The sequence below is a fragment of the Stegostoma tigrinum genome, chromosome 12 (genome assembly GCF_030684315.1).
Source record: "Stegostoma tigrinum isolate sSteTig4 chromosome 12, sSteTig4.hap1, whole genome shotgun sequence".
Classification (NCBI taxonomy): domain Eukaryota; kingdom Metazoa; phylum Chordata; class Chondrichthyes; order Orectolobiformes; family Stegostomatidae; genus Stegostoma; species Stegostoma tigrinum.
The window spans coordinates 77,253,005-77,307,229 of record NC_081365.1 but is presented as its reverse complement, the minus strand read 5'-3'; the positions used below and the strand labels follow the sequence as shown (position 1 = coordinate 77,307,229).

The 54,225-nt window shown below is 42.8% G+C and overlaps 2 protein-coding genes across 9 annotated transcripts; one reads left to right on the top strand and one right to left on the bottom strand.

The window, feature by feature from the left end:
* The first annotated feature begins 16,295 nt into the window (after nt 1-16,295).
* On the top strand, nt 16,296-43,690 carry kbtbd7 (kelch repeat and BTB (POZ) domain containing 7). Of its 6 annotated transcripts, none has more exons than XM_048540107.2 (4): nt 16,296-16,774; nt 18,768-20,172; nt 21,083-21,155; nt 43,395-43,690. In XM_048540107.2, the coding sequence occupies exons 1-3, from the start codon at nt 16,343-16,345 to the stop codon at nt 21,106-21,108; spliced, it is 1,863 nt and encodes a 620-aa protein (XP_048396064.1). In that variant the 5' UTR covers nt 16,296-16,342; the 3' UTR covers nt 21,109-21,155; nt 43,395-43,690. The 6 variants fall into 6 exon arrangements, 5 of the variants coding, with proteins under 5 accessions (XP_048396064.1, XP_048396063.1, XP_048396062.1 ...); XM_048540106.1 differs by lacking the exon at nt 43,395-43,690 and adding an exon at nt 22,156-22,589; XR_007248502.1 differs by lacking the exon at nt 43,395-43,690 and having other exon boundaries at nt 18,768-20,897; nt 21,083-22,589.
* mtrf1 (mitochondrial translational release factor 1) lies at nt 23,208-53,994 on the bottom strand. 3 transcript variants are annotated; one of them, XM_059650458.1, is made up of 10 exons: nt 53,936-53,994; nt 49,681-50,134; nt 45,596-45,687; nt 41,360-41,441; nt 39,077-39,184; nt 36,168-36,340; nt 30,586-30,703; nt 26,855-26,989; nt 25,716-25,816; nt 23,208-25,053 (listed from the first exon to the last, which is right to left on the bottom strand). In XM_059650458.1, the coding sequence occupies exons 2-10, from the start codon at nt 50,087-50,089 to the stop codon at nt 24,949-24,951; spliced, it is 1,323 nt and encodes a 440-aa protein (XP_059506441.1). In that variant the 5' UTR covers nt 50,090-50,134; nt 53,936-53,994; the 3' UTR covers nt 23,208-24,948. The 3 variants fall into 3 exon arrangements, with proteins under 3 accessions (XP_059506441.1, XP_059506440.1, XP_059506442.1); XM_059650457.1 differs by lacking the exon at nt 53,936-53,994 and adding an exon at nt 50,979-51,080; XM_059650459.1 differs by lacking the exon at nt 49,681-50,134 and having other exon boundaries at nt 53,936-53,979.
* Between the last annotated feature and the right edge of the window lie 231 nt (nt 53,995-54,225).

Below are 54,225 nucleotides of genomic sequence, written 5' to 3'. Positions count from 1 at the left end.
ATGGTTGAATGGTGAAATGGGTCAACATTAGAACACTTAATCACAGTTGTTTGTTTTTTTAGTAAGTACAATGTTGCTGTAGCATTTCTAATGGCATTCTCAAACTCTGAAGATAATACATTTCTCACTATTTAAAATACAGCTAACAACATTAACACTGAAAGAGCACCCAACCTTTGCATCTGTTTGTTTCTCAATCAAGACTGTGCTACCATTTGTTATTGTCAGGATCTTGAGTTTGTGTTTACCTTATGGTTGAAAGCTACTGTTCGCCTTGCTTTTTTTTGTCATGTCATGAAACTACTTCTCCACCTCCTTCAGGTCAACATGTCACCAGTATCATAGGTTTCTCTTTGGACAGGGGGAAGGATGGAAAAGTTGTTAGCTGAAGCAATCAGTACTTGTCAGACTTTAGCATCTTGGAATAAGCTCTTTCCTGATTCCAGCCGAATTGCTGAACTATTCAGTTCATTCAACTGGCTTTGATGTTAGAAAACAGTTTATTTCTAGTAGTGCCCCAGTTTAAACTCTATTCTTCAGTATCGCAGTTCTACTCCCATCAAATTGCAGTCCCCATTGCACGCGCTCTTCATATCAAAAATGGATCTTGTTTTAGCTGGGATGGACTACCTTTGAATGAGGTTTAGGCAGATTTAGTCACCTGTTTTTATCGAGAATTGGATCATAGTCTGAAGAAGGAAGATTTGCAGGGTAGTTGGGGAAAGGACAGGAGTGCAGATGGCCAGTACAGAGTCAGTGGATTGAATGGTCACCTCTGCTGTAACCTACTGTAATTTATTTTGGTTCAGAATTCGGAAACACAGAGTTATGCCATTTCCCAGTGATAACCGCCAGATCTTAATACTGCACTGAAGTTGAAGTTGTTTGCTTAGTACTTGTTTGGTTCTTCTGATGGGATGCTAAAGCTTTGGCTGAAATCCTGGATACATTATCTATTGAAGTCATGGTGGCCACTTGGTAGAACCCTGAGGAACCTCTGAGCGATGAATGTTTGAATTTTCATTTTGACGGTAAATAAAGTAATATAACTTACTGTCTCCAGCAACTTTCAGCATTGTGGAGCTTTTGTGACCATAGAAACATGATAAAGGTTATAACATCAGTTTTACACTCCACCTGAAGACATTTGTACACTGTCACTTTTTCTTAATGATAGCAGTTTATAGAGTAATGTGAAGGCATCCCCCATTCAATTTGTGTCAGCCAATGAATAATCACATTGCAGTCTATATACTTTTTTTGTGATGGAGCTGTTTTCTTGAAAAGAAATAGATCCACTCCTCCAGCCACGCCACATTGACTGCAACATGAGATGGGATCCTGCCTAATTTGCTGGAATCCTCTACTGTTCTCCTGAATCACACTTCATGATCCTACATGTTCTTCCAGTTGCTCTTCAGTCCAAGTACCACTGCCTAAAGCTGGGGTAAGCTGGATCCCCTTCTCAGCCTCCGTATAGACTGCCAAAGATGGGTGTGTTGTCCACCTCGGGTAAACCCTGCTCACCTCCAAGATAAAACTGGCACCTCAGTTTGTAATGCTCCCCCAGCTTCAGCACATAGTTAAGCACAGGGGTACAGTCAGAGAGAAAATGCCCATTCAGCCCTGCCCTGTATATAGTCTCTCCTGAAATTTCTGGACTTACCTTTTGTGGAGAGCGAATTTATGCAGTGTGGAGGGGATTGAGCCAGAGTGGCAGTGAGAGAGGTCCCCCAGCACTTGCAGTGGCAGTGAGAGCAAGGCAGCTCATTCTCGCAGCATCTGCGATAACATTGAGCCGATTGTAGAGGAGATAGAGCCCTTGTGGGGATTGCAAGGCTAGCGTGGCTAAGCACTTAAGGAGGACTCTGATGTTGAACTTGTAACTTTTTTTCTTTATTTTTCCCTACTTTATACCTAAGATTTTGTACCTAAGGTGGTGCTGGGAATGGTTGATAGTAAAATCTAATTATAATTTTAACCATACGGAAACCTGTTAGAGAGTCATACAGCAGGAAACAGATGCTTCAGTCCAACTCATTCATTTTAACCAGGTTTCCTAAACCGAGCCATTCTCATTTGCCTGCATTTGACCCAAATCCCTCTAAACCTTTCCTAATCATGTACCCATCGAAATGACTTTTGAAATGTTGTAGTTGTATCGGCTCTACCAACTCCTTTGGCAGCTTGTTCCATATATGCACCACCCTTTGCATGCAGATGTTGCCCCTCAGGTCCCTTTTAAATCTTTCCCCTCTCAGCTTAAACTTATGCCCTGTAGTTTTGGATTTCCCTGCACTTGGAAAAATACCTTATCCGTGCCCCTCATGATTTTACAAACCACTATAAGGTCATCCCTCAGCCTCCGATGCTCCAAGGAAAACAAGTCCAAGCCTACATTCCGACCCTCCATTCTCAGCAGCATGCTTGCAAATATTTTTCTGTCCCCTTTCTCGTTTAACAACATCCTTCCTATACTAGGGTGACCAGAGTTATATACAGTATTTCAAAAGTGGCCTCACCACGGTCTTGTACAGCTGCAGTATGATATCCCAACTCCTGTAATCAGTATTCTGACCAGCGAAGGTTACTGAAGTATAACCTATGTGAAGCACAGAAGTTTGACACTGATCAAATTCACCTCCCTTATTTAAATGGGTCAAACCCTGAATTAACAAGACAAGCCCCACCAGAACACTGCACATGTCAGCAAGAACAGAAATCCTTATAGTTGTGCCAACATTTTTAACCAACCTGTACAGGTATGTTATGACAGACCACTGGAGTAGTTGGCTTTGAACCTGAGTCTTCTGGGTTATGGGTAAGGACTGACTGTGACAACTGGATGGTCTCTCAAAGTGAATGTGATGAGGGAGAAGATCTGAACAGCATAATTTTAGAACATAGAACAGTACAGCACAGAACAGGCCCTTCAGCCCACGATGTTGTGCCGACCATTGATCCTCATGTATGCACCCTCAAATTTCTGTGACCGTATGCATGTCCAGCAGTCTCTTAATGTCCCCAATGACCTTCTTCCACAACTGCTGCTGGCAACGCATTCCGTGCTCTCTCAACTCTGTGTAAAGAACCCGCCTCTGACATCCCCTCTATACTTCCCTCCAACCAGCTTAAAACTATGACCCCTTGTATTAGCCATTTCTGCCCTGGGAAATAGTCTCTGGCTATCAACTCTATCTATGCCTCTCATTATCTTGTATACCTCAATTAGGTCCCCTCTCCTCCTTTTCTCCAATGAAAAAAGTCTGAGCTCAGTCAACCTCTCTTCATAAGATAAGCCCTCCAATCCAGGCAGCATCCTGGTAAACCTCCTCTGAACCCTCTCCAAAGCATCCACATCTTTCCTATAATAGGGCGACCAGAACTGGACGCAGTATTCCAAGTGCGGTCTAACCAAAGTTTTATAGAGCTGCAACAAGATCTCACGACTCTTAAACTCAATCCCCCTGCTAATGAAAGCCAAAACACCATATGCTTTCTTAACAACCCTGTCCACTTGGGTGGCCATTTTAAGGGATCTATGTATCTGCACACCAAGATCCCTCTGTTCTTCCACACTGCCAAGAATCCTATCATTAATCCTGTACTCAGCTTTCAAATTCGACCTTCCAAAATGCATCACCTCGCATTTATCCAGGTTGAACTCCATCTACCACCTCTCAGCCCATCTCTACATCTTGTCAATGCCCTGCTGTAGCCTACAACAGTCCTCTATACTGTCAACGACACCTCCAACCTTTGTGTTGTCTGCAAACTTGCTGACCCATCCTTCAATCCCCTCATCCAAGTCATTAATAAAAATTACAAACAGTAGAGGCCCAAGGACAGAGCCCTGTGAAACACCACTCACCTCTGACTTCCAGGCAGAATATTTTCCTTCTACTACCACTCGCTGTCTTCTGTTGGCCAGCCAATTCTGTATCCAAACAGCTAAGTTCCCCTGTATCCCATTCCTCCTGACCTTCTGAATGAGCCTAGCATGGGGAACCTTATCAAATGCCTTGCTGAAGTCTATATACACCACATCCACAGCTCGACCCTCATCAACTTTTCTAGTCACATCCTCAAAGAACTCGATAAGGTTTGTGAGGCATGACCTGCCCCTCTCAAAGCCGTGTTGACTGCATTTAATCAAGCCATGCTCTTCCAGATGGTCATAAATCCTATCCCTCAGAATCCTTTCTAACACCTTGCAGACGACAGACATGAGACTTACTGGTCTGTAATTGCTGAGGATTTCCCTATTTCCTTTCTTGAAGAGAGGAATTACATTTGCCTCTCTCCAGTCCTCCGGTACAACTCCAGTGGAGAGCGAGGATGCAAAGATCTTCGCAAGTGGCGAAGCAGTTGCATTTCTCGCTTCCCAAAGCAGCCGAGGACAAATCTGGTCCGGGCCTGGTGACATGTCAATCTTAATGTTTGACAAAATTTTCAGCACTTCAGCTTCCTCTGTCTCTATCCATTCCAGCATGCACACCTGCTCTTCAAAGGGTTCATTCACTGCAAAGTTCATTTCTTTCGTAAAGACAGAAGCAAAAAACTCATTTAGGGCTTCCCCTACCTCCTCAGACTCCACACACAAGTTCCCTATGCTATCCCTGATCGGCCCTACTCTTTCTTTGACCATTCTCTTATTCCTCACATAAGTGTAAAATGCCTTTGTGTTCTCCCTAATCCGTTCTGCCAAGCCTTTCTCGTGCCCCCCTCCTGGCTCTCCTCAGACCATTTTTGAGCTCCTTCCTCGCCTGCCTGTAATCCTCTAGAACTGAGCTTGACCCTAGCTTCCTCCACCTTATGTAAGCTACCTTCTTCCTTTTGACTAGAAGCTCCACCGCTCTCGTCATCCAAGGTTCCTTTATCTTACCCCTTCTTGCCTGTCTCAGAGGGACATATTTATTCATCACTCGCAACAACTGTTCCTTAAACAGTCTCCACATGTCTGTAGTGCCTTTACCATGGAACAATTGCTCCCAGTCCATGCTTCCTAACTCATGTCTAATCGCATCGTAGTTTCCTCTTGCCCAATTAAATATCCTCCTATTTTGCCTAATCCTCTCCTTCTCCATAGCTGTGTAGAATGTGAGGCATTTATGGTCACTATCACCAAAATGCTGTCCCACCACAAGATCTGATACCTGCCCTGGCTCGTTTCCGAGCACCAAGTCTAGAATGGCCTCTCCCCTCGTCGGCCTGTCAACGTACTGAGTTAGGAAACCCTCCTGAACACACCTTACAAAAACAGCTCCATTCAAATCTTCTGCTTGAAGGAGGTTCCAATCAATATTGGGAAAGTTAAAGTCACCCATTACAACAACCCTACTACGTCCACACTTTTCCAAAATCTGCCGATCTATGCTTTCTTCAATCTCCCTGCTGCTATTGGGGGGCCTGTAGCAAACCCCTAACGAGATGACTACTCCCTGGCTGTTCCTAATTTCCACCCATATTGACTCAGTAGGCAGATCTTCCTCGACAATGGAAGCTTCTGTAGCTGTGATACCCTCTCTGATTAGTAGTGCTACACCCCCTCCTCTTTTCCCCCCATCCCTATTTTTTTTAAATGCTCTAAACCCTGGAACATCCAGCAACCATTCCTGCCCCTATTTTGTCAGTAGTGTGATCAATGAGATTATTGTCAATCAGCACTTCGGACAGGAGGGTGTGAAAATTGAAGGATTTATTTTACTTGTTTCTGTTAATGTTATGACGAGGAGTTTAATAGATGGTGCAGTTGAATTTAATGCCATTAAGAGATCTCTATTTTGAGATCTGGAGCCTGTTATTACTAGTACCATAAACTATTCCACAGTATTGGAAGGTCATCCATTGCATTTCTGAACCCGACTTTGTGAAGAATAGATGAATTCTTATGAGTAACATCATGGTGAATAGGGTTCAATGGAGTTTGTCTGTATAGTCAGAAGGGATTTGACAATGTCCTGCACATGAGAACAGAAGCAAACTGAGAGGGAAGAGGAATGGAAATAGTCATGTTAGTGATTGTTTGAACACAAGGAGATAAAGTGAAAAGCGATGTTCTCTGCTTGACAGGGTGTGCAAGTATGTCTGCCAGAGATGTGTACTCGAGCTTCAACATTTCACTATTATTGGCTTTGAAGGAATGTTATATACTAGGTTTCCACTTGACATAAGTAGCTTGTGCAGTAAGTACAGATTAAACACCTAAAATCTGGCACCTGTAGCACCACAATTACACTGAATTTTTAACATTTCCTGCATTATTGATATTCCATCTGTGCAATGCTTGACTTCATAAAGACCCTGAAACTGATGCAGATTCTGGAGCAAGCATGCCTTTTCCAAAATGTCCTGTTTCCAATTTTCAGAGAACCAGATTTCCATTTGATGTGGTAGCTTTTAGACGTGAACTGCTTAACTTCTTTTTAAATGAAATGTAAATTAATAACTGTTACAATGGAGCAGAATTATTTAAGGTGGTTTATAGTTTTTTTCTATTCATTGATAATTTAGATGAGAGTATCACATTGCCAAGAGTAACAGATTAAGTATAATTATCTGCAGCATACAGTCAGAAATGGGGGCATTCATTAATGATTACACAATGTTTACTACAATTCAAAATTCTTTAGCTGGAGCTGTTCATGGACTTCTGTGGCAAATTACATTTGTTCCACAGAAGTCAACAATGACTATTTGTGACAGGTGAGAATCTAATCCCCTCTGGTTGACAGTAAATGACGTTATCAACTCTGAATCTCATTCCATCAACTTCCTGAGGATTATCATTGACTGGAAACAGACTTGAAACTGCAGTACTGTGGCTACCAGATCAGGTCAGAGACTGGGAATTCTGAGTTAAGTAACTTTTCTCCACTTGCCTAGATGAGTGTGACTTTGAGAACATCCAGGAGACTTGACACGATCTTGAATAAAGCAGCCCATTTGATTAAGGCCCCATATGCCATGTTAAACATTTACTTCAAGACTGATATACAGTGCATCTATAATCAAGGATAATGCAACAGCAACTTCCAAACCTACCACCTCTTTCATCTAGAAAGACAAGAGTAGCAGATACATGAGAATACCACTACTTGCAGGTTACTTTCCAGGTCACTCACCATCTTGACTTCAAACTGTATCGTCGATTCTTAAGTGTCATGAGGTCGAAGTCTTGGAACTCCCTTCGTAACAGTACTGCGGGCATCCGTATACCAAATGGACTGCAGCAGTTCAAGAGGGTGGTTCATCACCATCTTTTTAAAGGTAATTAGGGATGGGCAATAACTGCAGGCCCAACCGGTGATACCCACAAAGCAGTATAAAAAGAAAATTGGCACAGTTTCAGCTCTTGGATTTCAATTTCAGGAGATGATCTACTTTGAAAGATTTTTTCCCAACATTCTTTTAATATTACTTTTAAAATCAGAAAATTTATTGATCCCTCTGGTTATTGGCCCCTCTACCAAGGGAAATAGGTACTTCCTGTCTGCTCTCTGAATGTTCCACATACCCCACAAAAAGGCATAAGTGGGGCCCATGTGGGTACCCATGGCAACACTTCTGACCTGAAGAAATTGAAATGAATTAAAGGAGAAGTTGTTCAAAGTGGGGAGGAGCAGGGTAGTGGTGGTTGGGGATGGTTCAGTCCTGTTTTCCAGGAAGAAGCGGAAAGCCCTGAGATCGTCCTGATGGAGGATGGACATGTAAAGGGATTGCACATCCATGGTAAAGAGGAGGCGGTTGAAGCCCATGAACTGGAAATTCTGAAACTGACATAAATCATCAGAGGAATTGAGGATGTAAGTGGGAAGTGACTGGTCAAGGGGAGACAAAATGGAGTCACAGAGTCATACAGCATGGAAATAGACACTTTGATCTAACCAGTCTACAGTGACCATGTTCCCAAACTGAACCATTCCCCCCTGCCTGCACTTGGCCCTTATCAGCCCAAATCTTTCCTATTCATAAACTTATCCAAATGTCTTTTAAACGTATCTAAGCCTCCATACCTCACATTTATCCAAATTAAACTCTAACTGTCACTCCTCAGCCCATTGGCCCAATTGGTCACAACCTGCTTGTAATCTTAGATAACCTTCTTCACTGCCAATTTTTATGTTATCTGCAAACTTACTAACCATGCCTCCTACATTCTCATCCAAATCGTTTCTATAAATGACAGACAAAAGTGGACCCAGTACCAATCCCTGTGGAACACTGCTGGTCACAGGCCTCCAGTCTGAAAAACAACCCTCTACCACCACACTCTGTCTCCTACCATAAAGTAGGGGAGTTGAAGTAGGAAGATGCAAGTTCTCTGGGGCAGGAGCAGACAAAAACAGTGGGCCTGCCTGAACAGTTCTGTTTAGAAGCAGGCTGCACAGCGTTGGAGCTTGGAGGGGAAGGGTGGAGGTGGGTGGGTGGAAGGGAGATCACCTGAGGAAATGAGATTAGTGTCCACCGTGGACACAATAGCCTGATGTTGAATGGTGGGGACTTGGTCCAGGGGGAGATAGGAAATAGGATATCTGAGAGCTTGCACTCAGCCTCCTCACTGTAGTGGTCATTACGCCAGACAACAACAGAGTCACCCTTCTCGGCAAGTTTGGTTACAGAGTCAGGGTTGGAGCTGAGAGCATGGACTGCTGTCACTTCAGAGGGAGATAGGTTCAAATGGATGAGGGGATGAAGTTTTTTTTATTCATTCATGGGATGTGGGCATTTCTGGCCAGACCAGTATTTGTTGACCACTTCTAATTACCCATAGGGCAGTTGAGAGTCAACCACATTGCCGTGTGTCTGGAGTCACATGTAGGCCAGACCAGGTAAGGATAGCAGATTCCTACTCTAAAAAGGTATTAGTGAACCAGATGCGTTTCTTACAAGAAACGGCAATAGATTCATGGTCATCATTAGACTCTTAATTCTAGATTTTGTTCTGAATTTAAATTCCACCATCTGCTGTGGCATGATTTGAACCCGGGTCCCCAGAACACTACCTGGGTCTCTGGATTAACAGTCCAGTGATAATACTGCTAGGTCATCACCTCCCCTCCCAGAGGGGCATGGCTATCTTGAAGCTGTTTTCCTTTCAGGCATTAAGGAACACCAGCTGCAACAACTATTTTCTGTTTCTTCTGACTTTCTGCTGTGTGATGCTGAACTTCATGTCCCTATCTTTTCAACTCACCACCTTGTTCCCTGGCCAATACCTCTGTCTCAGGTTTGCTACAATGCTCCAGCAAAGCTTAATGCAGGCTGGAAGAATAGCATCTCATTTTCAGTTTGGGAACCCTACAGCCATTGGGATGCAACATCAAGTTCAATCATTTTAGAGCCTGAGCACCTTGTCTCATGTCCTTACCCCAACTTCCACACACCAGGCCTAGTCATGTGGGCTGCTACCACAAAAAGCCATCGTCAGTTACCAATAGTCCCCGTTAGCAGCTATTCATTCTCCCAAGTTGACTTTTATCCAACATTTGTCCACCTGTTTTTCTCTCCCTAGGCTCCATCTCCACCCATTGTTTAAGACCATAAGACATAGGAGTGGAAGTAAGGCCATTCGACCCATCAAGTCCACTCCGCCATTTAAATCATGGCTGACGGGCATTTCAACTCTACTTCCTTGCACTCTCCGCGTAGCCCTTGATTCCTTCTGAGATCAAGAATTTGTCGATCTCTGCCTTGAAGGCATCCAACGTCCCGGCCTCCACTGCACTCTGCAGCAATGAATTCCACAAGCCCACCACACTCTGGCTGAAGAAATGTCGTTTCATTTCAGTTTTAAATTTACCCCCTCTAATTTTAAGTCTGTGCCCACGGGTCCTAGTCTCCGCGCCTAACGGAAACCATTTCCTAGCGTCCACCACTTCTAAACCATACATTATCTTGTAAGTTTCTATTAGATCTCCCCTCAACCTTCTAAACTCTAATGAGTACAATCCCAGGATCCTTAGCCGTTCATCATACGTTAAACCTACCATTCCATGGATCATCCGTGTGAATCTCCGCTGGACACACTCCAGGGCTAGTATGTCCTTCTTGAGGTGTGGGGCCCAAAATTGGACACAGTTTACTCCTCCATCATCAGCATATATAAAAACCTTTTCCTGGCTTCAGTCAGTTCTCAAGAAGGGTCACTGGATGTAAAACATTAACCCTGCATTCTATCTACAGATGCTGCCAGACCTGCTGAGTTTTCTATGCAATTTCTGCTTCTGTTTCTGATTTCCAGCATCCGCAGTTCTTTGGGTATTTTTGTCCCTACTTTAATATTTTACTTCTTGTATTTCCCTTGTAAAACTTGAGAACATTCTATTTGTCTTCCTAACCACATGCTGTATATACATACTACATACTGGTGATTCATTTGGCAGGACACCCAGAAACCTTTACACCATTGAGATTGGAATTGGTCTGCATTTAAATAATATACTTGTTTTTCTATTCTTCTTGTCAAAGCCTACAAATTCACACTTTCCCACATAATGCACCATCTGCTTCACTCTTACTATTTGTTTAGCTTATCCATATCCCTTTGTAGCAGGAGTAGGCACTTCAGAACCTTCCAGCCCACTCTGCCATTTAACATGATTATGGCTGATCTTATCCTGGTTTCAACTCCACTTTCTTGCTTGGTTCCCCATAGCCCTTTATTCTACTTTTCATCAGAAACATATCTATTTCTTTCTTGAACCTGTTGATTGATTCTGTCTCCACTGCAGTCTGGGGCAGTGAGTTCCACAGATTCACCTCCCTCTGAGGGAAGTCATTTCTATTCATCTCAGTTTTGAACCTACCTCCTTTCGCTCCATATCTGTGGCGTCTTGTTCGAGACTGTCCCACAAGAGAACATTTTGTTCAACGTCTACCTTACCAATCCCATTTAGCATTTTACATGCCTCATTCAGATCTTCATCATTCATCTGAACCCCAGCAGGTACTAGCCCGTGACATTCAACCACTGCTTCTACAACAGCCCTTTCATCCATAGAATCAACCTGGTAAACCTCCAGTGCTACTACATCCTTCCTCAAGTAAGGAGGCCAAAACTGGACACCAAACTCCAGGTGTGGTCTCACCAATGCCTGACAACACTTCTTTACTTTTATAATCCAGTCCTTTTTCAATAAATCCTGATATTCCATTTGCCCTTCTTATGATGTCATAGACTCATAGAAACCCATACAGCATGGGATCAGGCTATTCGGCCCATTGAGTCAACACTAACCCTCTGAAGAGTATCCCACCCAGACTCTCCCCTACCCTAACACCATGACCAATCTACCCAAGTAGCACATCTTTGGACTATGGGAGGAAACCCATGCAAACATGAGGAGAGAACACACAAACTCCATACAGACAGTTGCTCAAGGGTGGAATCACACCTGGGATTGTGGGCAACAGCCCTAACCAATGAGCCACTATGCTACTCTGTATATGGCCTGTTTTAGCAATGTTATACACTGTCCCTGCTTGTAGATCATTTATATAGATTGGAAATAATTGAGGTCTGAAAACTGAAGCTTGCAGCACCCAGCTAGTTTAGTTTGCCATCCAGAGAAAGAGCCACTTATCCTGACCCTCTACTTTCTGTCTGTCAGCCAGTCCTCAATCCAAGACAGTAATCTACCTGAACTCTTTGGGATGCAGTCTTCTGGATCAGTCTTTTATGCAGCACCTTGTCAGATGCTTCTGGAAGTCTAGATATACCCTGTCCACTGGATCCCCATTGTCCATCTTGCTGGGTATATCCTCTAAGAACTCCAGCAAGTTTGTCAAGCACGACTTGCTCTTCATGAATCACTCAAAGACAACGTCATTTCCATAAAACAATGTTGATTCAGCCTGATTGCCTTTAGACGTTCTAAGTGCTCTGCTATAAATTCCTTAGTGATAGAAATCTATGTGAGGTATTGTTAACTGGCCTTCTCAAGCAGCCACAAGAAATAGCAATCCTTTTAAAGCCCAAATTTGCATCATAATTAGGGTACGGAGTACATCACCCAACATTGATCACTGCGAGTCTGCACTCAGCACATCACCCAGCTCCAAGATCTCCTCATAGCTTCTTCACCCATGTGTTAGGGTTACTTAGATTTAGGAAGTGACAAGGATGCCAGAGTTGGTTGATAGAATCAGATTGAACAGAATTATTTTAAAGGACACTGGATAAGGTGTTTTACTGAAAAATGTACGCCATCAAGAAAAGGCAGTGGAATGGTTTGAGTTGACTAGGTCTTACAATGATCCGGCTTAGACAAAATGAGCAGAATGTTTTCCTCTGCTGCATCTGAAGATGAATGTGATTCTGAGTCTGTCTCAGACCCATTCACTCATAGTGATTAAATTCTGTTCACCCCAGATGGGACTTGAACCTATAATTGTTCAACCTAGGGGATATTGCCTCATCCATCAAACCACTGGGATTGCTCAGGTTACTGACTTGCTGTTTATAACTGGTCCCTTTGCACCCGTGTAATCGTTGCCATGTTTCATATCCTTTTGTGGACCAGCACTTTTATTAGCAAACGCATTAGCCTGAATCTTGTGCTGAGCCATGAAACCACATTACTTGCAAACGATCTTGAAAAAAGCCTCACTAGGAGATCCAGTGATCTCTGTCTCTTTTCCTCATGTTGTAATTGACTGCCATTTCATTGATGGGGATTCCAGAAATTGACCTGTTGTGATGTCATCAAGCTGACCAAGCAGCCAATCAGATTGCAAAGAAATGTTGCTGATGAAAGTGAACAGGTAAGACAGGAATTTCACTGCCACTAAACGTGAGTTGATCCATTTGGACCAAAGACAAGATCATGATGAGTATTTTTAAGTGGTGAAAATTTAAGAATGTGAAGGTTCAAGGACTTTTCTGCTTTACTGTGTAAATTCCCATGCCTTAGAATGAATGAACCCAGATCTTCCAGTGGAGAAAGTTGTGGCACCAATGTAGACTGGAACTGTGAGATAAAATCCACATGGAAATCCCAAAGCAGCTGGAAGTTGCCCAGAAAGTTAACTTATGAAGGTCAATTATTCAGCATCTGGGCCTCTCCAAAAATGTCCCCAATTTTGAGTTAGAGTTAAAGGTTTCAATCTGTTATTTTTAAGCTAAAATCAGTCTTGATTATTCTAAACCAAAAGCAAATGCCTTTCAATCAAAAACAGAAATTGCTTGAGAAACTCAGCAGATCTGGCAGCATCTGTGGAAAGAAAGTAGAGTTAACGTTGGAACCCAGCACTGAGTTTCTCCAGAAATCTGTTTCGTTTCAGATTTCCAGCCTCTGCAGTGTTTTGTTTAATTTAAATGCCATTCAATGCGTACTCCCCAATCAATCATTTATAACCAACCTCCATTAACACTCCAGGGTGCTTTCAATCATCAGTTCTCTGACAAATATTGTATTAGACCATGGTTTCAGAAGGGCTCTGCCCATTTTTAAACCTTTAACAAGAAGAACCACAACCACCTTTCTACCAGTTTGAAAGCCATCCTCTAAAAATGATGTTTTTCATACACCTTTCTTTTCAAATATAACACTGGAAAGGAAGTGATCGTGGGTATCAGAATGCTGATTAGGAGCTGCCAAAATCACATAATGGTAAGAAAAATTCCCTGTGACAAATACAGGAAGTGTTTTAGGGTAAAATTAACTTCAACCCAGATGAGACTTGAACCCAAAATTCTGATTCTCTCACATTTCTCTCTCCTCTTCTTTACAGTGGTACTTTTCAACAAAGCCAAGTCAAGCCTAGGACATACTTTTGTCTTTTTTAATTAATAAGGTTAGTGCCTTATCCATTAGGCCACTGGAGCCATACTGATTCCTCTAGTCACATTATATTAATAGCAAAGATCCTAGCAATGGTTCAATTTATCACTCAGCAATTGGGTAAAATGTTGAAGGCGTGTGAAATGTAACAGCTTTTACACAGGTTTCTATTCTTGATCCAGCTCAATATTTCAGTCATTTACAGCACGGAAACTGGGTTCGATCAGTGTGTTTCATAATGAGGAGAAAGAACAGGTATTTACAGAATAAAGATTAATCTCATCCCAGGTGGAACTGATTCTCATAAACATAAACCTCTTGAAGGTGTACCCTATTCAGTGGGCTACAGAAACACATCGCCCCTCATGCATTTGATGTTTCCTCTGGATTCAGTTTAAATTCAACTTGTCCCTAGATCACTCACTTTATTTTCAGCAGCTTATCATCGATTTCAGATGCTAGAGCAATGACTCATAGTAGTTGTGGGTAGATCTAATTTTCAGAAGCCATTTTTCTCAATGATATGCTTTACCTTCCTGTGAATATTACAGCTGACCACTAGGGTAAAGATCTCCTTAAGCGGCTGTTCTTTGACTTTGAAAAGCGCCTCCACATTGATTAGGGTTCTACTACTGCATATGTTCTCTCCCTTTGTAGTTACGTGACGGTCCCCTCATGAGTGAACATTAAAATGCTTTGTTAAACATAATTATTTATAAGACATGGTGAGAGGGGACATTCTGCTGGAACCTCATTGACCCAGGCTCTGATTCTCTATGTCATTTGAAATCAGTGTGACAAAGCACTTTTGCACTTCTCAGTAGCTATTTTTAAAGATATAATTATCCCTTTTGGTAGATGGTCCTGGTACCTTGTTTACCCACTTTGTCTTTGAATTTGTAAAACTTTATAAAACTGCCTGTTTGTTTTTATTCATTCATGGGATGAGGACATCATTGGCTTGGCCAGCATTTGTTGTCCATCTCTAATTGCCCTTAAGAAGGTAGTGGGAAAGTACAGATGGATAAGTACACCAATAGTGCTATTAGGGAGGGCATTCTAGGACTGTGATCAAGTGACAGTGATATATTTCCATGTCGGGATGCTGCATGGGTTCAAGGGAACTTGCATGTGGTAGTATTCCCATGCATTTGCTGTTATTTTCCTTCTAGGTGGTAAAGGTCATGGGATTAGAAGCTGCTGTTGGAGAAACTTTGATTTGGATATTTCAGTGCATCCTGCAGATGGTACACACTGTGCATCAGTTAGGCACATTGATAAGAAAGGAAGGGAGTTACATGTTGTAGAATTCCCAGTCTGTGATCTGCTCATGTGGTCACAGTATTTATACGGCTGGTCCAATTCAGTTTCTAGTCAATAGTAATCCCCAGACTGTTGATAGTTGGTAATTCAGTATGGGTTAATGGCATTAAATGTCAAGGGCATTGGTTAGATTCTCTTTGTTGGTGATGGTCATTGCGTGGCACTCTTATGACACAACTATTGCCACATGTCTGCCCAAGCCGAATGTTGTCCAGGATGCAGACTGCTTCACCTTCTGAGGAGTCAGAAATGGTATTGACACAAGAATCGTCTGAAAATATTCCACTTCTTCATTGAACAGAAGCTCAAACATTTCCTATTCACCACCACGCATTTCTGCTTGGTGAACTTTTTCTAATAATATTAATATTAATAATTTATTATTATTATTATTATTATTATCAAGTGAAAGGCATGGAGGCTCAGTGGTTAGCCCTGCTGCCTCACAGTATCAGGGATACGGACTCAATTCCACTCTCAGGCGACTTTCTGTGTGGAGTTTGCACATTTCCCTGTGTCTGTGTGGATTTCCTCTGGGTGCTCCACTTTGCTCCCACAGTCCAAAGATGTTAGGTTGGATTGGCTATGCTAAATTACCCATAGAGTTTTTCTTGTGATCAGGGTTAATGGGAACTGCAGATGCTGAAGAATCCAAGATAATAAAGTGTGAAGCTGGATGAACACAGCAGGCCAAGCAGCATCTCAGGAGCACAAAAGCTGACGTTTCGGGCCTAGACCCTTAAGTCTGCTGCTTGGCCTGCTGTGTTCATCCAGCTCCATACTGTGTTACCGAAAGGTTTTTCTACCACGTCCCGTTTCAGATACCGGGCGGTATCAGCCAATGGAAATGAAAGGGTGGGGTTACATCTGCCAGAGACGACCAATGGGAGTAACGGGGCGATGTCCGCTTGGGGGTGTGGGCCAATGGAGGCAAGAGAAGTGGGGAACCTCTGGAGGTATCAGCCAATGATAACGAGAAGCAGGAAATCACCTGTCGGCCTCAGCCAATGTAAACGGTGGAGGCGGGACTTCCGCTGCACGATCAGCCAGTGAAGACGAGGGGGCGGGGACGGCCGGCAGTGTCAGCCAATGGGAGTGATAGGGGCGGGCTTTATCGGGCAGTGTCAGCCAATGGGGGTGACGATGCCGAGGTTACCCGGCGGTATCCGCCAATGGCAGCGGCTGATGTCCCGGGGCGGGGTCTACCCGGTGGCGGCAGCAGGGGCAGGGTCAAGATGGCGGCAGTGAGCGGCCTGTCAGGTCCTGAGTTGCTGGAGGATGCGGCCCACGCCCGGGCCTTACTTCGGGAGCTCAAATCCTTCTATGACGCCCGGCTGCTGGTGGATGTGACCTTGGAGGTGGAGAGCGGCAGCCGCTTCCTGTGTAACCGCAATGTCCTGGCCGCCGCCAGCCCGTACTTCAGGAGTATGTTCACGGGAGGCCTGTTCGAGAGTAAACAGCAGAGAATCACCATCCATGAGGTGGACTCGGACTCCATGTCCCTGATCATTGATTACTGCTACACGGGCCGGGTCACTGTCTCCGAGGCCAGCGTCCAGAAACTCTACGTCTCCGCCAATATGCTGCAGCTCGAGTACGTCCGGCAGGCGTGCGCCGCCTTCATGGCCCGGAGACTGGATCTGTACAACTGTACTGGCATCTTCAAGGTGAGGGGCAAAGGGCGACGGGGTTAACGGGGAGCGGCAAACTGGGAGGGGGCGGCGGTGAGTGGTAAATGTGTTTTAAGGGTGGGAGAAATGACAGGACAACACGGTGTGGAGCTGGATGAACACAGCAGGCCAAGCAGCATCAGAGGAGCAGGAAAGCTGGTGCTGGACCCTTCTTCAGAAATGGGGGCTAAGAGGTTGGTTTGGCATATGATGTATTTGGTCTGCAAGTGTTTTGAGTCTGGTAGAGGCAGAGAACCTGGGATAGTAGGGAGGAAACGATGGGGTAGAGACTTTAGATTGGGGCAGGAATGACCTGGGAGCCGACGCGTGAGGTAACATTTTACAGGTTGTTCAAATTAGGGCCCGTAATTATGAAATGATCGCATGCTTTAGCCCAACTAGAAGTCGTCAAAGTTCTCAACTTGAGTGGTGAAATAAGAGGAAACTGGCTTAAGAGGGAGTAAAAGAATTTATGGATGGAGAAAGGAAGGAAAGTGGCAGATGTTTGTATCAGGAACAGAAACAGAAGTTGCTGGGAAAGCTCAGCAGGTCTGGCAGCATCTGTGAAGAAAAATCAGAGTTAACATTTCGGGTCTGGTGACCCTTCCACAGAACTGTATCAGTGAATTTTATTCCTTGCTGTTGTTTAAAATTAAAATAAACAAGCTTGATTCAGGGATAATGGGAACTGCAGATGCTGGAGAATCCAAGATAACAAAGTGTGGAGCTGGATGAACACAGCAGGCCAAGCAGCATCTCAGGAGCACAAAAGCTGACGTTTCGGGCCTAGACCCTTCTGATGATTCAGGAGTTTTTAAATCATGTAATAAGTTGCTTGGGAAGAATGATTGCCTTTGGATCTCCGTGAGAGTTCTCAGCGACAATTATGTGGTTTGCCTCAAATCTGTGTCTGTTGTAGACTAAATGATGGAGATTGTTTATGCTTAAGCTAATAAATCTACAATCATGGGCGACTTTCAGAATGTTGGTGGAGAGAAACAGATGGATTGCAGAACTTTTTTCCACTGGAAACACTCCTGTGCGCTGAAATGAATGTACTTTTTAAACCTGTTATGGATTGTAATGCTTTTGTGTGTTTAAATCTTTTAGCCTGCTCAAGCTGTAGTTGTAAATTATGGATCCATTTCTGTATTTACTGTTTACAAAGATGTTGACTGGCATTCCAGTAGTCTATTTAGCCCTTGAAAATGCTGTGTTTTTGATAAGATAATGAGGTACGATTGTGGCCTCAATTCTACTTTCCCATCTTTGGCTCCCTTCTCAATCAAGAATCTACCTACCTCCACCTTAAAATCACCAATGACCCTACCTATATACTCTCTGGGGAAGAGAATTCCACAGAATAATGCCCTCCCCAGAGAGGGGAAAGTTCTCTTCTCTTTATTTCCATTTAATTTTTAAACTGTCCACTACTTCTAGTCTCTCCAGAAGAAGCAATATCCTTTCTGCACATAACTTGTCCAATCTTTCCTCATTAGATAATCACTTCATCCCAAGGTACCAGTCTAATGAACTTTCTCTGAACTCCTAATATAGTCATGTCCTTCCTTGAACAAGACATTACTGCAGTTATGGTCTTATCAGTATCCTGCACAATGTAGCAAAATTTCCCTGTTTAAATATTCAATTTCCCTTGCAATAATGATACCAGTCTCTTTGCCTAATCACTTCCTGTATCTGCCCAATAGTATTCTGTGATTTCATGTGTAGGGACATCCAGAACCCTCTATACTGAAGAATTCCACCATCTTTCCATCAAATGACCAAGTTCACCATAAATTACTTGTTTCATTGTGAACACTTGCTGTTTCTGCACAAGTGATATACCTATGTAATGGCAGTGACCACATTTCAAAAAAGTACTTGATTTCAGGTGTATAAGTTGTTTTTCACTGCAATTTTAAAACTGTTTATCTCTGTTTCCTTACGTGAGAACTGCTTGTCAGACTCAACTATGCTATTGCCTTAGTTTGCAGATGCCTTCGATAATGTGGAACTAAAAGAGAAGGCACGTGCTTTCATTGCACGCAACTTGCAACATCTGTGCAGGACGGAGGAATTGTGTGAGCTTTCACCTGAGCAGATAAAAGAAATCCTTAGTCTGGACACGCTGGATGTGGACAGCGAGAGCAAAGTATGTATGGCTGCAATTCAGTGGATTAAAGCAAATTTCAGTGAGCGTGCTGTGCACGCACTGGATGTACTAAAGTGTGTCCGGTGGCATCATTTCACTGAGAAGGACAGAACATACCTTGATGCTCTTAAATCTCAGCTGTTTGTCAAAAACAAGCCTCTTGGCTCCATCGTTGAAGACCTTTCTGCATGTCAGAGGGCTGACATGCCTGCAACAATACAAAATACTTCCAGGAGGATTGGATTCAGTGCTAAGGAAATGGTTATATTCTTTGGCCATCGGAAGGAACCTTTCCTCTGTTATGATCCGTACTCTGGTGACATTTATACAATGGCTTCACCTTTGACTAGTCCTGCAATTACCAAGTCCATCAGTTCATTGGCTGTCTGTGTTTCACCAGACAACGATGTGTTTTTGGCAGCGCAGCCAACCAAGCAGCTTTGGGTGTACAATGCAGTTCAGAACAGCTGGCAACAACTGGCTGAGCGGCTGTTAGCAAGAGAGAGGATGGATGTTGCCTACCTGAATGGATATATTTATATCCTTGGTGGTCGTGATCCATCTACAGGCCTGAAAATTAAGGAGGTTGAGTGTTACAGTATTCAGAGAAACCAGTGGATATTTGTGACACCCCTGCCTCATGCATTGCATTTGTTCGAACTAATCACAGTTGGAGACTGTTTGTACGCTGTTAATAACAAGAGGATGTTGTGCTACGTACCAGAAAGGAATCAGTGGCTGAACTGTGCCTCTCTCAAACGGAGTGAGTTTCAGGAAGCATGCGTTTTCAATGATGAAATCTATTGCATTTGTGACATTCCGGTCATCAAAGTTTATAACCCCTCAAAGGGAGAATGGCGAAGGATTAGTGACATCCCGATTGACACTAACATCCACAATTTTCAAATTGTGTGTCACGGGAACAAACTGCTTCTCATCACCACCACTGTTCCACAGTGGAAGAAGAACAGGGTGACAGTTCATCAATACGATACAACTGGGGATCAGTGGGTTAATGTTGGTACCATGTTGGGATTGCTGCACTATGACAGTGACTTCATATGTCTTTCGGCGCGTCTGTATCCTTCGTGCTTGGAGCCGGGCCAAAGTTTCATTAGCGAGGAGGATGATGTGCGTAGTGAGTCGAGTGCAGACTGGGATTTCGAAGGCTCCAGTGATATTGACTCTGAGTCGGGGAGCTCGAGCTCATTTTCGGATGACGCCTGGCAGCCACCAGAAGGTCTCAGAGTTGAAAGAATACAGCGAAATGGCCACTTAGCCCCAGCAGACAACAGGGCGTCTCATATCAATGGTCAATTAGGGAACTAACAAGCTCTGTCTTAAATAGCCATAGATGAGACAGATCAAAGGTCATAAAACTAGTATTTTTTTCTGATTGTTGCATATATGGTAGTTTTGGACAAAGACAGTTATATTTTGCAGTACATGTTAAAGTCTTTGGAGGAACTGAAAAAATAAAAATTGCTTTGAAATTATCTTTTTCCCCCATTGGCAGATACACTACGTTTTTTTTTCTGTTCTATCCTTCTGCAAGTAGGTCTCACTTTTTAAAGAAATGATTAGGGTAGCTTAAATAGATTCAGTATTCTTCTTAGTGACAATGGAGATCTGAGAGTTTGGTCTTTTAGCTGTTATCCTGCATACTGCTTCATGAAATCTGAAAAATCTTGTATAATAAATACTCTCGGAAGGCATGTTGTGGTTTGGATGTTGCTGAAGTGATGGTAATTAAATAGGCAGTTTCAACTGGCTGATTTGAAGAGACAGTATGACAGTGTATTGCACTGGCCTGCAGGAGCTACCACCTCTGGCTTATTGAAGGAGAACTTTTTTTTGAGAGCACAAAGAAATCCAAAGTTTTATCCTGCAAGTTTCTTCTGGTTTACTTACCATCCATTAATGAGGTTAAGTAACTTGGCAGCTTCATGATATTGCAAATTGGAAGTAAGCAGATTTGACGGGTTGAGTATTTGTGTTTCATATATCCTAGCATCAATGTGAATTCTTCTGTAAAACTGGTCGTTAAAACTTTAGTAATGTTCACATGCTTGAGGAATTTATCATATTGAAAGTTTTTTCATTTATTTCTGTATAAATTTATCCATTTGTTTTATTTTGCTTTACTGCAGGTAACAATGTAAATGATGACCAGTGATAATGGTGCTGTTTCTTTTGAGCCTGGCTGCATGAAGTACAACAAAGGTAAAGTTCTAAGTAAGGAAGTATGGAAAATAATGGCACATGAGGCAGCCATTTAGCCTGTTGTGTCATTATTGGTTTATCACAAGGACACTTCAGAACTAATCCCTCTCAGGTCTGCACTGAGAATACTCTGTCCTTTTGATGTTAGCCCTTTGATCTTTGAAGCTTTTTATGTGTAATTAATTTCTGCTAACCTGCCCCATAACTTTTGAGCAGAACAAACAACAGTGATGTCTTTTTAAAATGGTTTCAAACTCGTTTGGCTTTCTGGGTGACGTTCTCTGAGGCTGGTCACCAAGAGTGTGGGTTTCTCCAGTATGTGCCATTGAAAAACACTTCAAAAATAGTGTGGGATTGAAACTGAATTGATACCTCCCTCCTTTTGAATAAAAGAACTGACGACGCCAAGTCCACACTTTAAAAAGAAAATTGAATTCTATGGTAATTTGTATTAAATAGTTGAATCATTTGATTGACCTGTTGATTTTTGTTTTTGTCATTTATTTTCATCCTAATCTTGGCAATGTGGGTGTTACTAGAAATGCCAGCATTTGTTAGCTGTCCCTGATTGACCAAGCCATTCAGTTCAAGGGCAATCATTACAGAGGGCTATTGAAAGTCACCCACATTGCTGCAGTTAGATGTAGGCCAGGCCTGGACATGATGGTAGATTTCCTTCCCTACTGTCAGCTGTCATGGTGAGATTTAAGCTGACATCCCCAGAACATTAGCCTTGGCGTCTAGTTTATCAGACCAGTGCCATTACTAATAAACTACCATCACTCCTCTGCTACACCTTGAGATATTCAAATTTGGACAAATCGAATACATGATGTTTCAAACTGACTTTTTAAAACATTTTTATTGTTTGCTGTAATAATTAACAAAAGGAATTTTCTGGATGTTTAGAAATGCACGTTTATGGCCCACCATAAACGACGAAACAGAAATATTGAACTGTTTGATTTTAAAGTAATTTTACTTTTATTTACCTGAACAGTACCTGGAAGCAGAAGATATGACGTCTTTGTGAAGCTGTGATCCTATTGGTCAGCATTTTGGACAAATAGGTTTAAGAAGGCATTTTTGCCTGTTTGATTATCGGTAAATAAACTAGACTTAGTGAACTAATTTAAAGCCCGTTTCCTGAAACCATCCTCCCTCACTCCAAGGTAGAAAAATTCCTCAGTAGACTTCATAGGTTTCAGTGGGAAGTTAAATAACTTGAGTGCAAATATACTTTAATAGAAATCGGCAGTAAGTTAGAATGTGCAGTTTGTTTAAAGTACGGTTTAGGGAGCAAATGTTCTGTAAGGCATGTCACAACATTTTATATTCTGTAAAATGGCTTGTGTGATAGACAGCTAACCCACACTCATAGATAACTTTGCTTATCTGTAATATTATTTTAATAAACACTATCTTTTGTGTTTGTCCAAGTATTGAAATTCTTTACTTGGAACTTCCTCTATATTAAACTGTCTGTATTTTAAATGGTCACTGCTGCTTTTAATGTTTGCAATATACAGTTGTATTATTTACAGACAATAATACTGTCCATGTGTATCGTTGTAAAATGGATGAAATTGATGAACTGCCTTCCAGCCCTAAATTCTCTGCAATTTACTGTGTGAGAGTGTGGCGGTAACAATAGACTGGTTCGTTATCTAGTTCTAAAGCTATTATGTTTATCTCATTCATGGTGTGACAGCTAGCTACTGGCCTGAGGGTGTGCAATTTGGCTCAAAAGTTAATTAATGCTGCCTTTTGGTGGGATTAAGGAAAAGCTGCAGTTTGAAAACAAGATTTGATTGTGAGTTTTGAGAAGATTTGTAGCTCAGGTTGAAGTTCTGGATGTGAGTTTGCTCGCTGAGCTGGAAGGTTCGTTTTCAGACGTTTCGTCACCATACTAGGTAACATCAACAGTGAGCCTCCGGTGAAGCGCTGGTGTTATGTCCTGCTTTCTACTTATCTGTTTAGAATAGAAAGCGGGACATAACACCAGCGCTTCACCGGAGGCTCTCTGATGATGTTACCTAGAATGGTGACGAAACGTCTGAAAACTAACCTTCCAGCTCAGGGAGCAAACTCACATCCAGAAGATTTGATTGTGTTGGTTTGAATGCACTTATGATTAATTGACTGGTTAAATGTGGTTGTTGCAAGAAAATGCCCTACAGTGGCACACTTAATGGAATCTTTTAAAATAGCGAGCATCCTTCTTTATCAAGCCTTGCAAATTGCATTCCTTTTCCGGCAGTTGTTTTTCTACACCTTTTGTCATGTATCCTATGACAATGCCATTTAGTAGCTTATTTGTGATAAAAGCTATCATAATTTCCCCACTACTACTAACCTCATCAGTATTGATACAGCACCCTGCGTCAACAGGGTAAAATACTCAACTCTATTCTTTCAGTTGAAAAGCCTAGGTATCAGCCCTAAACCATAATGAAGGTTTGAAAAGATGAAATAACAATAATTTATTACTGTCACGTGTACTGAGGTTTCAGTGAAAAGTGTTGTCTTGCATGTTCTTGCAGGCAAATCATACTGCAAAAGTGCTTCAGTGTTACAGAACAGAGTGGAGGATACAGTGTTACAGCGACCAAGAAGTTGATCTGTCTACACCATTAAATTTTAAACAGGTCCATTCAAAAGTCTGGTAGCAGCAGGGCACAAGCTGCTCTTGAATCTGTTTGTGATTGTATTTAAACTTTTATATCTTCTGCCTGATGGAAGAGCTCTTTGATTCAAATGGGTCTGAATGAAGTTGGGATTCCTGGGGTGGTAAATATGAGGAGAGAGTGAGTCAGACGGATTGTGTTAAATGGAGTTTAGAAGAATGGGATGGGGGGAGGAATTTCGTGGAAACCTATAAAAGTCTAACAAGGCTAGACAGGTTAGATGCAGAAAGGATGTTCCCAATGGTGAGGGAGTCCAGTCCAAGGGGTCACAGTTTGAAGGTAAGGACTTTTTAGGACTGGGATGAGGAAGAATCTCTTCACCCAGAGAATAGTGAGCCTGTGGAATTCACTGCCACAGAAAGGAGTTGAGGCCAAACAGCACTGTTTTCAAGAAAGAGGTTGATTTAATCTTGTGGCTAAAGGGAGCAAGGAATGTGGGGGGAGGGCAGGATTAAGGTATTGTGTGCGATTGGCAGAATAGGCTTGATTTGACCCGTCAACTACTCCTGCTCCGATCTTCGACGTTCCAATTCGTACATTCAATATAATGTAGTAGAATAGGAGAACATTGCTGGCTGTTTTGAAAAGCTTCCTTTCTCTGTAAAATCCTTCTCCTTCAATCCCTTAATCCAGTCCCTTTTTGTTGAAGTCTACTATTTCATTGCACATCAAAAGATGAAGTCCAAGGCCACAGGATGCTTTTCTATTGTTTGAAATGGTAAGGCATTTAAAACTGCTTGAATAATTACATACTTTTTTAGGTCTTAAATTATGCTCTAGCTGTAATGTTAAATGTCACTTTTGAAAATACAGTAATTCTAATTACACTGATCCAGACGTTTGTATAAATGTCACAGAAGCATCCTTCCCAGTAACCTGTTAGTTTCCGTCACAGGGTAAAGAAACTGGGGTACTGCAAATGGATTTGCTTCTAGTTTTGACAGATTCAACTAAGTGACAGCGTCCACGATTTACAACTCAGCGCAGCCAGAACTTGAATCTTAATATGAAGAGGCTGCTTGGAGAAAACCATACATTAGTTTGCATTTTATTTCTTTCAAATACTTCATTCTACAATTATTTTAGCTTTACTTCCCTTCCTTAATTCATTTATTTCTAGTTTCTATAAGTTCCAGAACAGCTTCATTTTCTCCTGACGCCAGAAGTTTACTAATCAGTTCATTCAGCTGTCTCCCACCACTCAGAAGCTCCTAGAACAGAACAGAAGTGTAAGGTGAAGTATATGTTGCAATGTCGAATAACTGAAAGCTGGGCTGACAAGCCCATGTGTTAAATGCTACTGATAATTAATTCATCATAATGGTTTATGGATCTCCACCAAATAACAGCACGAAGTCTGGAAGTAGAGGCTGAGCATTATGTGACTACAGGCAGAATTTATGATTCTGAAAGTCCAAAAGAATGATCAAGCTCAAACAACACCTTTTTGAACCGAGGAAAGAAGGCATTTGAACTGAAAGGACTCATATTACATTTGTTATGGATAGTCAAGTAAATACACAAAGCTGGTGGTAACAGGAACTTAGTTGAGGCAGTGATATCAGGAAAGCTCAAATATTTTGGACATACAACTTGAACAGGAGTAGAATGTTTGGAAGAAGAGGTTCTGTAAGACAAAACACTGGAGAATGTGCACAATGAAGACCAGAGATGACATGAATGGACACTATTAAAACATGGACAGGCGAAGAATTAACTCTAGGGAAACAATGTTCATAGCATCACCAGCTCTCAAAGATGATGAAAGATGGGATGAGACTGGAAATCTTTGTACACAGCCTTAACCTTAAATTTTTCAGAATAAACATTCATTTATTTCCCAAACAATTGTAAACAGACTCTGCTCTCTCACCTTAATGTCCCTAACAATGTAGTTAATCCGGTGATCCGTAACCCTGTCCTGGGTGAAATTATAAGTTCGAATTCTCTCTGACTGTGCTCTTGTTCCAACCTATAGTGAAAACATACTTCAAGTAAATTTCCTAGCTACACATTATTTGATTAAAGCAATTATAGAGTCATATAGTATGGAAACAGACCCTTTGATCCATCCAGTCAAGGCAGACCATGTTCCCAAACTAAACGCGTCCTACCTGCCTGCGCTTGGCCCATGTCCCTCCAAATGGCAAAATACCAGAGTTAAAAAGTGTCAAGATTATTAATTTATCTGTTATTTAAACATATAGTTTGGTGAGGTCTGTATAGACAATGCACCTCAGTAACTCCTTCAGTACACTTGCTGATCTAGGAGGGAGTTATGGGCCTGTATTGGGAATGTTTTGAAATACTTCAAAATCGTTGTATCATCAATATCACAGAAGCCTTATGATGCAAAAGGAAGTCCTGAGCATTATGACTTAGTGCCAGTTTCCTGCCTTTTCCTCATAACCTTGCACACTTTAAATTTAAACAATCATCCAATGCCCTCTTGAATGCCTCAATTGAAAATGCCCCCACTACTGCCTCCTAGCAGTGCATTCCAGATTTGAACCACATATTGTGAGGAAAATGTTTGTTTCTTTTGCAAATCACTTTAAGTCTGGGCCCTCTCGTTCTTGACCCTTTTAACAAGTGGTAACAATGTCTCCGTATATACTCTTTGCAGCCCCCTCGTTATTTTGAAAACCTAAATCCCAGTCTCAACCTTTCCAATGTATCCTCATGACCGCTTGGTTCCAAGGACGAGAACATTCTTATAAAGCCCTTCAGCACTCTCTCCACTGCGTTTACGTCCTTCCAAAAGTGTGGCACCCAGAACTAGGCACAGTACTCCAGTTGAGGTTTGACCTCAGATGTAGGATATGTCACAGCAAAGCCAATGACTTAAGCTATGCACTTTGTGCTCTTTTTAAGCAGCACAATCAGGAATGTGAGGATATCACTCTAATGCGTCCAGAGTGTCAGATTTCAGGAAACTGGACACATCCAAAACTTGCCATCCACTGATGATTTGGTTGGTGAGACTGAATGGTGTCCCTTATGAACTTATCTGTAGTTTCCGAGTACTCTGCCTCTGCTCCAGTTCTCTTTCTGCCACCTGTTGATATAGTTTTGCTTCTAATATGCGCATGGCAAGCTTTCTGTTCTCCAACTGTGATCGGTGTTGTTGGCATTCTACTGTTAAACCTAGAAAGGTCAGACTGAAATTAATGACAATCTGGTTGTCACAAAAAAAAACAAGTTCAGGAGTGTTACAGATTTAATATCTTCTTTGGGTACTGTCAAGTTTAGTGGTATGGATCAGTCCTGTGAGTAACCTTTGCATGTTCAGGAATAGAAGGTCATAACAGGCATTTCATGCGTGTAACACCAGGTTATCCTTGTAATCTGGACTGGACCATAAGTTAACAAAGTGTGGAGCTGGATGGACACAGCAGGCCAAGCAGCATCTCAGGAGCACAAAAGCTGACGTTTCGGGCCTAGACCCTTCCTCTGATGAAGGGTCTAGGCCCGAAACGTCAGCTTTTGTGCTCCTGAGATGCTGCTTGGCCTGCTGTGTTCTTCCAGCTCCACACTTTGTTATCTTGGATTCTCCAGCATCTGCAGTTCCCATTATCTCTGGACCATAAGTTGTTTGCTTATGTCCAACTCCAACTTGACAGCAGTAGCAGAGATCTGGTTTAAAAGGTTAATGTCAGTTAGCTTGCAGACTGCAGGATGCAAATAGTAATAAGCACTCTTAAAAATCTAACTTTGGTTTACTGATATTCTCATTGTTGTCTTTCCCTGTTCAGTGACTGTCCCGTAAATCCGTCAAAACCAGTTCCCTTTCCTCTGCCTTGCCCACTGGAAAAACCGCTTTGTCTCAACTGAACATGAACTACATTAACAGCCTCAATATGAAGCTTCCCTACCTCCTGCCCAATACTGCTGGTGGGTTGAAATATAAAAAAACATGGCAACTGAGTGTGTGCCAGGCTTCCACGGTGCAAATGGGAACCAATTGGAACTTAACAGCTGCTGTTTGGGTTTTCCAGGGCTTGGGAAACATGGCACAGGAAGTGGGTGCTGCAGGTCTGCAAGCCAAGTGCTCTTTACAGAACTTCCCAAGTCAGGAGAAGCAGGAGTGCACTTCCTCATGGAGGCCAGCTTCTCTAGCATCACTCCAGCCCCTTGTGGATAGTCTTGTGCTTGCTGCACAGCCCAGGTGATATCTCCCAAGCCCTTGTAGATCTTTCATTGCTCCGGATAACCCAGGAACCTTACCAACAGTTCCCAGTTGCAGCCTCCTGCTGATTCTCCCTCCTGGCCATACCTAATTAGCCCAGAAATGGGAATAGGAAATGTTGATGAGGTATTTTCTGTTTAAATTCGGTAAGATCTTCAAATATTTGCAGTCTCACCCACCACTCTAAACATCATAAGCAATGAATCAATTGACTCCTGTCTGAATCTCAACCAAAACTAGAACATCCCATGCACTTTAATTTATATCTTCAATACCTGATCCCTTAATATGAGCAAGAGGAGGAGTAGGCCACTCCATTATACAATAAGATGGATAATCTTCTACTTCAACACCACTGATCTGCATTATAACTATCTTCCTTATTCTGAGTATTTAAAAATCTAGTGATTTCAAACATTGAACATATTTGATTGGATTTCAAAATTCTTCTGACTTACAGAATTCCACAGATTCATCTCTGTCTTAATGCATAAATTCCTCCTCACCTCAGTTCTCAATAACCCAGTCTTTAATCTGAGATATATGTATGGGATCTTGTTTTAATAATGATCCAGTTCAGTGAGTGGCAAAAATAGCCCCTTCATTGAGCATCCGCAGTAGCACAGTTCGTGGTGGTGATGGAATCCGAAGTACAGTTTTACAGGAGCCTCTTTATACACAGTTCTCACATACATTTAAAATTTTAGCACTACGGTGTTACATAGTTATATCCATTGTACACAGAAGTTTGTGTGACATCTGTCCTAGGGAGCAGGAGATGGATTAAGCATGGTCTGAGCTTGCATAATCAAGAGGCAAGATAATAAAATGTGAGGCTGGATGAACACAGCAGGCCCAGCAGCATCTCAGGAGCACAAAAGCTGACGTTTCGGGCCTAGACCCTTCATCAGAGAGGGGGATGGGGTGAGGGTTCTGGAATAAATAGGGAGAGAGGGGGAGGCGGACCGAAGAGGGAGAGAAAAGAAGATAGGTGTCATCTAAAGAATGGGAGGCGGAGTGGAAATGGTTTGCGACTGGGAGGTGCAGTTGTTTATTGCGAACCGAGCGGAGGTGTTCTGCAAAGCGGTCCCCATTAGATGACATGTCCATCATGGGCCTCCTGCAGTGCCACAATGATGCCACCTGAAGGTTGCGGGAACAGCAACTCATATTCCGCTTGGGAACCCTGCAGCCCAATGGTATCAATGTGGACTTCACCAGCTTCAAAATCTCCCCTTCCCCCACCGCATCCCAAAACCAGCCCAGTTCGTCCCCTCCCCCCACTGCACCACACAACCAGCCCAGCTCTTCCCCTCCACCCACTGCATCCCAAAACCAGTCCAACCTGTCTCTGCCTCCCTAACCTGTTCTTCCTCTCACCCATCCCTTCCTCCCACCCCAAGCCGCACCTCCATCTCCTACCTACTAACCTCATCCCACCTCCTTGACCTGTCCATCTTCCCTGGACTGACCTATCCCCTCCCTACCTCCCCACCTATACTCTCTCCACCTATCTTCTTTTCTCTCCCTCTTCGGTCCGCCTCCCCCTCTCTCCCTATTTATTCCAGAACCCTCACCCCATCCCCCTCTCTGATGAAGGGTCTAGGCCCGAAACGTCAGCTTTTGTGCTCCTGAGATGCTGCTTGGCCTGCTGTGTTCATCCAGCCTCACATTTTATTATCGTGGATTCTCCAGCATCTGCAGTTCCCATTATCACATAATCAAGAGGCATTTGTCTTTAAAGTTAGTAATGTTAGTAAAAATACTGGACCTATGTGATCTAAATAAGTGAGAAGTTATACATGTACTAAACAAAAGTATAGAGGATATTAAACTTGATCTCCTGCAGCTGGATCATGAAATTTCATTTACAGCTGCTGGTTTTGACAGTTTTTACACATTCGTTCATGCAGTTTCATGGAAGCGCTGTTTACAAAGTAAGTTTCTTAAAGTGGGTACGAGCCTATTTAATATGCATCTATAAAATACATACTAGTGGATGAAACTGTTTGATGTCTGCATCCTATTCGGGTTCCGAGAGACTACTGTTAAGGGCTAATTAATATTATAATCTTTCCATAGTTTCAAGTGTGTTATGGAGACATGATGCGGGGATGGCATTGTTCTGAGTCGGTTACGGTATTAACACTTATTCTGGAGTATTTGATGCAGAAACAGGTCCAAACACGGCTTGCAGCATAGGCCGATAAGAATTGAAAGGTGTAAAGAAACAGTAATTGGTAGGAAGGGATGGTTAGTTTATAAAATGTATGACAAAAACATGATTTTATGAATGAGTGAATGGAGATGCGATACAGTAAACAGAGTGCTTATGAGTGAGTTAGTAAAGAGAATCAAAATACAATATCCTCACACCCTTTATTCTGAGACTGAATTGTACCCACTACCAACTCATTGTGGGAGAATGGTCCAAAATCCCAGAAGTCAATGGTACTAATGGCAGTAATATTGGTTCACTTTGTGACTCGAGTAAACACATATCGTTGCACAAATAATCAGGTGCAGTTAACTGAAAAAGTGGGCAGCCACTCACTTGTTGGAATATGAACGATTCTGACTGCGCTGTCTGTTGTATTCACGTGCTGTCCCCCTGCTCCTTTAGCTCGAAAGGTATCGATCCTCAAATCATTGGTATTTACTTTAGTACCGACCTGAAACACACAGCAGATTAAAATAAAACATTAACTATTTGTGGTTTTGAAGTGACAGTAGCATCCCAGTTACAGCATATGCAAGAATCTTTGTATTGAGAAAAACTGGATGCTCAAAAAATGAGCACAGACAAGAAATTAATCTATTCCTGTCACATGCACAGACTTTATCACATTCTACCTAACCAGTTTTGAAAGCAGTGGTGTAGCTTCTGTCTCATAAGATAATGGTTAGTGCTGTGATGGTCTTATCTGTGGTAAGCATTGTCTGGACTCAGGAGCCCCAGTCTACTATACAGGTTTGCTGAATTTGCTGCAGAGGAAGACAGTGAGCTGCACAATTTATTGGCCTCTCTTTCCAACAGGCCCTCTCCTCAGGCATTGAGCTTTATTCATTTGTTCTTCCAATGCCCTTCTTCAGCCTCCAGTGACAGCGACTGTCTCCCAGTTGTCAGTGCCAACTTCCGCAACCTTCATATCTCACATGTATCCTTACATGGAAGCCCTGGAGGAGGTCATGACGTAGCGAGCAGTTCATTGTACCGAAGGTTGGTTTTGGTGTATGGCTGTCATCTTGTCTGATGAATATGACCGAGTCAGCACGGATGTCTTTGGCTTAGTAACAAGCATTTGCTGATGAAATCAGTACAGTATCTGCTCTGAGCTTGTGACCTTTTCCTGCCAAGAGATGACAAGGAAACACTGAGATAGTGATGGCCTAGTGGTATTATTCACTGGATTGTTAATCCAGAGACTCTGGGAATTTGGGTATGAATCTTGCCACAGCAGATGGTGGAATCTGAATTAACATCATAATCTGGAATTAAGAGTTTAATGGAGCCATTGTCAGAGAAACCCATCTGGTTCACTAATGCCCTTCATGAAAGGAAATGTACATGTGATTACAGACCCAAAGCAGTGTGGCTGACTCTTAAACTGTCCCCTGGGCAATTAATGCAGGCCTAGCCTGTGACTGAATGGAAAAAAAACAACAGAGTAGTCTATCCTCCCACCCAGAGAACACTGTCCAGGTCTCACTACTGTACAACAGTGTGCTGAGGTCACAGGTTTGAAGAGACTCCTGGTTCTCGTCAGGTTCTACTGTTTCACATTCTGTCACTCAGCTTTCTTTCATGGTTAGCGCAGATTTTTAGCATTGAGCGACACATTGGTGACTGTGTAGCCCAGCTATGTGTGATACAAGCACCTGCTGCATTACATTTTTAATGCTGATAGATGGCATTGTGACAGTCTTCTGTGCCTTATTGATGCTGATGGTTAAACCAAACTCTTGACAGACATGAGGGAGCGTGCGTGAACCATTGCTGCTGAAGATGTTTGTCAGTATGGAACCCCAGGGCAAGTGAGTCAGTGTACAGTAAACCTCTGATAAGGACACGGATCTAAGGCAATGTCGTGGTGATGCTGACCAGCTTTTCCTCAGTCCTGGTTTGATGGGAGACAACCTGTGTGGATTTGAAGGCATACGACAACAGCAAAGAAAGGAATATGCCAAAAAGTGTGGGTGTCAGATCATAATCCTGTTTGACCCACTGAATGTTTCAAAGTTGCCCTGTTGTAGCTGACCTTATCCATCATGTTAGCATGGCAGGAGGAGATGGCATTGAGCAGCCTTTGATGGGACAGTCAGTTAAGTAGATCACACTAAGTTGAGTGCCTTGGTGAGATCGATTTAAGGCGTTTATACTGTGCTGTCTTCTATTCACAGCATTTCTCTTGCCGGACTGAGAAGATCATCTCAACTGCAGATTGTCCAGTTCTGAAACGTACAGGTTAAGTGCCAAGCAGGGAGATAATGGTGGTTTTTGTTGCAACCCCCTTTGTTTTTTGAAAGGGTCACAGTTTTTCCATTCAGCAATTCCTGACACACTGCTCCCACTCTTTCCAGCTGACAGTAAGAAGTTTGTGCAGGATCACAAGTTTCAGTTCTAGATGATATAAACATGAGTTATTGTAAAATCAGTACTTGCAGCTTTGCCCATGATGACTGAGCCCATAGCTTTGCTAAGGTGGGCTCGATAGCCAGCTCTGCCATGAGAGCCAGGCTTTCTACGGTGCATAGAGCTCCCTCGGTGACAATGTTCTCTCTACATATAACTAAAGACAACTCATTCTATCCAAGTGACTGTTAATTGCAATTGATAATGACCCTGCCTCATCACCTTCCCCACCCCCTGGTGTTTTCTTCCAATAGTGCTCTTCTCTTTGCTGGTGGACCTGCTGTGTTTTGATCCCTTCTTATACTCCCCTATCATTGCCTGTGCCGAAGGTCATCTGGATTTCTTCTTCTTAAACTCATGGGATGGCCAGGATTTATTGCCCATCCCTAGCTTCTCTTGCAAACGGGATGTTGAACTGCTGCAGTCCATGTGCTGAAGGTTGACCCACAATGCCATTAGATGGAGAATTCTAGGTTTTGATCTGGCAACACTGAAGGAACGGCAATATATTTCCAAGTCAGGATAGTGAGTGGCTCGGAGGGGAGTTTGTTTTCCCATGTACCTGCTGACCTTGACCTTCCAGATGGAAGTGGTCATGGGTTTGGAAAGTACTGTCTAAGGACAGATGGTGGACAGGATCTAGGGAGTCAACAGCTGAGTTACTCATTGCAGTATTCCTAGTCTCTGACCTGCTTTTGCAGCCACTGTGTTTGCATGGCGAGTCCAGTCGAGTTTCTCATCAATAGTAACCTGCAGGATGTTGATCGGGGATTCACTGGTGACCCCATTGAATGTTAAGGATCAGCGGTTAGATTGTCTCTTACGGGAGATAGTCATGGCCTGGTATTTATGTAGTGAGAACATTCCTTGCCACTTATCAGCACAAGCCTAGATATTGGAAACAACAAATGCTGGAGATCACAGTGAGTCAGGCAGCATCCATGGACAGAGAGAATGACTCTTCAGAGCTAATGTGAAGTGTGGAGGGCACATCATTATTCTGTGGTTGGGCGGGGGGAGGGGGTGGTGTTGTGAGACAAGTGGGGTGTAGATTGCTGGGGGAAAAAGGATGTTAATGGCTCAGATTAAGTGAGCAGAATGGTTTGTCTAACTGCCAGTCTTGAAAGAACAGTGTGTCCCACTGGTGTGGAGGGAAGGGGGGAGAGAGGACATCATGGTCACAGAATGTGGCAAATGAGGCTGAAAGTAAGGGATTGGTTCTCAATTTGAAGATGCTGAGCTCAATAAGTCCAGAAGGACTGTATAGTGCCTGGCGTGAAGAGGAGATGTTGCTCCTTCAGTTTTTGCTGGGGCACTACAGCATGCTGAGGACAGACAAATGGGCATGTGAGTAGGGCGTTGAGTTAAAATAATCAGCTACAGGAAGGTCAGGGTCATGCTTGTCCACAGACTGGAGGTGTTCTGCAAAGCCAACCTGTGTTTGGTTTCTCCAGTGTGGAGTAGGCTACATTGGGTGCAGCGAGTACAACTCTCCAGATTGGAGGAAGTACAGGTGAAATGCTGCTTCACCTGGAAAGACTGTTTAGGCCCTTGGATGGTGAGCAGGAAGACAATAGATAAAATGTGCAGGAGTAGGCCATTCGGCCCTTCGAGCCAGCACCTCGGTGAGAAGGAGGTGAAGGGGCAGTTGTTGCACCTTCTGTGGTTAAATGGGAAGGTGAATGGATGAGGGTGTCTTGGAGGGAACGATTCCCATGAAATGGACATGGCGGGGGGGGGGGGGGGGAGAAGAGAGTGAGGGGAAGATGTGTTTGGTGGTGGTGTTACGATAGAGTTGTCTGAAATGGCAGAGAATAATCCTTTGAATGCAGAGGTTGCTGGGATGAAAAGTGAGGACAAGGAGTCCCAGCCACACTGTTGAAAGTGATAGGAAGGGGCAAGGGTGAAAGTACGGGTGATAGGTCAGATGTGGTTGACGGCCCTGTCAACTACAGTGGGTGGGAAACCACGGTTGTGGAAGAAGCAAGCCATGTCAGCAGCGCTGTTTTAAACAATGTTCAGCAGCATTCGCGGCTCCTCAGGTACTGAAGCAGTCTCGTGTCCAAATGCAACAAAGTCTGGACATTATCCTGGCTTGGCTGGCCCCTCCACACTTCATGTCAGCTCTCATGAAGAGTCATAAAGACTCAAAATATTAGCTTGCTGTCTCTCTGTTCAGACTATATAAATACCAGGCCATGACTATCTCTAATAAGAGACAATCTAATCACTGCTCCTCCACATTCAATGGGGTCACCATCAGTGAATCCCCTATCAACATCCTGCAGGTTACTATTGATGAGAAACTCACTGGATCCACCATATAAACACAGTGGCTACATTTTTCTTCTCTTGCTTACTACATGTTGGGAGTGCTCCATTGTATATTGTGTTCTGAAGTATGTTCCATTTCACTTCTGCATCTGTGCCGCACAGAACTTGTCCATTTGATACCAGGAACTGTTGAATTTTGAGACAGTAAGGACTGCAGGTGCTGGAAGTTGGAGTCTATAAATGTGGAGCTGGAAAAGCACAACAGGTCAGACAGCATCTGAGGAGCCAGAAACTCAATGTTTCAGGCCAAAACCCTTCGTCAGGACTGAGAAAGCAGTATGGATGACGTTGTATGCAGATGACATTTCTGCCTTGAATTGATAACTCATTTCAAAGGTTGTGTCCTCATGTACGCGGGGGAGTGATCTTTATCACAGTCAGTGCTTAATAGCTCTATTTGGTGAGAATATTGTTCAGAGAATCATGTCAAATCCAGAGTGATCAGGTTCAGCTGGGGCCAATGCCTGATCCTGGATGTCTTCAGGTCATCTTTGTGCATGACTTGTTCTAAAAGAAGGTGTTAGAGCACCAAGTTCTGTCAAGTTTCATTTATTATTACCAGGCCAGATGTCGAAGGGAGGTGAGCCAGACCTCATGTGCTGTGCTGAGCTGAGCTGAAAAATCCCAGTGGCACTAGACTGATACCAGGGATGGCTGCACTATCCGATGAGGAGAGATTACTTTGACGGGGCCTGTATTCGTAAGAGTTTAATGATGAGAGGGGCATCTGATTGAAACATACAGAATTCTAACAGGATAAATGCAGGGAAAATGTCTTCCCCAGTTGGAGGGTTTTAAACCAGAAGAGTGTGTCACTGGATATGGGGTAGACCATTGAGGACTGGGTTGAGGAAAAATTTCTTCGCTGTGGAATTCAAGATAAAAGTTTTTAGATTTTAAAGGCATCAGGGTGTAAGGGGAGTCAGTGGGAATATGACACTGAGATAGAGAATCAGCCATGATTCTAGTGAATGATGGAACAGGTTTGAAGAGCCAAAATGGCCTAGATCTGCTGCTGGCTTTTATGTTTCTATATTTCCTGCGTATTAAACAGAGTACTGTTAGCTGTCAGTTTGTTTCAGAGATACCTTCTATCTCACCTCATCAATATCAGGAAAAATGTGGTGGCAGGGCAGGTGCTGTCAGTATGGCTGGGCTATCTACCTCACCTCGTCAGTGTGGGGGAGAACAATGACAGTCATGGTGCCAGTATGGATGCGTTGCATTCGCGATGACAGACCCATCTCAGGAATCCTCTGAACTCTGTGGGTTCCACCCTCATATTTTAAAAAGCGATAAACACTCTCCCCTGAAATATACGCTGATGCATGATGTAGTCCTCCTGAACAGGGAAGAAGACAAACAAAAAGAGCTTAAATAAAGGAAGCCAGCACATGGAGAGACAAAGCAACTGCACATTTTATTATTGGATGGAGCATGGGAAAAATTCAAAATCTATTCCAAACCAGAAACATTACCTTTAACCCTAACCTTCCGCTGAAATACTGAAATCAGTTTTTACTAGCAATATGGGGATGTTCAGTGCTGTCTCTAACCTCCCGCATTAGCTGAACAGCCAACATACTGTTTGGTGTAACTGAACAAGCAACATGTACTGGATAAGAAAATCAAACAACATCCCCAAGCCTGACCACCCAGACCCCAGTTTGGAAGTACATTTGTGTCTGTATGTGAACATGTATATGGATGTGTGCTGACATTTATGGACACATGCAGACTCTTGTCGATATGAATGCTAACTCGTCTATACGTGTGAATATACAAATAAGTATCATACAATCTTGGCTTGTCATAGGAAAACTTTCTCATTCCAGTATGACAGTAATAAACCTCCTTCAAACTACTTACAAGGCATTTTACATCCTTGCTTCAATAACGAGACTAAACTTACATAGGAATCTCACCTATTCCTTACATAAATTAAGTGTAATCATTATGTATTCAATTCCCCTTGGAATAAACATTAACATCCTATTAGCTTTCCTTATCATTTGCTATACCTACATACTAACGTTTGTGACTCTGCACTAAAACACCCAGATCCCTCTGCATATCAAAGCTGTATAATGTCTCACCATTTATATAATGCACTTCTTTTCCATTCTTACTTCCAAAATGGAGGAGAATTTCACATATTCCCACATTACATTCCATTTGCCATATCTCTGCTGGCTTGACTAGCCTATCTGCATTCCTTTTGTCGCTTTCTTATGTTCTCTTCACAATTCATTTTCCTATCTAGTTTTATGTCATCAGCATGTTTGGTAATCAAAACTTTGATCCCCTGATCCAAATCAGCACTTGACTTGTTACATTTTGCTAAGCAGAAAATGACCCATTCATGCCAATCTTCTATCCATACCAATGGGTTAAGTCCTATACCATCAGCTTTTATTTCCTGCAATTACTTTTGATGTGATAACTTACCAAATATCTTCTGGAAATTTAGATTGATGTGATGCTGTGACAATGTATCTGCAGCACATTAAATCATCAAAGAACTTTAATACATTGGTGAAACATGATTTCCCTTTCACAAAATATATGTTGACTCGGCCTGAATATGTTGAATTTTATAAGCACCCTGATATAACATCTTTAATAATAAGTCTGCAATATCTTCCTTTGGATAGATGTTCAACTAACTGGCCCATCATTTCCTACTCTGCGTCTCCCTCCCTTTTGAATAAAGGAGTTATACTCACTATTTTCCAATATAGAGGAGCAATGAATCTTGGGAATTTTGAAAAATTAAAACCAATGCATCTACAGTCTCTCTTGCCACTTCTTTTACAGCCCCTGGATGAAATCCAACTGGACCCAGGTATGTGTCAAGAATCACCCAAATCATTGGACACAATATCCCAGTTGAGGCTAGACCTATATTTTATAAATGTTCACCATATATGCAATATTTATCTTTGTCAATCAGATATTGTAAGAACTGTGTCTGGGCTTCATCTTGGGATCGGAATTCCTGACCTCGCTTTTTTTTGACTTCCTCCAGCTGAAACGTGGTAGTGTTCACGCGATGCTTATACATTTCACAATCTTTAACCAGTGTGTGCATCTGTGTCCATGTGTGAACTTGCTTTTAACTTTACACCTCTATCTGTAAAGCCCAGCATTCCACATGCCGCCTTAACCATTTTCTCAACCTGCCTTGCTATCTTCAAGAATGTGTGCACACGGACACTGAAGTTGCTAGGCCCCAGCAGCATATTCCAAATTGTATCATTTAGGTATCATTGCCTTCCCTGGTTTCCTGTCAAAATGTATCAATTCACACTTCTCTGCAATAAATTTTATCTGCCATGTTCCCAACTATTGCCTGTCATCACGAAGTCTAAAACTATCCTCCTTACAAACGACCATACACTAATGATTTTGTCAACTGCAAATTTTGAAGTGTACACCCGTTATTAATATGTATGAAAGAAAAATGAGGTAGTTGTCACAACAGCCCCTGGGAAAGCTGACTGTATACCTCTACCAATCCCAAAAACATCTTTCATCAATATCTGCTTCCTGCCACACGTCCAACTCTATCAGTTTTCCCTTTTTTCATTCTTACTTCCATTTTTCTGGGGCACTCTCTCCAGTAGTCACATTCTCTTTTAATTAATACTGCCATTCCTGCTCCACTTTTCCTCCTCAATCTTCCCTGAACACCTTGTATTTAAGAATAATCAGCATGGTATTCTCTGAACCAGATCCTTGTTAATGCTACATCAACATAACGACACACAGTTATTTGAGCTTGCGGCTTCTTTTACCACATTTAACTGGGTTTTGATCTCACTGTAATTCCTCTTATCTCACTTCTTTCCCCCCCTCTCTCTGGTACCAACAGTCTCTCCTAATCCTTTTTAAACCTTCTTTCTTCTTGATAATGCAGATCAGTTGGTCTTTCTGGAACAGTGGAGAACACTGTCTTTTAAACAGCTTCCTTGGATATCTGTGTTCTGCATTTATGCAAAAACCTCCAAGACCAAACCTGGAGGACGCAGCAGCATTGACCCCACACTAGAATTGAAACACAGTGAAGAAACTTTACCATAGTCTGAAGGTGTGTAGTTCAGTACTTCAAAGTTCCAGTCCTTGAAGCCTGCGAAATGTCTGTACATATTGAAAATCTCCCTTGTAAACTGCTGGCAAATATCACCTGGAAAAACAAGGTCAGGAGTCAACACCGCCTGTGAGCAGCAAGGAGGAAAAGACTTCTCTCAAAGTCCTGATGGCCATACTCATGGCAGAATTGGTCTAGCCGAGAACAACCGAGGTAATCAACAACAGTTTACTAGAGGCTGTTACAGCAGACCCCGCTGCCTTCCCATTAGAAATTCAGAATCCCATTTTCTAGCACAGCTCACTGGACAGACTGCAGGTCTGGCAACCTCCAGTGATTCTCCCTGTCTCTTAACTCAGGGCCTGAGGATGTTGTAATTGCTGCTACACAAGTGAAGCACAGAGCAGGAACAAACTCCAAAACCTCTTGATCAGTGAAACTGTGTTAGTTCAGCGGCAACTCAACGCACTGACATGGAGAGAATGTCCAGCATTTACTTTTCAATGCAAATGACCAGATGAATAGTATCAGAGGTCAGTCAATCAACAGTAAACCATCAAAGCCTGTAGCAAACTGAGCAAGTGAGAGGTAAGACAACATTGTGGGAAAAAGTAAAACACAGGATGGAAATACAAACTCAATAAGAGAACACATAGGGCATGGACAAGTAAAGACAAAATTCCCTGAAGTTGCATCTAGATAAAGCCGTGAAATGATTAATGGAATTGTGTGCTCTGGACAGAGACACAGACTACAAAAACAGCAATGTAATGATAAATTTGTGCAAATTATTGCTGCAGCCACAATCAAAATGCTGTGTGGGGTAATGTCTGGATAATCTTATAATGTTTGCTAATGTCATTATCTAAGCCTTAGAAGCAACAGGCTGTGGTTAATTGTCTGAGCACCTGTGTGTTGGGAGCACCTGTAACATAGGGGATGGAGGTGGTAGAAGGAGCTGTAAGAGTGAGCATTTAATAAACTCTATCCACAAAGCATAGGGACTTGCTCCATACCTCACTGATTGCCTTGGTTCCAAATTGAAAACATGTGAGAAAAGATGTCTACCAGCCCTTCAAAAATGAACACATAAAGACAGAAACTTATACAGCTCTGATGTTGAGAGGAACTGTTTCCTGAACTATCAGCTCAAGTTCAAATATTCCCAGCTCTTCACGATACTGGGGAAAAGTTGGAAATATGTAGAAGTCTTAAGAAGCAATTAAAAAAGCCTCTGGCCTCTTGCTGTTTATACATAGTGTAGTGACTGGACCTATAAAGCTGGATTGTATAGACTGGATATTTACAGATGGACAGTGTAACGGTGACTGAAATAGAAAGAGCATTACAGCAAAGACTGGAATGCTTACACAGAATGTTAGGGCACAGACTGGAATACTCTCAGCAAATATTAATGACTGCTCTTAGAGTCATACAGCATGGGAACAGACCCTTTGGTCCAACTCATCCATGCTGACCAGGCATCCCAATCTGATCTAGTCCCATTTGCCAGCATTTGGCCCATATCCCTCTAAACCCTTCTTATTCATGTACCCATCCAGATGCTTTTCAGAAGTTATAATTGTACCAGCCTCCATCATTTCCTCTGGTGGCTCTGTCCACACATGCACCACGCTTGGCATGAAAAAACTGCCCCTTACATCCTTTTTAAATCTTTCTCCTCTCACCTTAAAACTATGCCCCTCTAGTTTTGGTCCCACCTTGGAAAACATTGGCAATTCACTCTTTTCGTGATCCTCATAATTTTATAAACTGAGGTCATTCCTCAGCCTGTGGAAAAAAGCTGCAGCCTATTCATCCTCTCTCCACAGCTCAAACCCTCCAATCCAGAGGCTGGAATACTCACAATGGATAATAGAGCACGGACTTGAATATTCACAACTGGATGATTCCACAGGCTCTATTCACCCTCTTGTACAATGCAACTTAAACATTATTAGGAGATCAGACTAATCAGATGCTGCTGAAAAGTTGTTCACTGGATGTGCCACTATGACTATGACCATGAGCATGCCCAATCCCCGTCTCCACTGTTCCCTGCACACCAGTGAGTCCAGGAGTGGTCAAGATAAACATTGCCAACATTTTTTGGCAGGGGTCCTGCCTCCATTGTCTGTACCCTAGCTGCTGGCACAGCAGAGAGTGGGACATCTCGTGTGGTACAACTCAGCCTCTGACAACATGAGATTGTGGAGTCAGAGGGAACTCCATGCAACGAGGCATTCAATTGTAATTTGCACAGATTCTCACCTCCTGTTGTTCTTCCTGCTGTCACCTCAAGAATCACGTTGCTTTCATCGTGTTTCTCCTTTTGCACCAGTGTCCGAAGGAGCTAAAGGTGCAGGAAAGGAAGCAATTCATTGAAACACACGAACATGCTGAAAACATTGCTGACATGCTGCTTATTTTGTTTGCAGAAAGACAGGCTTTCAAAAACTCTCTTTAAAAGTTGCAGTTATATCATTAGGTTTCCATCTCAGTCTCTGATTGACAGACCGCACTGTGACGTGCATATATTAGCAACACAGTTACTACAATCTACATACAGACACACTCAAGTGAAAGAGGGTTGGGAGTTTGCTAGGGGGCATCAAGAGTCGGCCTCAAGACTTTTGGTGAGTGTGTCAATGTGTAGGCTTCAGACTGAGATTAGGGGGTGGGGTCAGGGACACGCACCATGTTCTTGACCACTCTAATGACTCCTGAAATAACAGGGTCATTATCTTAGAAAATACTTATTGAGTGTTTTTGATTACAATTGAGTATATAGGAGTTGGGGCATTATGTTGCATTTGTACAGGACATTAGTGAGGCCACTTTTGGATGACTGTGCATAGTTCTGGTCACCCTGCTATAGGAAGGATATTATTAAATTGGAGAGGGTGCAGAAAAGACAAAGGTGTTACCAGGACTGGAGGGTTTGAGTTATAAGGAGAGGCTGGAAAAGCTGAGGCATTTTTCATCGTGTAGGTGGTTGAGGGGTGACCTTATCGAGATTTATAAAATCATGAGGGGCATTGATAAGGTGAATGGCCAAGGTCTTTTGCCTCAGAGTACAGGAGTGCAAAACTTGAGGGCAAAGTATGAAGGTGAGAGGGGAAAGATTTAGAAGTGACGTAAGGGGCAATGTTTTCACACAGAAGATGGTTTGTAAGTGGAATGCACTGCCAGAGAAGTGATAAATGCAGGTACAGATACAACATCTAAAAGACATTTAGACAGGTACATAAACAGGAATGGTTTGGAGGGATGTAGCCCAAATGCAAGTAAATGGGTACAGAGATAGTAGAAACTGCCGATGCTGGAGAATCCGAGATGGTGTGAAGCTGGATGAACACAGCAGCCTAGCAGCATGAGAGGAGCAGGAAAGCTTGACATTTCGGGTCGGGAAGAGATGGACTGAGGGGTCTGTTTCCATGCTGTTTGACTCTATGACTCCATCAGTGAGCACTGATTCTGTGACTGAAACAGCATTTGCAGGTACTCACAAACTACTTGTGTTTAAATAGCAACTTAAATATCCCAAGGTACTTCACAGTAGTATCATCAAATGATATCTGACGCCTAGGCAAATACTGAAAGCGTGGTCAAAGAGATAGGTATAAAGCATCATTTCTAGGGCAGAGAGAGAGAGTGAAGTTAATTCTCTTCTTGAACTGCTGCAGTCCACCTGGTATAGGTATGTCCATGGTGCTGTTTGGAAGGGTAATGCAGAATGCTGACTCAGCAACAGTGAAGGAATGGTGATACAGTTCCAATTCAGAATGGAGAGAGATAACACAGTGTGGGGCTGGATGTACACAGCAGCATTTTAGGAGCACAAAAGCTGACATTCTGATGAAGGGTCTAGGCCCGAAACGTCAGCTTTTGTGCTCCTAACATGCTGCTGTGTTCATCCAGTCCCACACTTTGTTATCTCCAATTCAGGATGGTGTGGGATTTGGGCAGGAACATGCTGGTGATGGTGATCTCCCACACCAGCTGTCCTTGTCCTTATGGGTGGTAGAGGCTGTGGGTTTGGAAGACGTTTGGTGTAAGCTGATCCTCGACCCATGTTAACATACTACCCCAATGCAGCGGGAGGCAGTGACATAGCGGTAATGTCACTGGATTAGCAAGCCAGAACCCCAGGCCAATGTCCTGGACAAGCATTCAAATAACATTTGGCATATGGTGAAATCTGACTTTAATAATAACTCTGTGGAATAGAGTGTTGACCTGATGTCAAACATGTAACCACTGTCAACTGTCATAAAATCTCACCTGGTTTGTTTGTATTCTTTAGGAAAGAAAATCTGCTGTCCTCATCTGGCCTACAAGTCCCTCCAGACCCACAGTAATGTGGTTGACCCTTAACTACTCCCTGAGCAGTAAATGCTGGCCTAGCCAGTGACTCCCACATTCCACAGATAAATAAAGAAACCATGACATGCTGTGTAGTAACCTTTCATATCGCACCTGAGCAAACGCCTTTTTGATCTCCCAGATCACGTTGGGATCAAATATGACATCACGATTGGTCCTATTCAGAAGCAAGTGATAGAGTTGGTGTCAATGGCTAGAGAATATAATTTATAATGGAAAAGGAAGGCATTCATTTCAAGCTTCCCAATACTTATATTTATATATATAAATTGTGGCAGCACGGTGGCTCAGTGGTTAGCACTGCAACCTCACAGCGCCAGGGACCCGGGTTCGATTCCAGCCTCAGGCTGTGTGGAGTTTGCACATTCTCCCCGTGTCTGCGTGGGTTTCCTCCGGGTGCTCCGGTTTCCTCCCACAGTCCAAAGATGTGCATGCTGGGTGGATCGGCCATGCTAAATTACCCGTAGTGTTCAGGGGTGTGTGGGTTATAGGAGGATGGGTCTGGGTGGGATGCTTCAAGGGGCGGTGTGGACTTGTTGGGCCGAAGGTCCTGTTTCCACACTGTAGGGAATCTAATCTAATATCTACACTTGGAGAGACACGGATTAATAAGGGATACCCAGCATGGATTTGTTCAGCGGACACATTTGAGTGACGAAACCAGGAGAGGTAATGCTTTTGCTGCAGTCTGCGTGGACTTTAGCAAGGCTTTAGATAAGGTCCCTTTAAGACTGGTCAAGGAAGTAACAGCCAATGGAATCTAAGGCAAAGTGGAACGCTGGATCCAAAAGCAGCTGACAAGCAGCAAGTAGAGAATGATAACAGAAGGATATATCTGTGACTGGGTCTGTTTTATGTGGAGTTCCACAGGGCTCAGCGCTAGGTCTCTTGCTGTTTATTGTGTACATTTACAGAGTATGATCAAGTCGTTTGCGGATAACAGGAAAGTCGTCAATATGGTAAATAGAGAGGAGGACTGTAATCTTGTAAAATAGAATCATAGAGTCCCTACAGTGCAGAAAGAGGCCATTTGGCTCATTCAGTCTGTACTGAACCTCTGAAGGGCATCCTGCCCAGATCCAAACTCCGCCCTATCCCCTAATCCAACACTTACCATGGTTAATCCACCCAGTCTGCACATCACTGGACATTACAGAGAGTAATTTAGTGTGGCCAATCTACCTAAACTGCAAAATTTTGGACTGTGGGAGGAAACCAGAGCACTCATCTCCTTGTAGACATTGGGAGAACATACAAACTTCACACAGAGAGTTGACCATGGATGGATTCAAACCCGGTTCCCCAGGGCGATGAGGCAGCAGTGCTAACCACTGAGCCACCGTGCCGCCTGCTGCAATCTGCGTGAAGGTATCGGCAAACTGGTCAGTGGACTGAAATTTGGCAAATCAAATTCAACCCAGAGAAGTGGGAGGTCATGCACTTGGGGCAGGCTAATGAAGCATGGGATTATACCATGAACGATAGAGCCCTGGAAAGTACAGCAGAGCAGAGGGACCTCGGATGCAAATCCAGGGATCCCTGAAAATATCAGCTAGTTAAGGCGGCATGTAGGATAATTGTTTTTTTTATTAGCTGCTGGAACTGTATAAAATGTTGGTTAGTTAGTTAGTGGGGTCCTGTGTGCAGTTCTGGTCACCACATTACAGGAAGGATATGATTGTACTAGAGAGGGAACAGAGGAGATTCACCAGGATGCTACCTGGGCTGGATGGTCTGAGCTATGAGGAAAAGATTGGATAGACTGGGCCTGTTTTCCTTGGAGCAGTGAAGATTGGATTGAGGTGTAAAGGATTATGAGGGGCATAGATAGAGTGAATAGGAAGACACTTTTACCATCAGTAGAGAGGTCAATAAACAGGAGGCATAGATTCAAGGTAAAATGCAGAAGGCTACACTGAGACTATAGGGGAACACTGCCTGTAAGAGTGTTTTGAATCAGAAAATCAGAACAATGGGCTCAATGTCCTTCCTATAGGGTCAAAATTTATGCTTCTTTTTAGTTAAAGGAATTTCTGCATCTCTTGAAGTCAGACAAGCTATCCAACAAACGAAATGGACTTTTTTTTCGGAAGAATTTCCTGGATACCCATTTACACTCACCTTTCCCTGTAAAACCACAATGCTTTTGTTCAACTGCTGCTGTTCTTCAAGGACCAATGGTATCAACTCCTGGTCATCTCTGGCCTTCAGACCTGAAAGCAAATTGGTTAAAAATTAGTAGTAAATAAATGCTTTAAAAGTACCAAAGAAATTGAAAAACCTTTGTTGTTTAGTTTCAGGTTCTTTGAGTTTCTTGTCCAACAGCCACAATATAGCAGTTCTGGCTAGTCTACACATTTGTAGGGCTACATCAAACATGAAGTGCTCAGTATCTACCAAACAGCAACTCAGCCTCACTTGCTTCTGCTTGACTCACTCATGTCATCACCATTCTCAGCTTTTATGCAGAATTTTACAGCACAGAACCCGACTAATCACACCATGATCAGTTAGTGTTAAAGCTTCACATGAGCTTCCTCCCACCCTACTTCATCTCATATCCCTCTATTTCTTTCCTGAAATGTTGGAGCAGAGATAGGCCATTCATCCTCACAAGCCTACTCTGCCATTCTAGATTACGGTTATACAGTCAAAGAGATGTACAACATGGAAATGGACCCTTCGGTCCAATTCGTCCATGCCGACCAGCCGTTCTTAATAAATCGCGTCCCATTTGCCACTATTTGGCCCATATCCCTCCAAACCACTCCTAATCATATACCCATCCAGATGCTTTTCCAATGTTGTAACTGTACCAGCCTCCATCGCTTCCTCTGGTGGCTCATTCCAGACACGCACCACCCTCTGCAAGAAAAAGTTGCCCCTTAGGACCCTTTTAAATCGTCCCCCTCTGACCTTAAACCTATGCCCTCAAATTTTGGATTCCCCACTCCAAGTAAAGATGTTGGCTATTCACCCTTCCATGCCCCTTATGATTTTATAAACTTCTATAAAGGTCACCCCTCAGCTTCCAACGCTCCAGGGAAAACAGCCCCAGCCTAATCAGCTTCTCCCTGTAGCTCAAACCCTCCAATCCTGGCCAACATCCTCGTAAATCTCTTCTGAACCCTTCCAAGTTTCACAACATCTTTCAAATAGCAGAGTGATCAGAATTGCAAACAGTATTCTAAAAGTCGCCTAACTAATGTCCTGTATAGCCGCAACGTGATCTCCCAACTCCTATACTCAATGCAATGTCAAATAAAGGGAAGCATACTAAGTGCCTTCTTCACTATTCTACCTACCTGTGACTCCACTTTCAACTAACTATGAACCTGCACTCCAAGGTCTCTTTGCTCAGCAACACTCCCCAGGGACTTAATAGTAAGTGTATAAGTCCTGTCCTGACTTGCCTTTACAAAATGCAGCACCTCACATTTATCTAAACTATACTCCATCTGCCATTCCTTGACTCATCTTCCCACCTGATCAAGATCCCACTGTACTGAGGTAACCTCCTTTTGCTGTCCACCTCCAATTTTAGTGTCATGTGAAAACTTACTAAGCATAATCCTATGTTCACATCCAAGTCATTCATGTAAGTGATGAAAATCAGTGGACCCATCACTGATTCTTGTGGTGCACTGCTGGTCACAGGCCTCCAGTCTGAAATGGAACCCTCCACCATCTTCTGTCACTACCTTCGAGCCGATTCTGTATCCAAATGGCTAGTTGTCCTGAATTCCATGTGATCAAACTTTGCTAACCAGTCTACCATGAGGAACCTTATTGAGCGCATTACTGAAGTCCATATAGATTACATCCACTGCTCTGCCCTCATCGATCCTCTTTATTACTCGACCAAAAATCTCAATCAAACTAGTGAAACACGATTTCCCACGCACAAAGCCACATTGACTATCCCAAATCAGTCCCTGCCTTTCCAAATACATGTAAATCCTGTCTTTCAGGATTCCCTCCAACAACGCGCCCACCACTGATATCAGGCTCACCGGTCTATAGTTCCCTGGCTTTTCCTTACCAGCTTTCTTAAATAGTGACACCATGTTAGCTAACCTCATCTACCTCCACCATTTTCTCATGCTATCCCCTTATTGTTTGATGGTATTGGTATCTAGAAACCCATTGATCTCTGACTTGAACCTGCTCGATGATTTGAGTTTCCGCTATACTTTTGGATGGAAACTTCCAAGAGTTAGGTGGCAAAGATTCACTGCTCTCTGAGCAAAGAAATTCCTCCTCATCTCATTCCTAAATTATCAATCCGTATTCTGAGACCTTGGGTCTTGGTTTCCCCATCCTTCTCGCATCTATTTTGTCGAGTCCTGTAAGAATTTTCTATGCTTCAATGGATCACCACTCATTCTTCCAAATCCTAGAGAATACAGGGCCAGTCTCCTCAATCCCTATCTCTGTGTAGGGCAACCCCACCGTCCCAGAATTAGTCTGGTGAACCACCCTTGCACTCCTTTCTATAGCAAGTATATATTTTTTAAAAATGGATCTACATAAGTACAACTATAATATTGGCCTCAATTATTCTATGATATTGAGTTCCACATTCTCCAAGGACATTTCTCCTGATGGAATACTTCATGATGATCTCAGGTTTACAGCACCTGGATTTGGTCTCAGTGACAAATGACCTATTCTGTCAAACTCTTTCACGGTTTTATACAGCTCTCTATGAAATCCAAACTCAGCCTTCTCGTGTTGAATGTTTCAACTTTGATGCTCTGGCAATTAATCGGCAAAATTTGTAATTATACAAAGTCCTCAATAAAGAGAGACCCAAGAGGCTTGTGGGATAGTGGCAGTGTTCCCACCTCTGGGCCCAAAGGTTCAAATCCCACTTTTCAAAATATGTCTGAACTGGTCAATTAAGGCAAATTAATTCCCTGAGGAGAAACAGGCATGGATCAGGAGTTGGAATGGTAGGGTAGACAAAACAAGAAGCAAAGTTGGATAAAAGGCTAGTCACGAGGACGCTGATAAAGCCAGAAAAGGGTAATAAGGGTCAAGTGATCCAGGAAGGGAGTACCTGATGGCTGGAGCCTCTGGCACTGATGGAGGGCCATGGACACAGGGTTACAGAAATGTGGAGCACATCCACGAGCAGAGATCACATTCTGGAATCGAAAGCCAGTGGAAAATTAAATGCCACACTTTCACAAAACCTCAAGTGAGGTTGCACCATATTGTTGAGGATTCGAACTTTTTAATCAGATAAATTCTTAGCCAGACAAGAATGGCTCAATGCTGACAGTGGGTTCAATCAGCAGATAACTGCTGCATTCACCAAATCTGCTATCCCAATTCTCTACTGTGCAGAGTTACTTTGTGCTGTTTGAACCTAGTGCTGGTACCATGGTTATCAATGACTTAAGAAACAAAACAATTTCATGGCTGAAGGTGTATCAGTCTCGTAAGTCCTTCCCTCTTTATGTGCTTCCCTCCACATGACCAGTTCTGGTAATATCAGGAAGATACTGGAACACCAGATATTGTAGCAGGAATAGACCATTTGCATCTACTCTGCGATTCATTAAAATCATTGTTGATCTGGTTGCAAACTTTGCTCCACTTTCCAGTCTGACTCAAACTTTTGACACCCTCATCTGACAAAAATCTACCTACCTCAGCCTTGAACAAAGACAAGGCTTTATCTTCTGCACAAGAGAACTCCATAGTCTAACAATCCTAAGGGAATGCATTCCTCCTCATCCCTGTCTTAAAGGGGAGACCTTTTATTCTCAAACAGCAATTGCATTTTGAGCTATCTAACCCTATCGCAGCCACCTGCTGGCACACAGACGTAGTCATATTGCTACAATCCAATGAATTTAGAGAAAGGCTGTTTAGCCTAACTGCTCCATGCCAGTGTTTATCCTGCACACAAACATCCTCCCACACTGTCTACAAATCCCTCTGTGCTTTTATCCCTCATTTAGTTTCTTCTTAAGTGCATTATCTGCTGTTCAACACAGGAACAAGTTCCACATTCTCCTGCGCACCCAAGTTCCTCTTTAATTCCCTCATGGATTTCTCAGTGGCCTCTGGTTTTAGACTCTCCCACAGGTTGGTTTAAAACAGCCCACAACTGGAGATCATTAAAAGCAACAAAAAAATGCCAAAGATCAACAAAATGATAACAACGCCAAATACAAAAGTGGAACTTTCATTACTATTGTATATAGATTCCAATTCAAGCAAATCTTTTTCTGACGACTGCAGCTCTTCCAAAACTGAGGCGAGGGGAGCCAGCCTGACATGACGTCTGCTTAATAACTTTCCATCTTCCTCGTGTGACTGGTTGCAATTCAGTCTGTTTGTGATTTCTTTGTACTCGTCTTTCAGATCATCAATGTACTTCCTCACAGCTTCCAGCTGAAGTAGTTCACTGAAGTCATTATGACAGTGCCTCTCTGACTGGGGCCTGTAAACATTTCCAGGGAGACGCGACAAGCAAAATCTGCCAGTCTGTCTACATGTCGTTATATTTTGCGTCAGCTGGCAAAAGCGTCTGCAGGTCCTCCCAAGATGACCCTGCCTTCGGAGAGAGTTGCTGATGAACCAGCGGAGTCCGTGTTCCATAATCTGAACGACCCGTCAAGCTCCAGAAGAGGATGGTATGGTTATCTGAGAGAGTCAGGAGAGTCAACAGATCAGTTGGGGCTGAACCCAAACAGCGTATTGTCAGAAATTTGGCATGCAACATTTTGAAAAGCCTCAAAATTGGAGTAGGTGTTTATTAGTGAGAAGGTGGGTTAATCTCCTTGCGAAAGAGAAGGTTAGTGGGAGATTTAATCTCATTATTCACATTAGGAAAGGGATGATGTATAAGAAGAGAGGATTTCCATTAGCAGAGCATCAGTAGCCAGAAGGTACAATGATAAAGACCATAAGAGATAGGAGCAGATATAGGTTATTTAGCCCGTCAAGTCTGCTCTGCTGTTCAATAAGATCATAGCTGATCTGATATTCCACAGCTCCACTTTCCTGAAAGTTCCCTTGATTCCCCGACTGATTAAAAATCTCTTGGCCTTAAATCTCCTGAATGACTCAATCTTAACAACCCTCCGTGGTAAAGTCTTCTACAGATTCACCACCATCTGAGAGTGGGAACTCCCACCCATCTCTGTCTCAAATATGCAAATCCCGAAGAGCTAGCACTGAAATGGAGAATTATTGTTTTTTTCTCCACTGTTTTCTTATGATCCTTAATGCAGTTGTTGATGAAAGCGTGTTTAACAGTAACTTCCAGCAAGAGACTGGATAAATATTAGGACAGAAGTAGTTTGACCATTTGCCTCCTTTAAGCCTGCTCCACCATTCAAATAGATCATGGCCGATCTACTTCAACTTTATCCCCATATCCCTTTATATCTCTACTTTCTACTATTTTCAGTTTCCAGTACATTCAATGAATGCACCTCTACAAATTTCCAAGATTCTCCTCCCCCTGGATGAAGAAATTCCTCACCTCAGTCCAAAATGACTTGCGACTTATTCTGAGACTGGTCCTCAGTTCTAGACCACAGAGCCAGGGGAAATAACACAGTGTGGAGCTGGAGGAACACAGCAAGACAGACACCATCAGGGGAGAAAAAAGCTGACCTTTCGGGTCAGGACCCTTCTTCAGAAAGGGCCAGGAGAAGGATCCTTTATGTCCTTGTCCCATCAAGTCCTGCAAGAATTTTGTAATATTCAATGAGGTAAATTCCTCTTCTTCTAAACGCTACAGAATACAGGCCCAATCTCTTTAAACTCTCCTCACAGGGCAATCCTACTATCAAAGTGACATATTTTGTGAACTTTTATTCCTATTCTTTAATGGTAAGTATATCCTTCCTTAACAAGGAGACAAGAAAAAATATCATTCTTCTTTTAAATAACCAAGGTAAATATGTTTAGCAAAAACACACCATGCATAAAGCAAGTGAGTTTCCACACAAAGGCTACATATTTGAACATAGTACAGATTGCTCAGTATAAATTGATCCATCCCTTTCTGCTAATAAACTCCCAACTGCCTGAATTATAACAGTAATGAAAGCCTTTTTAAAAAAAAGAATTGAAATGGAGCGCAACTGCGACTTCAATCACGATGTAATTGACCTTTAGTAAGTCAGATGAAAAAAAATGACCATAACTGAACAGAAATAATTAACTGAAACCAGACTGGGAATTTATTTTTAAAAAGTATGTTTTTTTTTAAAATCCTGACCATTAACATCTTTGTGAACTGTAAAACTATCCAACAGACAAAATTTTGTAGGTGGCGTGTGTACATTTTATTACATTGGCTCTGGGGATTTCTATAATCTGTCGTTTTGTGGAGGCCTCGATAATCACTTTAGTTTAAGGCAGGGCCATTAACAGAAAGTAAAAATGACTTAAAGGCCATTCCTGTCAGGTATACCTTTAAAATAACCTCTCAAGATGTATCAAGAAATGACAGTTTTTATGTTAACCACTGTGAATGATTTTAATTGATTTGAAAGCAGGATGAGATTTTAGAAATTACATGTGCAATTGGTCAACTATAGATTGATGGGCCCAATGTTGTTTTTCTACTGGGAGATAACAGAGAGGGACAGCAAAGCTTTAATTTAGCCATGGAATTTTTTATGTATTAAGCATATATCTCATGTACTTTTCTGAGTGCAATTAAGACATCGGGAAAGTGATTTTTATTTTGTTTTCTTTTGGCACAATTGTCTGTTGCAAAGGACCAAAGCAGAGCGGGTTTATCAGACCAAATACTGAAAAAAAACCCACTCTTAAAATGAGCAGTGATCAACTTTCCCATCTTCCCATACAAGGATGGTACAGTTACCAATGTATCCCAATGGAGAAAAATCTAAGTGTCTGTATTTCTATTTGCTGCTTGGCTTGTTATGTTATGTTTGGCAAATAAGCTGATCCCTCTTTTGGGGGGGGGCGGATTTTGAAGCTTCAAAAGGTCAATGTGTGTGCTGTGATCAATGATGTGCATTAGTTACTTAAACAAAACCCTTTAACTTTTTGGTTTTTTATGTTAAATAATAAAGTTGAAATTGAAGGGCAAAGGCAATAGAACGTACAAGATATTTACAAAAGCCTCCTGAACATTCTCATGGGGATAAGCAGGAAGAGCCAGAGGGGACAGCAGATAGTTCTCTTTCATAGAGCTTGCACAGGCATCAGTGGCCTCCATCTGCACTGTAAGACCCTATACCACAAACAGAGGGAATGGATCTGTGTATATTGTCATCAATATGTAGTATGTTATTCAGCATTAAGGTCTCAGTATGTTTTCCCATGAATCACATGGGAACCATCTAACTTCACTCTATTATTGAGCTCAAACTCCACAGCCTAATAGTTACAGTGCTTCAAGTATTTCTCAAATGTTGTGAGGGTTTCTGTCACCTCACAGGTTTGCACGCAGTGGTCCTAACAGCCATCCTTAAAGTTGCCTTAGAAACAGGATCAGAGACTAAACAGGAAAGAATAAAGAACGTAATTTGGGAATAAAAGCACTGACATCCCTTCTGTGGAATCCAACTAGTGAATAAGTGGCAGATAAGGAGCAAAAGTGAGATGCTTGCTGTGTGGAAGACAGAGATCCTGTCCAACCAACCTCCTGGAGCTCTTTGTGGAGCTATAAAAAAACCTTCTGGATATCAGGAACCAAAGGGATGACAAGGTGTGGAGCTGGATGAATGCAGCAGGCCAGGTAGCATCAGAGGAGCAGGAAGGCTGATGTTTTGTGTCTGGACCCTTCTTCAGAAGTGGGGGAGGGGAAGGGGGGAAGCTCTGAAATAAACAGATAAATAGTCTGAGATACCACCTTGTTATCTCAGCCACTGGCATCAGCAGTTCCTACCATGTCTAAGAACCTAAGGGATTTGTGTCAGAATGTGAGCAAAAGAAATTAATTTTAAAAATGGGTTAAGTGGAGCGCCTCTGACAGAGATGAAAAAAACTGAGGAGAGATCAGCAGTTTGGTAACCTTAGGGGGAAGGGAGGGAACGGCAGGGGGTAACCTTGGGGGGGGGGGGAGAGGGAGGGAGCAGCGATTCATAATTCATTTTCTGATGAAGGGTCTAGGCCCGAAACGTCAGCTTTTGTGCTCCTGAGATGCTGCTTGGCCTGCTGTGTTCATCCAGCCTCGCAATTTGTCATCTCGGATTCTCCAGCATCTGCAGTTCCCATTATCTCTGAAACAATTCATAACTGACTGCCTTTTGTACGGAAAGAGAATCTGTGCCAACATTGGCACCAACTAACACTGTACAGAGCGCACACACACATATATATTCACCCACAGAAACACACACATATATTCACCCACAGAGACACACACACATATATTCACCCACAGAGACACACACATATATATTCACCCACAGAGACACACACATAAACCCATCCCCTCTCTCACATTCGCCTCACCTGAAGCGGATACCCCACGCATGCGTACAGTCCATGATTACCGGAGCACTCTGGGAAATGTTTGCAGAGACTACACGTCCCGGCAGGCTGTGCGAACGGTCCTTCCTGCGTGAGACGACTTCCGGAATCTGAGCCCAGAGCAGCTCCTTCGCAAGTGGCTGCACCTGAAGGACCTGCAGCCCCAAGGTCACTGAGGCTGGGGAGAGAGTGGTGCACATGGGGTGTTGTCCAACTGGAACTCGGTCTAGACCCAAGGGAGCACATAAATCACCAGTTCACTCCCTGTCATG

Excerpts from the sequence above, each read along its gene's own strand:
- kbtbd7 (XM_048540104.1), top strand. The coding sequence starts at position 16,343 with ATGGCGGCAGTGAGCGGCCTGTCAGGTCCTGAGTTGCTGGAGGATGCG. Across the intron at positions 16,775-18,767 it reads ACTGTACTGGCATCTTCAAG|TTTGCAGATGCCTTCGATAA; the intron begins GTGAGGGGCAAA and ends CTATTGCCTTAG.
- mtrf1 (XM_059650458.1), bottom strand. The coding sequence starts at position 50,089 with ATGGAACACGGACTCCGCTGGTTCATCAGCAACTCTCTCCGAAGGCAG. Across the intron at positions 30,704-36,167 it reads TTCTCCCCCACACTGACGAG|GTCGGTACTAAAGTAAATAC; the intron begins GTGAGGTAGATA and ends TGTGTGTTTCAG. Across the intron at positions 25,054-25,715 it reads ACATTGTTAGGGACATTAAG|GAGCTTCTGAGTGGTGGGAG; the intron begins GTGAGAGAGCAG and ends GTTCTGTTCTAG.